Source organism: Grammomys surdaster, unplaced genomic scaffold (assembly GCF_004785775.1).
Source record: "Grammomys surdaster isolate TR1022 unplaced genomic scaffold, NIH_TR_1.0 267, whole genome shotgun sequence".
NCBI classification, from domain to species: domain Eukaryota; kingdom Metazoa; phylum Chordata; class Mammalia; order Rodentia; family Muridae; genus Grammomys; species Grammomys surdaster.
This window is the reverse complement of record NW_021604708.1, coordinates 3,659,859-3,730,071: the sequence shown is the minus strand read 5'-3', so window position 1 is coordinate 3,730,071 and position 70,213 is coordinate 3,659,859. Positions and strand designations below refer to the sequence as shown.

The window sequence follows — 70,213 nt, the reverse complement described above, 5'->3', positions numbered from 1 at the left end:
CAGAGTTAGAAAAGGAAATTCTCAAATTCATATGGAATAACAAAAAAAAACCAGGATAGCGAAAACTATTCTCAACTATAAAAGAACTTCTGGAGGAATCACCATCCCTGACCTCAAGCTGTACTACAGAGCAATAGTGATAAAAACTACCTGGTATTGGTACAGAGACAGGCAGAAAGATCAATGGAATAGAATTGAAGACCCAGAAATGAACCCACACTCCTATGGTCACTTGATCTTTGACAAAGGAGCTAAAACTGTCCAGTGGAAAAAGGACAGCATTTTCAACAAATGGTGCTGGTTCAACTGGAAGACAACATGTAGAAGAATGAAAATTGATCGATTCTAATCTCCTTGTACAAAGCTCAAGTCTAAGTGGATAAAGGACCTCCACATAAAACCAGATACACTGAAACTAATAGAAGAGAAGGTGGGGAAGAGCCTTGAATACTTGGGCACAGGGAAAATGTTCCTGAACAGAACACCAATGGCATATGTCTAAGATCAAGAATTGACAAAAGGGACTTCATAAAATTGCAAAGTTTCTGTAAGGCAAAGGACACTGTCAATAGGACAAAATGACAACCAACAAATTGGGAAAAGATCTTTACCAATCCTACATCTGATAGAGGGCTAATATCCAATATATACAAAGAACTCAAGAAATTAGAGTCCAGACAACCAAATAACCCTATTAAAAAATGGGGTATAGAGCTTAACAAAGAATTTTCAACGGAAGAAACTTGAATGGACGAGGAGCACCTAAAGAAATGTTCAGTGTCCTTAGTCATCAGGGAAATGCAAATCAAAACAACCCTGAGATTCCATCTCACACCAGTCAGAATGGCTAAGATTAAAAACTCAGGTGATAGTAGATGCTGGCGAGGGTGTGGAGAAAGAGGAACACTCCTCCATTGTTGGTGGGACTGCAAGATGGTGCAATTACTTTGGAAATCAGTGTGGCGGTTCCTCAGAAAATTGGACAAATGCTATATTTTCAACTGCATAGCTCCCTTTTATACTTCCCACAAAACAGGAACACAGACAGGAACAGGAATAAAAACAGGAACAAAAAGGGACAAAGAGGCACACTCCGGAGCCTACCACCCAAGCTTCAATTTCTCCTTGAGCAGTCTTCTCTGGGGAAATGCATAGTGACGGGGGAGTGGGCATAACAGCACAGGTGCAGAGGATGGTGACTCACAACCATCACTCAAATGATGTTGAACTCATAAAAAGCTTGTAGCTTCTCAGAAAATTTTGGTTGGCCTGTTTTTCAGGGGAGATGATGTGGTATACTCTACTTCCTGTATCTATTTTTGGCACAGAACTTATAATTTTATGGGAGGTTCAGGACAGAAGTCCTGTTCTTTCTTGTCAAGGGAGGGAGTAAGTCTAATACAATTTCTGGTATGTTCCCAATTTTCTCCATGTCTCAAATCTTATTGAAAGTGTTTTACTTTTCCTACCACCAACCTGTTCTCTTTGTATGTTTCTACTGAGAATTCTGCTCCAAACAAAACAACAGGGAAACATTTCCTAGCTCAGGCACTGGCCTTATGGACTCTAACTAAAGATGCATTTAGCTGACTGTATGCTTAAAGTTTTGTTGGATCTAACAATTCCTTAGTCAGAGATACACTATCCGATGAATAAGTTCTCCCTAATATTCCACACTAATGTGTAAACACCTTATAAATTGTATCCTCTTTAATGTTTCTACTTATATATTATATTCAAGTCAAAATATTCCTATAGGAGTTGGTGATATAGCAGCATCTATAAAAGTTTTGCTCTAAAATATGAGGATTCACGTTCTGATGCCCAGCACTCAAGGAAGTAAAGGGTTTTAACCCGAATATCAGTGGGAAGGGGTTTGGTGTAAAGAGAGGTAGGTCTTTAGGGATCACTGGCCAGGTAGCTTAGCAGAATCAATGAGCATTATGTTCAGAAAGAGACCTTAACTGAAAAAATTAAGGCCGGAACTATTGAAGCAGATAGCAATGCTGTCTCTGGCTTCTGCTGACACACACACTTGTGCATGATTAATTTCACACACATACTTGTAACCCCTCTTTGACATATACACAAACAAATACAATGCTTTTGAAACAAACAAAAAAAACTACTCCATTTGCTTCACATGTTACAAAACAAAAAAATACATGTTAACCTTATTTTTTTAACTAAAATTATTAATGAGTTACCGTCACACCCAACCTCTGCCTCAAAGGTAACATTGGTGCTTCCCTTGCCATAGGACTATGCACATATACCCCGGTCAATCTTTGCCAGATCACTGTGAGTTGTGTGTACCTACTGTTCATCTTTCACATATCAGCTCAGGTTCCATCTCTGGGCTTTCACTGAAATCTGGGCTGTGTTGCTAGTGTATCTGCTTCCCTCCTCCATGGATAGTGAGTATGCCTCAGAGAAACTTCTTTTGTTTGCAGAATCTCAGTGATTTACATTGCTGCTAATGCATACTCAAAAACAGTGTATGAATAAGTTGTTAAATGAGGCTCTTCTTTTCAAATCCTTATGCTAAGCACAGAAGAAAGCTGGCAGCCACAGAGACACTTGAGTTGATCTCTTTCTTTATGATATTTAAAAACCGAGTCACCTGAAAGAGTCAACTTTGTTTTGGTAACACATTTGGTAAATGAATCTACCAATCTAGTTAATGATGTAGATTATCATTTAAGAAACTCAATGATTTAATTTTATTTATTTATTTAATTTCTATATCTCTTTATTAATTTTTGATGATTTGGTGAGGTTTTAGGTATACTTCTCTGTTCATGGAACCACCAATATTAGAATTTGTAATAACGACATAGAGCTTGCTTCCCTTAACAGGGCTACATCTGGACTGAAAAAAACTACAAGTCTAATGTCTACATATATATGTGTAAACCAGAGATGCTATTTTCATATTTTAATAAGCTTTTACGTGCTTCACTCTTCCAGCATGTAACAATAAATTTAGTCTGTGTGACTCTAATGGAGTCAAGGATTTTATAGTAAACAATGTGGGAGTGGGTTACAAACACACTGAACGCTTGAGAAGTACCACAAACTTTAAAAGTATAAAGTTCAGTATGCCAAGAAGATGCATCACTTGGTAAAATACTTGAAGTAGAAGCATGAGAACCTGTGCCCTTCCCCCAGCCTTGAGCAGGCCTGAAAGACCTTGTTTACCACAATAGACCAAAAATAATAGGACCCAGGTGGTGTTACCCACCTTGGCTGCATGTACAGCCTGCTACAGGAACTTAGAAGAATAGACTACCTGCTGAGCTTGCCTTGAGACGCCTCTGAGTGTGACTAGGATGGGTTCCCTTCACCTACTCTGGGCTGAAGCAAGAAGGGGTTCGATGGTGGGGGTGGGCCTCCCCCTTTAAATTGAGAGCTGAACATTAAAGCACTGAGCCTTCATCAGAATACTTTGTCTTGGCTTCATCTCTTCTCGCCTTAAGTCCCCCTTTCATTCCCAGCCCCCCCTTTCAGGTGAACCCAGTTGATCCATGGCTGCAGGCAGCTACAAGAACCTGAGTTATACTCCCAGAACTCCCAGAAAAATTTGGGGTATGGTATCATTCTTTTATTTCCAGCAGAGGGAGGTAGATCTCTGGAAGTCTGTAGCCAAACAGCTTAGGAGAAGCAGTGAGCTTTAAATACCTGAGGTTGATGTCTGGTCTACGCACACAAACACACACACAACACAAACACACACACACACACACACAGAGAGAGAAAAGGATAAAGTTCAGCATGCATAAGCCTTTCTTTACAATCACCCATTCAGGCCACAAACCCAACTCTGATAATTTCTGCATGTCTTATATAACTCAAGTTGTTTGAGTTTCTCACTGTAAGGAGACAGTTGTCTAAATTCAGCCATCTCAAGAACAATGTCTCTATCCTGTTGGCCGGATTAAACTTGAGTTCATTGAACCAATTCTTGTTTCTCCCAGATGTTTCTTTTTTGTGTATTAACCAGTAAATTACAAAAGAATGTTAAGAAAGGAGTTGTCTGTTGTCTAAACTAAGGTCCACAAATTGTAAAAATATTGCCTCTTGTCTTAGTCAGGGTTTCTATACCTGCACAAAACATCATGACCAAGAAGCAAGTCAGGGAGGAAAGGTTTTATTCAGCTTACACTTCCACACTGCTATTCATCATCAAAGGAAGTCAGGACTGGAACTTAAGCAGGTCAGGAAGCAGGAGCTGATGAAGAGGTCATCCATGGGATGTTACTTACTGGCTTGCTTCCCATAGCTTGCACAACTTGCTTTCTTATAGAACCCAAGACTACCAGCCCAGATATGGCACCACCCACAATGGGCCCTCCCACCCTTAATCACTAATTGAGAAAATGCTTTACAGCTAAGCTGGATTTCATGGAGGCATTTTCTCAAAGGAGGCTCCTTTCTCTGTGATATCTTCAGCTTGTGTCAAGTTGACACACAAAACCAGCCAGTAAACCTGCCATGCCTTAATGATCTCTGTACACTCAGATTGAAATGCCACCAGGCCCCTATATCCTTTCCCTGCCTGGTCCACATGATGAGGCAGGTATAGTGTACCACAAACTGCTGGAAACTGTTGTGCATAGCCCCAGCCTTGTATTTTGATACTAGTTCCACTTTCCTGGGAGGGGCTGCAGAGGAGGAGTGAGTCTGTACATAGGTGACTTTTTGTGAACCTTCTGTCCAATTAAATTTGTAGGATAAAGGCTAGAGCCAGTGATTGGGCAGTAGAAGGGGAGGTGGAGAAAAAGGCTTAGTGGAGGAGAAAGGAAGAGGAAGTCAATGGAAGAGGAAGCAGAAGGAGGAGGAAGTTGACAGAGGAGTAAGAGGTGGAAGGACAATGGAGGAGAAGCACATGGCCTGGAAAAACCACAAGTTATAAGGGATCTCATAGCTAGGGAATAGAGTAGTGTAATGGTGAACCTGCCCAATCTAGGCGTGCAGTTTATATCCATAATTATTGAGTTGTGTTTTCCTTGACTGGACTTATTTGGGAAATTTGCCAGTATCTTATTCTAAAAATTAAAATAACTATGAAGTTTATGTTAAAATAATGAATTCACAAGATAATCTAATATCAATGGCTGTAATTTGACAAGTAGTCCTGATTTCTTTTTATAGTTAATCATTAGGAAACATGGATTCTTTTATTAAACTATAATTACTAGCATGTATTTTTCAGATCAAACATTATACTATAAGGGTCCATGATTCACCAAAGAATGATACCCCCTGGGACTCAAATAATATGCAGATGTAAAAAGTGTTTTAGTCTGCAGAAGTCCAACATGCTAGGGTTTCCCATTACCAAGATAGAGAGACAGCCAAGTGAGCTCAGAAGGCTCAATTTAAAGCAGCCTTAGCAGCTGTAGGCATGGTCAAGATCATGGTGTGAAGTCCTTTACAGTGAAGTTCCAAAGTCTTGTGGTTATGTCTCTTAATCCAGACTTTCTCACCTGGCTCAGAGCACTGGGGTTAAGGGGAGGAGCAGTGTCATAAACCTGGAAGATGACAGGCCAGAGTTGCTTCTGGACCTAATGGAGGTCTTCCAAAGATTTTAAAAACTTATGTTGGTCATATTCATCTAAGATATCAGAATGGAGGTTAGGCAGCATGGGAGGTGGCTTCCCATATAGGATCTCAAAATTATGACCGAGGGTTGTGGAGAGATCTCAAGTATGGGGGGGGGGGGGAGTGTTCCTAGCCATATATAAGTTCATAAGGTAGGAGAGATGCCCAGTCACTGCCAGTTTCAGGGGCTGAAGTTCCTGCCTACAAGGAAGTTGCCCAAATAACAGAGTCCAAGTCCATCACTGCTGCCCTGCATACCTGATTCCATTCTGGATGAAGCTGCTCTCATCCATGAAGTAGATATGTTTTGCATCTGGCCAGGGTATGGCAGTCAAATTCAGCATAATGTTCAGGATGTACCCCAAAACTATAAAACAATCATGCTGCATGTCTGAGGATAGGTCAGGTATCGGGGTGACAGGGTTTAGAGCTGATGATGGGATATATCCTATTTGAGGGTAATTCAAAAATAGAGCCTGAAAGTGCTCCAGTCTGGTGTTGGACAGCCACTGGCTGGGTGAATTCTTGAGAATTCCCTCAAGAGCATTATGGGAGGGAGTGTGATAACAAATTCCTGTCCCATGGTTATTTTTTTGACTAGCAGGGCAGTAGTGGCTATGATTCAGAAGCAGACTGGCTATCCTTGGGCCACTGGGTCCAGCTTCTTACCGGTTTGGCTTTTTCACTGAACCCTGGCACCCAACATCTGTAAGACCCAGAAGATCCCAGAAATTCCTGTACTTACCTTCAGGTTGATGGAACTGGGTTGCTAAGAATGGTATATGCTTCCAGGGCATCCAACAGCATGAGTTGGCTGGCTCCCTTGAATATGTACCCCAGATAGGTGACCTCAAATTGACAAAGCTGGGCCTTCTTAGCAGACACTCGATAGCCGAGTTGACTCAGTTCCTATACCAGATGTATTGTGGCCTCCTGACAGGGGCTGGCAATACATAATGGAGCACAGTTATTTGGGGAGTGAGGCAGCTGATATTCACCCTAGTCCTCATGCAGTGCCTCCTCAAAGATGGTGGAGAGTTCTTGAATCCTTTATACAACCTTGCTCAAGTCAGTTGTCACTTGAAACCTCTTTCCAAGTCTTGCAATTTAAAGGTATAATAGAGGCTCACTTTTGGGTGCCAGAGGCAGGCCACAAAGCCATTCAGTGGCTGAAGCTTCTTCCAACAGATATCAGGGATAGCTTGGTTAATCAAAGCCATGTTCACAGCTGACTGGTGCTCTCTAGCTTCTGAGTTAAAAGTAGTGTAGATCCTATAGGCTTTAAAAATCTTTCTAGATATTTCCTGGGGTTCTCATTCTTTCCCTGTGCCACCTGGCTCACCTTAGATATATTTGAGGGCCATCTGGCAGCCTCTCAAAGGCTCCCCATCAGAATCTGGCAGTAGACCTGGAAACTTTCCTTACCTTTAGCAGTGAAAAAAAATTCAGTCAGGTAAGTCAAAGGAAAGGCCGCATCGATATCAGCCTGACCTTGAGTGGGCAGCCCATTTGCTCCTAGAACCAATTTCCAGGCAGCTCCAATGATCTCTCTCTCTCTCTCTCTCTCTCTCTCTCTCTCTCTCTCTCTCTCTCCTACTGTGAGTGTGTGTGTAAGAGTGTTTGTGTGTGTGTATGTGTGTGTGTGTGTGTGTGTGTGTGTGTGTGTGAATGTGAATATTTCTAGATTGCAATTTCTTGCTCTTCTAAAGTAGATCAGGGTGCCTCACATATGTTTATGATCTCTTAAGTATAGGTTATCATCTAAGGATAGAATCATCTATATTTCTCTACCTCTTTATTTTCTTTTTGTGTTTTTCTCTTCCTTACTACATGGCTAAGATGCAAAGCACTGGAATGAGGAGGGACAAGGTAGGGTACTGAGGGTAGCAATGGGGAGAATACAAGATATAAATGTGTGAAAATGCCACAGTACACTTATTGTTATATACAATTTGTGTGTGTTGATAATAACAAAAAATTCTTTCATGGATGTCTGTGGCTGATTTGGCTATAACTGGTCTCATCTAAATGGCTTATATTTGATTGGATGTTGAAGAACTACAGAAAACCACTGAGTATTTCTAACTAGTAAAATTGCTACCATTGTGTCTAGCTACATGGCTTGTCTCTGGGTCAATATCCTCACTGGAATTAAAAGAAAATAACATTCATATATGAATATATATGGAATGGACTAAAATAGGGGAGAATGTTACTTCAATCTGTCTCTAGATCACACCATAATGGTTCTAAACTTTACAGAAAGTATGAAATCCAAGTTAGGAAATATGCACACATGTATAGCTATTGGCCTCAGTTCTCAGAGCTGATATTAGCCTTTCTCCTGGACCAGGGCCCAGGACTTTGAGTGTTGACCACATCCACTTTCAACATAACAGTACAAGTAGAAAGTTTGTCTCACTGAAGATAATTTTAAAATCTTAATGTATGTGGTTCATTATACGACCATAGAATCAGATTTGGTTTTTAATGTGTAGCTGTTGAAACACTAGGACCTATGCATTAATATACAATAAGAGGGAAGAAACATACAATTTTACACATAGTGAATTGAAAGACATAATGGAACACTGGGCAAAATAATAGGTGCTGTAGAAATCAAAATGATGTTCAGTTAAAGAGGGATTCAGTATGTTGAAACAACAGAACCTTACAGATGTTTGTATATACCACATGGCACAGACAGACAGATTACACAAATGTGAGATTTACAGAATTGGATTGCAAGGTAGAATGAAATACATAATGCTTAGAGAAATACTGATTGGGGCCATTGGTATTAAGGCAGCCATGCTGAGAGAGCACAGAGGAGATATATCAACATTTGTACAACTAGATTTGATTTCATAGTGTAAGTTAAATATATAGCTAGAAAATTTAGATATTTGAAAATAAATATTTATGATAACATTTGAGTCTATATGGCAATTCCCACCAAAATTCTTTTTGACACAATTATTTACAGACCTTTAAAGAGCAATAATTTTCTTAATATATTAAAACAAACAAACAAATAAACAAAACAAAGCTCTTGTCCCTTATTTTAGTGGAAATGCTTTAAGTTTCTCTCCGTTTAGCTTGATGTTGGTTACTGGCTTGCTGTATATTGCTTTGATTATGTTTAGGTATGTGCCTTGTATACCTGATATCTCTAATACTTTTAACATGAAGGGGTGTTGGATTTTGTCAAAAGTTTTCAGCATCTAATGAGATGATCATGTGATATTTTTTCTTTTTATATGTGTTTTCTTTTTATTGTTTATATGGTGGATTATGTTGACGAATTTTCATATGTTAAACTATCCCGCATCTCTGGGATGAAGCCTACTTGTTAATAGTGAATCATGTTTTTTATGTGTTCAATTTGCAAGTATTTTTATTGAGTATTTTTGCATCACTTTTCATAAGAGAAATTGGTCTGGAATTCTCTTTCTTTGTAGAGTCTTTGTTTGGTTTAGCTATTAGGGTGACCATAGCCTCATAGGATGAGTTTGGCAGGTTTTTTTTTTTTTCTGTTTGTTCTTTGTGAAATAGTTTGAGGAGAATTAGTATTAGCTCTTCTTTGAAAGTCTTGTAGGATTCTGCACTAAAACCAGCTGCCATTGGGCTTTTTTGGTTGGGAAACTTTTGATGACTGTGGCTGCTTCTATTTCTCTAGAAATTATAGGACTGCCTATAGTTTACCTGATCTTGATTTATCACTTGATTTTGGCAAGTGATATCTGTCTAGAAAATCATACATTTCATCAATAATTTCCAATTTTGTGGAGTACAGGTTTTTATAATAAGACATAATGATTCTTTGAATTTCTTCTTTGTTATGTCTCCCTTTCATTTCTGATTTTGTTTGTTTGGATACTGTCTCTCTGCTTTTAGTTAGTTTGTCTACTATTTTTTATTTTCTCAAAGAATCACCTCATGTTTTCCTTGATTTGTTTGTTTGTTGCTAATTGATTAAATCTAACCCTGAGTTTGATTGTTTCCTGCCATCTCTTCCTCTTGGATGTGTTTGTTTTCTTCTCCTCTTCCTCCTCTTCATCCTCATCCTCTTCTTCTAGAGCTTTCAGGTATACTTTTAAATTGCTGGTATGAGAACTCTCTTATTTCTTTGTGGAGGCAATTAGTGCTATAAGCTTTCTTCTTAGCACTGTTTTGTGTCCCATAATTTAGAATTTGCTCTGCCTCCATTTTCATTGAATTATAGAAATAGTCTTCCATTTGTTTCTTTACTTCTTCCTTGAACCTGAGATCATTAAGTAAAGAATTATTCAGTTTCTGTGATAGTATAGGCTTCCTCATATTGCTGTTGTTGTTGAAGTTCAGCTTTAATCCATGGTAGTCTAATAGGATATAAGACATCATTTCAATTTTCTTGTATCTATTGAGGCTTGCTTTGTGACTGACTATATGATCAATTTTTCAGAAGTGCTGAGAAGAAGATATATTCTTTTGATTTTGGTGAAATGTCCTGTAGATATTTATTAGGTCAGTTTGATTCATATTGTCATTTAGTTTCATTATTTCTCCATTTAGTTTTTGTCTGTATGACCTGTCAATTGGTGAGAGTGGGATGTTGAAGGCTTTCACTATTAATGTGTGGGATTTGATGTTCAGTATACACTTTAGCTATGTTTTTTTTTTTACAAATATGGATGCCCTGGTATTTGTGGCATAAATTTTCAGAATTGAAATGTCATCTTGGTAGTTTTTTTCCTTTGATGAGTATGAAGTATCCTTCTCTGTTCCTTTTTGATTAATTTTCATCAAAAATCTATAGTTTATTAGATATTAGTATGGCTATTCTAGCTTGCTTCTTGCACCTGTTTGCTGTGAAATATTTTTTCCAGTTCTTTATTCTAAAGTAATATCTATATTTATTACTGGGGTATGTTTCTTGTATGCAGCAAAATAACAGATTCTGTTTCATATCCATTCTGTTAGCCTGTGTCTTTTAAATGGTGGACTGAACTAACTGATGTTGAGAGATATCACTGACCAGTGTTTTTTTTTTTTTTAAAAAAGATTTGTTTATTTATTTTATGTATATGAGTATACACTATTAGTTTTTTCAGATGCACCAGAAGAGGGCATCAGATTCCATTACAGATGGTTGTGAGCCACCATGTGGTTGCTGGGAATTAAACTCAGGACCTCTGGAAAAGCAATCGGTGCTCTTAACTACTGAGCCATCTCTCCAGCCCCTACCAGTGATTATTAATTCCTGTTATTTTGATGTTTGTAGTGTTAGTGTGTGGATGTTTGGGTGTGCTGCCTAGTTTTCTTTTTGCTGGTATAGAATTACTTATTTCCTGTGTAGACATTGGGTGTAGATATCCTTCTTGGGTTGGAGTTTTCCTCCTAGTATTTTCTGTAGGGCTGGATTTGTAGATAGATATTAGGGAAGACATCAGGCTACTCAGGGCATGTCCCAGAGGACTCGGAAGGTTATGTGAGAACTTCTTACTGATGCTTTTGTTGTTCTTAGCCCACATGCTGGTTTTTAAAGAGACAAATATCTGGTTGAGTTGTTCTCAGCTAAACATAGAGAAAGATATTGGGGAAAATGTGTCTTTTATTCATCATATTAATACCTTTAAAAGATACTTATATCAGCTATGCTGCATGTGTGGCTAACTTAAGAATACAATGTTCTTAAATGGCAATCCTGGTTTGCAGCTTTGAGCTGTTCTAGAGATTATATCCAACAATGGCAGCAGACATCCTATTCTGTGTTCTGTTGCCCTGATGAAGAAGAGAGATATACCTTTCATTATAATTGTTGCAATAGGAGATAGCAAGATAATCCTTCAGCTAGCTGTAGCATTGTTGCTACATTTGATTTTTTGTTGTTGATGTTGTTTTGTTTTCCCTATATTTCCCTTTCTAAAGCATACTCCACCAGGTCCACTTGATCTCATTGAAGACTACAATAGGAACAAATCTGTATATCTAAGTGTTCAATGACATAAGCATTAGTATAATACACTATTTGCAAAATTGAATATATATATACATATATACATATATATGTATATGTGTATGTATAGTTTCTAAATAATGCTAGATTCAAAAGCTATTCATATGGAATGGCATAGTGTTAATTTTAACCAAGAGGTGAACAATGCTAGAGTTATAGGATTCAAAATGGAATAAGATAGACATGTTTGTTTTGATGTGGCATGGTTGTAAACTGGCATCTGCTCCTTGACTTTCAGCTGAGCCCCTTGTTTTGGTGTAGGATGAGTGCTCTGTTCTGAATACCTGTTTTCATGGAGATAGGGCATTATCAGAAATAACTTGAACTCACCAACACATAGGTGGTTGTGTGGAGACACTCATTCCTTGCATTGTCTTTACACATTTGTACATTTTATCTTCATGTACTTTAGGAATCTTATGTAAAGTTGTCTTGTTTCTGGTATCATTCAGCCTTTTCTAGATGGGGTATTCTCATGTTTCTTATTATAAATTTATTTACTTCGATATGTTCTTTCCTAGACCTAAAATATGAAAAATATTATACAGTCTACAATGACAAAGAACTTTGGCAAAAACAGGAGAACAGACACTTAATAAAATAATGCTGACAATTGTGTTAGGAAGTCCTTTTTAATATTTTATGTTCACTTAAGTGCAATATACCTCAGTCAGATGAGTCCTAACAATACAGCTGCATAGTAAACATCTGTCACTAGTTTGTAGTTCAGAACTATAAGCTTGAACCCATCTAATGTACATAGAAATAGAGCAATTCAGCATTCAGAATCCAGAATGTCTCATTATAAAATATTAACTCTCATGAATCTTGAACTGTATCTTTAACCAACTGAGTGATAATCCTTAGATGTCAGGAATATGTGTGTCTCTCCTGATTACTTGTTCCAGAACACTATGACTGATTTAAGAAAGTAATATTTTATTTATTTTTATGTATATTGGTGTTTTACCTGGGTATGTGTTTGTATAAGGATGTTGAAACCTTTGGAACAGGAGGGACAGAGTGTAGAATTGAGTTGTCATGTGAGTGCTGGGAATCAAATCTGCGTCCTATGGAAGAGCAGCCGATGCTCTTAACCACTGAACTATGTCTCCAGTCTTTCAATAATTTTTGTCCTGTTATTCCAGAGGTGAAAAGCTTACTCAATCTTGTTAACTATAAAGTTAGTATCTCTCTCCAGCAGTCTATTGAGTCAATGTAAGTGTGTAATTTTTACAGTCTAGGTACAAAATTGTTCAAAGAAGGGCAGACACTTTCCTTAATCTAAGATCTAGAATTGATTTCTCATAGAAGAGAAAAAATAAATATGAAAAATAACCCAATCATTACCATGTCAATAGAGATGTACCAAGATAAAATTGACATTAATTTACTATTACTTATGGATCATACATGTTATTTACTAGAACGTTATAAGCTGAAGGATTTACTGCAGCACTGCATACAAGGAGACACTGAAGACCCTATTGAATGTCATTCAGATGAGTTTGTCTCCCAGCCATTCAGATGAACAGAATCAGTCAAAGGACTCTCCAAATTGGTTTCTCTCTTCATCTCTGACATTAGTATTGAGTCTTACAACCAAAAGACTAACAGTAATTTTTTCATAATATGAGCATTTCATAGTAAGTGCTATGTTAAGTAAATTAGATCCCACATCTGCTACAGCATCTTTTCAAGGTTGTATCAGTCCTGTGCAACAAGAATATAAAGACACAGGTAACAAGGCTCTTGAGTTCAGAAAGTACATGAGATTATTCATAATGGTTAGACAGTTGTCAACTTTGAAGGGTGGTGATTGGGCTTATAATCAGATTTAGATATATGAATACATGCTACATTTGTTTCAGCATTGCTGAACAAACAAAATCAGTTTGATTTTTAAAAAAAATTAAACTGTAGAAGACAAGTTAAGATTGTCCTTTCAAAGGTATATGATTTGTAACATGTGAAGCAAAATGAATAGATTTCTTTATGGCAAATTTATTTTGACTCTAACATGGAAAGGAGAAGAAACAAAAAAAATTAATGATACTGTTTATGACATAAAACAAAGAGCTTCAGGGAACCAGAGAAACTCCTGACTCAGAACAATATCTGCCAGGCAAGAAAGTCAACACAGAGATAGGTACATCTGCCCGCAGTCAGGGAAATTCTTGACTCAAAAGTCACAAAGAGGTAAGACCATCATGAGCAATTTAGATGCCCGAAGATAGCGAAGACCAATTTGCAGATAGACTTTTCCACCACAAAATTTCCCTTTTCTGACCATTAGACTCTTCAAACTCCAGATGAAATATTTAAGTCTGAAGAGATGGTTAAGCACAATACAGAAATCAAGAGTATCTAATCAAAAGATGTCCAATTGCTGGGCGGTGGTGGCGCACACCTTTAATCCCAGCACTTGGGAGGCAGAGGCAGGCGGATTTCTGAGTTCAAGGCCAGCCTGGTCTACAGAGTGAGTCCCAGGACAGCCAGGACTACACAGAGAAACCCTGTCTCGAAAAACAAAAAACAAACAAACAAACAAACAAAAAAAACCAAAAAAAAAGATGTCCAATAAAACACTACAAAGCAATAAAATAGGGGAAATTAATGCATAGTTTATAATAATAACTATTGATATCAATAGTATTAATAAAGAAACACAGACATATTGGATTAGAAAATAGTATCTATCTTTGTATAGCCTCAAGAAACAGACCTTGCCATCTGTTAAATGTTACCTTAGGGTTAAAGAATGAAGGTATTACAAGCAAATAGACACAAGGAACAAGCAGGCATAGATATTTTAATATTTGACAAAACAGACTTCAAACCGAAACTAATCAGAAGTAACAATGAGCCTTACATACTTATTAAAGAAAAAATGGGCCAAGAGGATATTACAATTCGAAACATTTATGCACTAAATAAAGGCTAAGTTTGTAGAAGAAACACCACTACACTGAAAATTACATATTAATCAACACGAGATGACCTTGGAAGCTTTCAATAGCCCTCTCTCAGTCTTCTAGACAAAAACTAAAGAAAAAGCACTGGAGTTAAGTAACCTCATGAATATAATGGAATTGTCAAGTATCTATAGAACATTCCAGGAAAAAAAACCCACGAAAAATATGCTTTCCTATTAGCAGTGCATAGAACTTTCTCCTATATTAAACACATAATAGAATGCTAAGTAAGTCTCAACAAACATAAGAAAACTGAAATAACACCGCCTTCTATCCTGCAACGTGGATGAAAGCTATATATTAACAACAGATACAACAGAACATATACAAACTAATGGAAACAGGACAATCCACGACTTACTAAAAAAAAAAAAATGGGTCAAGACACTAATCAGGAATGAAAAAGAATTATTTTTAACGTTGATTAGCAATAAAGCCACAACATACCCAAACCTATGAAATCCAACAAAGATGATTCTAAGAGGCCCAGCTAATAGCACTAAGTGCTTACATAAAAGACTTGGAGAGATCTCATAGTCGTAACTTAGTAACACACCTCAAAGCTGCAGAATAACAAAGAGGAACATGGAAATAGAAAAACATTCCTAAAATTTACACAAACTTATGAAAGATCCCAAGTGTCCCAAATAATATAGATTAAAAAGAATAATTCTGAGGGTGTCATAATACACATCTTCCAACTATAACATAACAACATGTAACAGAAACACCACAAATGGCACAAAAAGAAAAAGATGTAGATGAATTAGGTGAAGTAGAGGATCAGCATACACACCCACACATCCATCTGATTCTCTACAGAAATGAACAAAAATGCTTTGGGGGAAAGACAGTCTCTTCAACAAATACTGTTGAGAACATTAGAAATCAACATATAAAGAACAAGTCTTGGACTCTATTTCTTATCCTGTGTGAAAGGTAGTTTAAGATGACTACATTTAGATCATAGACCTTAATGTGAAACCCCAACCTCTGAGTCTACAGAACAGAAATGCAGAGAAAACATTTTAAGATGTAGACATGGGAAAACATGTTTTGCATAGAACACTCCTGTGTCGAATCAGAAGGGGCATTGTTTAGATCTCTTTCCCAAGATCTAGCAAGGTCAAAATCTGAAAATATGTCTGTAAAGAAATGTCAAACATGTATAGAAGCAGTAGAGTAAAAAGTACATAACTGAGCCTAGGATAACTTGTGAGTCAAATGAAGTAACTGTGGAAGATGGAGATAAAATTGTATATTAGGCACTGAGAATCCTCAGAGGGCTTATTGCTCTCTGACATGGTAGTAACTTTGGAATATGAAGTTCTGCTGATCTTTTATAGTGAAAGAAAACTCTGCAAGCCCTGAAGAAATAAATATTGCCAACCAAACATCACTGGGTAGAAGAACTCATCCCAAGGTTTTCTGCTCCTCAGCCATTGTGGGGAGTGAACCTCCTGATAGTTCATTGATTCACTTGCATATGTCAGTTTCCCTCAGAAGCACAAGTGCTGGTCTCTCTTTGGAAGATCATAGAACTGGGAAGTGTGAACCCAAGGACCTTCTCTCCTTATCTGAGATGGAAAGACGTGTACCTGGGGACAGAATGCTGGACATTCCACTGACAGATGTCCCCAGCAGTCTTGAGCATCTGTCCCTGTGTTCAGGATCTGCTTTTATCACAGCTCCAGGGCAGCCTTTGCATGAGGCCATCTCAGTGCTTCCTCCAGAAACTTCGTCAAGATTTCTTAGAGAGCTCACTTTTCTTCAACTTTCACCGTACCCTGTTTTATGATACTTACTCCATCATTGTAGATTGCAGATTCACATGATTTCAGTGAATTTCTGGGCTTCAATAGGTCTGATTTTTTTTTATTGTATTGCTTTATCCCATGTAGATTTGATTTAAATGACAAGATTTTTTATGAATCCACCCTTGGAGTCTCCCTGCATTCATACTATTATACTATACATGAAAATAACAAAATGTTTGAAATGCTGAATAAAAGAAAAAAATTCAATTTCAGAAAACAGAATGAAAGAGATAAATTCAGGACACAGATCAGAAAGATGGCAATCCATATTAGACATTCAGCAAAAAAAAAAAGAAAAAAGAAAAAAGAAAAGAAAAGAAAAGAAAGAAAGAAAAGTTGAGATATTGAAGAGAAACAAACAAAAGGAGAAATAAAGAACTCATCCGGGAGGGGAGTTGACTCCTCTGCATAAAGTCACCACTGCCCTGTTGCTCTGTCCTGGACCCACCGTAACAATAAACACTGACCCTAGTTCTTGATTATCTTTTCTTCCTGATGTTGCTTAGTTTTAAAGTTTTGCCTTTTATTAGACACATTTGTTTTATTAACATTTATTTTCCACAATGCACCGGGGCAGGCAGCCTTTGAAAAAGCGGCGCGGCTCGTTCAAGATGGCGGAGCTCGACCAGTTACCTGACCAGAGCTCTTCAGCAAAAGCCCTTGTCAGTTTAAAAGCCTTTCAGAAATTCAAAAAGAACTCGACTCTTTTCTGATGAAGATGACAGACAAATAAATACAAAGTCACCTAAAAGAAACCAGAGAGTTGCAATGATCCCACAGAAATTTACAGCAACAATGTCAACACCAGATAAGAAAGCATCCCAGAAGATTGGTTTTCGATTACGGAACCTACTCAAGCTTCCCAAAGCACATAAATGGTGCATATATGAGTGGTTCTATTCAAATATAGACAAGCCACTTTTTGAAGGAGATAATGACTTCTGTGTATGCCTAAAGGAATCCTTTCCTAATTTGAAAACAAGAAAATTAACAAGAGTAGAATGGAGAAAAATCAGGAGACTGATGGGAAAACCTCGGAGATGTTCTTCTGCATTTTTTGAGGAAGAGAAATCAGCCTTAAAACAGAAGCGGCAGAAAATCAGGCTGTTACAACAAAGGAAAGTTGCAGATGTTTCACAGTTCAAAGATCTCCCGATGAAATTCCTCTACACCTGGTTATTGGAACCAAAGTTACAGCACGATTACGTGGCATTCACGATGATCTGATTACTGGTCAGATCGATGCTGTGCATACTCTACTTACAGAGTAACTTTCGATAGGACAGGGCTTGGGACTCACACCATTCCTGACTATGAAGTTCTTAGTAATGAGCCTCATGAGACAATGCCAATCGCTGCCTTTGGACAAAAACAGCGGCCTTCTTGGTTTTTTATGACCCCACCACGGTTACGTTATACCCCTCCTCTCCAGTCACCAATTACAGATGGTGATCCTTTACTAGGACAGTCACCTTGGAGAAGTAAAATTTCTGGCTCTGACACGGAGACGTTAGGAGGCTTTCCAGTAGAATTCCTTATCCAGGTGACTAAGTTATCAAAAATTTCTCATGATTAAAAAAGAACATATCAAGAAATTAAGGGAAATGAACACAGAAGCAGAAAAGCTGAAATCATATTCCATGCCCATTGGTATTGAATTTCAACGGAGATATGCAACAATTGTTCTGGAGCTAGAGCAGTTGAACAAGGACCTAAACAAAGTTCTGCATAAAGTCCAGCAGTATTGCTATGAGCTTGCACCAGACCAGGACCTCCAGCCTGCTGATCAGCCAACAGACATGAGGCGGAGATGTGAGGAAGAAGCCCAGGAAATCGTCCGGCAAGCCAACTCCGCCTCAGGACAGCCCTTTGTGGAAAACGAAAATCTGACAGACTTAATCTCTAGGCTCACTGTGATTTTATTACAAATTAAGTGTCTGGCAGAGGGAGGAGACCTGAATTCCTTTGAATTCAAATCTCTCACAGATTCATTAAATGACATAAAGAATACGATAGATGCTTCTAATATCAGTTGTTTTCAGAATAATGTAGAAATCCATGTTGCACATATCCAGAGTGGTCTGAGCCAGATGGAAAACTTACATGCCTTTGCAGCCAACAACACTAACAGAGACTGACACAGGAGTCCTGGTACCCAGGTGCACACGGCCTTGGTCTGAGGAGTCCTTTTCCTTAACCTCAGCTTCCAACACCAGGAGAACAGGAGAACTGCACATCTCCAGATACGGCTTTTAATATACTGTACTGCTTCGTAACCAGCACTGTGCTGACCAGCATTTATTTATTGTTCTTTTAATATCCAGATGCAGTAGTGTTGCGTATATTTCATGTTAATCAGCAAAGATTTTTAACCTGAAACTATCTGAACATACTGTCCCATGGAGGAGTATGCTCACCATTGTTTATACATGCATGAATTCTGCTCCGCACATTCAGACAACTCCTGTGATAGAGAACATGAAGAGGCATGGTCTCTCCGTGCATGACGGTGGGAAGCCCATCTGTGAATCACCGATCCAGTGAATTTAGTTGATCATTATATCTCAGGCTTCAAAATGGATGTTGCGAGTGTGGGAAGGCCGAGTCTTCAGGAGCCCGCTGGAGTGTGAATGGGAAACGTGGGCTTAAGTATATGTTTCATATACTGACAGTGTGACATGGTTCTATAGATCAGTTTATAATAATAAATATTTTGATTTATCATAATTTATAGAAGCTTTGTTGTTTATCAGCAGAAGGAAATGAAGGAGCAGGAGGAGCTGTACTGTACACTGCTGGGTACCAGCGAGTAGGCATGGCGAGCCTTCCTGAGTCAGGGCAAAAGCGCTATTGTTAAGACCTACTTTAAAGAAAGACTGATGACACACTATTTTCATATTTTTTTGTTTATTTGCACAACTTTAAACCAGATTACTGGTTAAAATTCAACAGTACACAATTTATAAAGTGAAAATATTTTATAAGGAAAGCATATGACCGGTGTGAATTACTGAGGGAGGTTTGGTTTTACTTGTTTTCTTGTTTGGTTTGGTTTTCTTCTTTTTAAGAAAAACCCTGCCTAAAGTAATCTTGTAAAAAGTATATATTTAAAAATTTTGTTTTAATATAGAATACTATAAAGCCAAAATATAATTGTTTTCAGATTTGGAGTTTAAAATAGAGCTATAGAGGTGGTTTTGATTCTTTGACATCTCATAAAATGAGACTTTTGTATTTTAATGTATAATAAAACTGAAATAAGATTTTAAAAAAACATTTATTTTACCTATGTATTTTGCCTGCATATGTGCCTGTGCATCGTGGATATGCTTAATGACTGTGGAAGTCAGAGGAGGACATTAGATCTCCTGAAACTGGAGTTACAGATGTTTGGGAACCACCATGGGAGTGCTAAGAATCCAATCCCTCTGCAAAAAGGGGTCTGAACTTTGAAATATTCATAGACCAAAAGTTTCAGTTTCTCAGAAGTTTCTCCAAATTCACTTCCTGGCTTTGGGGTAAGAGGAAGAGGGAAGTCTCAGGAGCCAGGAAACTCAGGCACCGTAATTAGGGCCAGAAAGTTTTTGGCTCAACAAATGACAGGGCACCAGGGAGAGCAAAGACCTGACATCCAGAATGGAGATTACAGAAGGAGCCCTTTCCCCTGGAGAAGCCAAACTCCTGATGGTGACATTCTATTAGCAGTGACAGTTGCTGTGAGCCCAGGGCTCAAGGATGATAAACAGGGCCTGGCTATGCTGTGAGGATACCCACCCTGACCCCTGCACAGACTCTGCAGGTAAGTGCTCTCTCATGTCACAGTGGACTGTAGCTGCCTTTCACATTGACACTCTGTGAGTTAGGGATGGTTAGGAGAGATGGTTGAAGAAAGGGTCTGGGTTCCTCTGTTACTGTGAAAGAGGAAGGTGACAAGATCCAAGAAGAAAGCAGTCTCTCATTTCCCACCTGCCATCCAGAATTGTTTCCATGTCCATGAGGGAGCAGAGTGCAGCTGCGTGTGGTGCTCTGAGCCAGAGATGCTCATTACAGCTCAGGGAGATACAGAGACATGGGCTGAAATTTCAGCTTGAGTGTAGGAAAGCTTTTCTTCTCTGCAGTTTCTCTGTTTTGTGTGTTTGTCCTCACAGGAGTAAAACATTCTACTCGACAGTATCTTATGTCAGGATCCCTTTAGCTTTCTCACAATAGGGGATTTTGCTCTTCTTTTTTGTGGTTTCATTTTTCCTGAAATTTCCCTATCCACAGACAAATGTAATACTTTGCAGTTACAGAGAATTGTGGGAGAAACTGACATGACACAAAATTCTAGAACAATGGTTATTAGAGCATGTTTAACACTAGGCAGACACTGTCCTAAGCAGTGTGTGCCTCTGCTCCACTGACCCCTCATAATACACCTAAATGGTACAAAGTGCCTTCCCTACACTAGTGAGTCTTAAATGGGCCAAGTGAAACATTCAAAGCCAGGCATGTAGCACCAAAGAAAGGCAGAACTGGCAGACAGGATTGCTGGTTGTAAAGCCTGGGCTTGTTGATATTGCAGTTTAGCCTTCCTGAGTTTGCTCACTACTCTGTCCCATGCATTTTCCTCCTAGAGTCCATGACCAATTCCTGAAAGAAAATCCCAGATTCATTAATTTTTCACTAGTATTTTATTTCTTAATTTTTTCTGTTTTTTTTCCAGACAGGGTTTCTCTGTTAAACAGTCCTGATTGTTCCAAAACTTGCTTTGTAGATCAGGTTGCCCTTGAATTCTCAGATACCCAACTGACTCTGCATCCTGAATGCTGGGATTAAAGGTTTACACCACCATGATTGATTTGCTATATATATATATATATATATATATATATATATATATATATATATAATGATTTAAATTGATAATTTAATGTAATATATAAAATATACATTAAATAAGTATAATAAAGTACATAGTCATAAATATATAAATCTCCCAATTTACCTAACATAGATGTGTATATGTGTGTGTTTGTTTGTGTGTGTGTGTGTGTGTGTTTCAATGTAGATGGAACACTCTTTAGGAAATCAAAGGCAACTCCATCATTATAAATTTTGCTACTAGCATTGCAGAGATAACATAGAATCATTTGAAAAACTCAAATTGTAAACAGATCAATACAGATGGATTTTGATAGGAAAATCTGTTGGTTGATTAGTTTTTTGAAGGATAGCTCATGCCCTTTACTAAATTGGTTGAAGCATGGATGCTCCTATCATTGTACAAGTGGAAAAGTGCTAAATACTTAACAAGTAAGTCATGGAGATTGAATTGACTTCTCTAGGATACTGAGCATTGTCAATCTTAAAGAAAGAGCTTACTTCAAATGTTTTTTTCAAATTTTCTTATCAATTCCTTTCTGTGATTAAAATGCAGTTTGAAAACCATGTTTCATTGAGCAACCTATAACCCTTTGAGCAGGAACTATGTTCATATTTATGTCTTCAGTGTCTAAGACATCCTCATGTTTCAGCGCAGCAAGGGAGCAGACAGAAAGGAAACATAGACTTCTGAGGGCAAGGAAAGCCTAACATAGACTTCTGGGGCCAGGGAAAGCTCACGAGATGAGACTTTAGGCACAGTGCTCTGAGGCAAGGCAGTTCAGCAAAAGATTACTCTTGGATATTACACATGCTCCTGTGTACAGAGAACCACTGGTGTTACATAGGGTGCCAAAGAAACTCAGAAATAATTTTGATGAAGTGACAATACCCATCTGAAGAGGACAAATTGAAAATGCAGTTGTCATTTTAAGTTCTATGTGTTTTGTGAGGGATGAAACAAATAGAATAGATTTCTAAAGATTCATTTTTACTACAACATAGAAAATAAAGAACAGAAAAAAGATAACCATTCATAAAGTGATTACATTCACAGTGTGAGATATTGGGGGCACTAGCAGGCTGAGGGATTTCTGACTGAGAACATCACTAAACTGGATCAGCCTTTTCTACAAGGACAGGTTTCCTCGAGTTTTATTGGGGGAAGTGTGCTCCAAATAAAGAGCAAAAATAAGATAAATAGGTTGAAAAATGAAATTTCCTACATCGTGGTTCTACCCATGAATATGGGGAAAACAATTTTTTATCCACACTTAAGCCCTGTGATCTGAACTTTGATACCCTGGTTCAGTCCCTAACCTAACTATGCTTAATTGATCAAAAGTCCTAGGTGGGAGAATACCATATCATTTCCCCCAAAGAAACTGGTCCAGTTGATCAAACTCAACTTTCTGAGAATCTAAAAGCTTTTAATTAGTTCAACATCATTTTTGTGATGGTTACATATGGGGCAGTGAAGAGGATCAGGATAATTCACAAATACAATCCAGTAGCCTGAGGTCATACTGGGTGACATGAGTGAAAAAAGTGATGCCGTGATTATTTGTGGGAAAATCATGGTAATAAGAACTTTATGGATATAGGGGACAAAGAAGGATCATTTTGGAAGGTAGGAAAACTGAAGTTTATGCTCTGATTGTGGGTATCATCACTTGCATGGGAACAGAAAACAAACAAACCAGGAAAACACGTATGTGTTTACATACTTGAAGTGATGCATTTCATCAGAATAGACAGAAAACCTCATGTTTATCTCTCAAATGATTTTCTCTAGTGCTGTGCTTGAAGTCAGAAGATGAACTGGAGTAATATTATCCATACAGTAATCTTCCTTTCTCTTATTGGACCTGGAATTATGGGGAATATTCTAATGTTTGCAAGACTTGGGTACACTTCTGCCTTGGGGACTGAGAAAAAGCCGGTTGACCTAATTCTCATCCACTTGGCATTTTCTAATATGATCATCATTTGTACAACAGGATTGAAAGAACTTGCCACAGTGTTTTATTTCAGAAACTTCCTAGGAGATATTGGCTGCAAAGCTATGGTTTATCTGGCAAGGATGGCACGGGGCCTTTCCATCTGTACTACCTGTCTCCTCAGCGTGGTCCAGGCTATCACCATCAGTCCCAGGACCACCTTTTGGACAAAATTCAAACCACAGACCTCATGGCAAATTCTTCCCTTTCTCCTTGTCTTTTGGATTGTCAATGTTCTCATAAGCTCCAACTTGCTCTCCTACATCAAAGCAGGCAGTGGCTTGAACAGGTCTGTGGCTATAATGTACATTGGCCACTGCTATATGCTACCATCCAGACACATCATCAAGTGGCTTTTCCTTTCTCTCATGACTCTTCGTGATGTCATCTTTCAGAGTGTCATGGGCTGGAGCAGTGGGTCCATGGCTCTCCATCTGTATAAACACCACAAGCGTGTCCTCTACCTTTACAGCTCCAGGTATGCAAACAACTACCCTCCAGAAATTAGAGCTACATGGAGTGTTCTCATTCTCATGACCTGTTTTCTTTTCTTCTATTGGGTAGACTTCATTCTCTCTTTCTACACAGGTTTCACAGTAACACATGATTCTTTTTCACTAAATATTAAAACATTTTTAGAACTTGGTTATGCTAGTTTCAGCCCATATGTTCTGATTAGCAGAAATGTTCGTGTCCCTAATACCTTATATGCTCACTGAGAAGTGTAGAAATCACATTCTGTAGCTATTCTATATGAGTTAAATGTAAATATATCATATATTGCTTTGCTCATGAATTTTAGGGATGAGGGAATTGCTATGTAGCATAGGCTGACCTGACAACCAGTACATAGTGCACAATGGTCTCCATTCATATACCTCAGCACCCCAAATGCCCACCATCATGCCATTTCCCTAAATGTACAAATGTATCACAACCTTAAATCAAATATTATAATAATACAGTTCCTTTCCTTAAGAAGTTTGCCATTGCTTAATCTGTTGACTGGTTCAGAGTTTCTAGGTAGGTGGAAAGTGGGTTCTTACCATCTTCCCATTACATCATCACTATCATGGGTCTTTTTGCTTCTCACTATCACTGGGAACAATATTGAAGGAAACGTTACTGACAGAAGTCAGAGCTTCACTTTATTTTCCTTAGATACTGAATAGGAAAACAAGAAAGGGTAGGTGAAGGTGAGGAGGTGACCCTTATCTGAGCTGAGCTTTCACGACATAGTGAAGAAGACTACGAAACAAGTGAAGTCACCAGAGCAAGACAAATCTGTTCAGCAATTTTTTGACATAGCTAGATGCACCCACCCTCTTGAGTTATGGGCAAGTGGCCTATGAGATTGAGGGCAGATAAGGTATGTGCCTATTGGAACCCATGTGTTACAGCCTTGTAAAGTGGCAGGTCATTGGTAGTGCTGACAGCTCCACAGCCTCAGGCCCAAAAGGACATGGAGGGCTCAGAGAGTGGCCCCAATTCTGAGTCCTCAGGACACTCTGCATTGCAGTTATCCAAGGGAGGCTCCTGTCTGCTCTGAGCTGCGTGAGTACCGCCCTTGAAGGGATGCAGGACCATGTGGAGCTGTTCACCAAAGCTCATTGTAATTCCTCCCCATGATAAACAAACAATCCAAACAGTTCTTGCAGGAAGTAGGTTGAACTGCTTGCTCTGCAGTTGAGCTATGCCTGAAGGGGAGCCAAGGCTGCCTGAGCTCCTTCCCTGATCCAAGAGTGAAACTCTGTAGACTAAAGCAAGAGATAGGCCAGGCAGTGAATCTCTGAAATACTGCCCCTTGCTAAGATAAACTAGGCCTTTAATGTTTTATAATATAAATTAAAGACCACTGCTATGTTTAGATTTTATGTTAACATGTTACAAATTTGAATCTCCTGAGAAAGGAACCTCACATAGAGTTGTGTGGGGAGTTGTGGTATGCAGGGGTCCATTGTTGGGTTGAAATTGTGAGTCCCACGCCTGCCTCCCCCAAGGCGAAAAGGGCACGGCTCAGAGAAGCAGAGGCATGAGAAGTTAACTGTGTTCACTCCACACTGACGCCTGGCAGACATCAGGCTGTGAGAAGCCACAGGACTCCGCTCCTAGGGTGGGGAAACACAGCCTGAGGTCCCGCGTGGTTAGAGCTCTTGAGTTGGAGGTCCCCATGCCAAAAGGCAGCTGGTGACCATTTGTTTCTCAGGCCCTTGGGATCTCATGTAGTTGAAGAGGAGAGGGGGAAAGATGAGCAATGGCTGTGTTCTGCGGGGATGAGACTCTTGGTAGCAGCAACTCGCTTGGCTGGGTCCTCGTGGCTGGAACATAGAGAGGTCATTGGCTGGAGATTAGGCAGCAGCTCGGTAGTTAAAAACCTTCTCCATGATTTCCCATGGTGGGTCCCAAAGAAGAGAGATAGTCCATGGTCTTAAAATGTTTATTGTCATTGCAGAAAATGGATGAAACTATACCCTAGTATTCTCAGGGCGAGTCTGAGGTTAAATACATTTTGCAAGGAGGAGAGTCTGGGAAGGAATGCTTAATTGGCTACGTCCTCTGGATTTTAGGTATCTCATTAATATGGAGATCTATCTTGAGGCTCTGTGGCCTGTAATCATGCCCTCTACCTGTGGAGAGGCTAGTAGGGACGTTGTCCTATGTGCCTGAAATGTGCGGATCATTGGAGGTCTTCTGCCTCATGAGCCTGGAGTCTGGGAGCGTTGCAAAATGTATGCTGTTCCTTACAGGAAAACCTGTGGTGTCTCCAATCTGCTGGGTCTCCAGCCATCTCTAGCCAATGCTCCATCAGAAACCATGCTGTCCTTTCACAGTCCTACAGTTGTGTCTTGATTGATGTGGGAAGATCCAACCCAACTGTTGGAGGCCCCTAACAGTAAGAGCCAAGGTTAAAAGTGTGTGTCAGAGTGAAGACCATCCTGCCTCAGGCTTGCTCAGTGCCAGTACTACTAACTACCAGTTATGCCCCCAGTGGGAGACAGCTATGGAGAGAATACTCCAATTGATGATGCTCACGGGCTCAAGACCTGAGTGAAATATTAGGTTCTCAGCTGTTCCTGAGAACATGTGTGCTTTCGCTTTTTTTTTTTTTTTTTTTTTTTGCTATTTTAAACCTGATAGCAAATTCTATCATTTTATATACATGTATTATATTTTTATTATGTACTATATATAATTTTTCATTTCCCTGGTTCCACCTACTCTGCATGTCACCAAACTGTGGTGCAGGCTGTCACCGTCAGTCCCAGGACTGGAGAACCTTTTGAGCACCCCTTTGGCCACAGACTGCATAAGAAGTTCTTGTCTATTTATTTCTTCTTTGGATCTTTAACTCTCTGATGAACTCCAAGTCTCTCTATTATATCTAAGAGTCAGTAACATGATCAGATCCAGAGTTATAATATAATATGGGTATTGGACTATGCTACTGCTATTGTTTTGGAATTTGTGACCCCTGGGAAAAGCCATAGATTCAGTACAGACTATGACTTATTAAAGCTTCTAGCAGGACAGCAATCTCTGTGCCAAACTTGAGACTGTCATGTAAAGGGAAGGATATTTAAAGGTGAAAGGCCTTGAGCATCTGTACAAGCAAGCCAAGAGCTGTTTTGATCTGCCAATATAAGGTACTCAAGGCAACCTCAAAATATTTCTTGAATGTCTGCATGATCAGGTTATAGAAGACAAAAAGCAGTCAGACATGTTATAAAACTAGAGGGCCACAGTTGTACATTTCCATCTTGGGGGTGGATCCCTGTATAGGGGTACTGGGAACTTATCATCCAGGGACTGCAGTCAGAAGCAAACTGCTAATAGGGTTCAATGATGATGCCCACCATAAAATGAAGTTTCTTTATTCATTACATTATTGTCTATGGTTCTTGATTGAGTTCATTTTCTCTGCCAGTTAAAAAATTAAGAGGCAGGAACAGTAGATAGAATGAAGAAAAGCTTTTATTTGTGATAAAGAAATACACAAGGTGCACTTGTATGCAGATGCAAACACACAGTGAGTCAGACACAGAAAAGGACCCTCTGCAAAGCAAAGGGAGACCCCAATGACTATAATTTTATATATCATTTTAAAGAAGGCAAACTTAGATAAGAAGAGGACGGAAAGATGGAATACTAGGTTATAGTCCATAGAATAGAGATTAGAGGATTCTTTAAGTCAGAGTACAGAACCTTCAAAAGAATTCAATCTGGAACCTACAGTGACAGCAGAAAAAAAATAAGAGTTCCAGATGAGAAAGTTCACCAAGGCTTGAGGAATTAAAACTGCAGCCCATAAAGATGCAATATTGTGAGTTAAGAATCCAGATTCTACTTAATGATGCTACCTTAGAGCAATGCCATACAATAGATTATGTGTTTCATTTTGTACATTTTAGAGAATTAAAATATGTATATATGTTAAAACATCGTATAGTTGTTTCATGTTCATGATTTCAATATGCTTTTGTCTTTTCAAAATGCTGATTCTGAGATTGCACGTTTATGAGAGGTGATGGATGCTTTGTAAATGCTGTTGCAGGTTGAAGCTGATGATGTTTCAACGTATGTATCCACTGAAATACAACAAATTTTTAGACATGGCATAAAAAGTGTTACATATATATCTTACAATCCTACGGGTCAAGCAAATGTAGAGAGATCTAACAGGACTTTAAGGAAATTCTCATGGAACAAAAGGGAGATATGGAATCTCCAAAAATAGTTTAAATAATGCTTTACTGACTTTAATATTTTAAATGCCAATGAGACAGATAACACAGCTGCTGAAAATCACTCTATATTAGAAAAAACTGCTGAATTAGATCAATGTAAATATATAATAACCTCAAAATGTAAGGCAGGAAATACATGTTGGGGAAGATAATGTGCTCTTATTCCTCCAAAAAAAGAAAAGCTGTGGATTCCTTTCAAATTTATACAAATCAGATTTGACAAGGGGTCTCCATGAAGATCTTGGCTTCAGGCAGGAAGAAAGAAATCAAGAAGAATAAAGTAAGTAAAATATATGATAATCTCTCTACATGGAAACAGCTCTCAGACTGGCTGAGATATGAAAATGTTTTCAGCCAGAACTTGCACTATGCATAGCCAATAAGTCATTTTGGCTATTGAGCCCTCAAGGCTTATCATATCATCTTTTCAAATGGCATAGATGGGAATTTATATTACAGTTTGGTTATACAATCCAAACTATAAAGAAAAAAAGATTCCTTACCAGCACAGAGATCAGAGAATCATCTTTAACTAAATTGTGCAGGATGCACATTCCATGCATATCTTATTGCAGAAATGTATATTACCTGTGAGAGTTTATATGCTTGCAGACAGCAATGAAGTCAATATAGCCCCAACAAGATTCATTCTCAGGGATGCTGAGATACTGAGATATATTTATTTCAGCATCCTGCTTGATCCTACTTCAGACTGCTTCAATATTGTTTCCACAAAAAATTGTATCCGGACAACTTCAAAATGGCGAGCTAGATAAATCAGCACCACAGAATGTTCCAGTCAGGACTTCTATTAAGCCATGAACTTTCTCAGCATGCAAAGACTGAATAGCAAACACTACAGCTAGTTTTCTTAAAACTGAGAAATATCCCAATTTTAATGGGACCTCCCCACAAAATGAAAACTGATGCCCCAAATCAGTAGAAAACTTTTAAGAGAGCAACACCCCCATTCCCAAAAAGTGGGATGGATGGTGTTTGATTGTTCTTTGTGTGATGATCATTATTAAAGTGGGATTGGTGGCCACTTGTTAAATGATCTTGATCAAGAAAGAAACAAAATATGGGAAATTAGACTTAGGGATTTCTTTTTCTTTCTTTCTCTTTCCTCTATCCTTTCTCTCCTATCTAGTGTTTGGGGGAATAGAGAGGAAGACAGGTTGAAAAGAACAAAAGGGAGCTGGAATATAGGTATAATACAGGAATAATAGGAATGAAGGGTTGATTGTTGAATCTACTCTTAAACTAAAGAGATACTGCTAGCCAGAAATTTTACATTGGTATAGAACTTTATATTTATATTATATTATCTTTATATTATATCTTTTCTATATTAATAGAAAATTAAGGTTCTATTTCAAGAAACTGTAAGTTGAATAAACTCTATAACATTTTCTTCTTGAACATTACTGTATCAATGAGGCAATAATGTTGGAATGTCTGATTTCTCCAAATCATTAAAAGTTTATAAAAGTGAAAAAAAGAATATTAAGGTTCTATTTGATTACACTGGTATGGATCTTTGTATATTGATACAAACTTAATGTTATATTTGATTATGACATACTATGAATCTACATTTTAAAGGTATTGTCCTATGTAATTTTTAAAAATGTAATATTTAGTTCTAGTCCTTTTGAAAGACGCTATTAGACATTGTTTAGGATAATTAAGAAATGCAAGTTGATAGTTAGTCAAACTATGGTCATGTTAAATACTAGTTTAGTTAATTGCAGAAAGATGTTTTCTGGGTTGAACAGTAACTGTACTGGCAGGAGGGTAGATATTTTAAAGAGGCACATGTATCCAATGCTTTTCACTATCGAAGTATTGATACAATGAACCCAAAGAATGAACATTGCCAGGAGTCAGTCCCACCCTTGAGGAGGAGAATGGTTGAAGCCCTAGCACTGTCAAAGGAGGAACTTTCCTTCTCAGACTTCACACAGTTCTGATGACACAGTTCTGATGACATATGCATCTTTTCTGAATTTTTGTTCTGTTATAAAATTGTAAACTCACTACAGAAAATGGGGAAAGACAGGAAGAGTCTTTCTCTTTCTGGTATTGCCAAACATAAATCAAGTCATTTGCTTTGTCAGTTTGTTTCCTAATTTCTTCAAGGAAGGAATGAAATGATTTTCAATTGTGTGTGGCTGTGTAGGAATGGGTAAGTGGGTGTGCACATGCACGTTTACAAGCATTATGTGTTGAATATATGCACATTTTGTGAGTGGGCTGGCACAGGTGTGTGTGTGTGTGTGTGTGTGTGTGTGTGGTGCATGCACACATGTGTGAATCGGTGGACACATGTGAATGGTGGACACATATATGTTAGTAGGTGAGCACATGTGTGTAACTGGGTAGCCACATGTGTGTGATTGGGTGGGCACATGTGTGTGATCAGGTGGGCACATGTGTATGAATGGGTGGGTACATGTGTGTGAGTGGGTGAGTACATGTGTGTGAGTGGACAGACGAGGGTGTGAGGTTGCACACTCACATCTGTGCTCATCTACATTCATGAGACTGAGGGTGATCAAGAATCACCCTCCCTCTTTCACTTTACTGAGTCTGTATCTTTCTTTCTTCTTTTCTTTTTCTTTCCTTCTTTATTTCTTTTGGGAGGAAGATACAGATATATCAATAGGCTAAGATTCAAAAGCAAAGAACACCAATCAACATGAAAGCACATTGAGATATATTTACTTAAAATTTACTTTAAAAATTTAAAGTTAACAGTGAAAAAGCAAATTATCAATATATTTACTCAGTAAGTATATAAAGTCTAAAAAACTTAAGCCATCACCACTAAACACAGAAACAGGGGGAGGTATTTAAACACCAAATTCCAAATACAAATATATCAATTTGGACAGCAATTCTCTGAAAATGTGCTTAAACTCAATTTTTGGCATTTAAAACTATTTTCAGATAACATGAGTTAAAAACTGGGAAATATGGAAAATCATACTGTAGACAAGAAAGTAAGTTACCTGGAATTCTTATCATCTATTGGTAAGAATCAAAATGGCTTGACATTGGAAAGAACTTCTCAGGCATAGTGCTAGCTACATATCCACATACTTATAGAGTACCATAAGCTTACAGAGACCTGATCCTCCCTGCTGTCTCCACTGTGTCCACAAAAGATTAAATGATCTGTATGTCTACTTCATAATATCATTATTTGTGTACTTATAGACACATGTTCTGCCCCTTCACCCTGTGTAAGTTTATAACTTAATTACAAAATATATGTGAGTCTATGGAGTTTCAGAATAGCAATATAGTAGAGATAAATCTTAAACCAAATCACCAGCAGAAAGTAGGTATGAAATTTTTAAAATGTCTGTTGATGTACAGAATTCTCAAAAATCATGAAAATGAACATCCTTTATGCCTTACAAGATAGATGCTAACTGAGAGTATACAGACAGGAACAGTGGGCCTTAAGGTTCCCTGCACTGTTCTGTTTCTTCATCTGATTAGGTAGTATTGTGTGTTACTTTATTTCAAATTCATTGACCTTCACATTTTATAATTGTGAATTTCTACTGTCCTGTTGTAAGATAGGTTTTTAAAGAACATTTAAAAAAGAACAGCTCTGAGAGTGCAGCTCAAGTGTGTGTTGTGTAGCTTGTGCTAAGCCTGAGTTTCTTTCTTATCATCACTCACAGAACACATTCATATGGCTAATCTCACTACCCAACTTGCTCTAGGGTAGTGAGGCAAGATGTAATTCAAGCAGGCATTTAAGTGAGTCAGCGTTCACTCTTGGAAGCAAAGCAGTTTAACTACTGTGTCATCTCCCTGCCAAGGGCTTATTACTTAAGTGCCATCCTGTTACAAGGGGATGTACTTTACAGGAGGTCAGCTTGCGGGACATAAAGGAGATCACCAGTGAACCCTAGCTTGTCTTCTCTATTCAGGGACCAGTTTTATCTATGGAACTCCTGAATGGAAGCTGCACAAAGAGCTCTCTAACTTTTGATATTTCCTTGTTTTTTATTGAATAATCTAGTCAGAGCCTTACAAGCTTTAAACTATTTTAGTTTTCTTTAACACAGTGAAAGAAAAGAAAGAAGATATTTAGAAGTTTTCTAAATAAAGTAACAGAGAAAACAGAAGGAAGAACTCCTTGTTGGACCAAAGATAACTATTTTATTTTTTAATTATTATTTTAAATATTTTCTAATTATTATTACACTTAAATATAGTTTGAATACATTCTTCCCCTTCCTTAAGTCCTTGTATATCCTTTATCCCTCTCTACTCACCTAACTGTAAGAAAACAAAACAAAACCAAAATACACCCAAATCCTGAAAAAAAAAACAAGAAAACAAAATAAAACCATATCCAAAAAAAAAGAACAAGAAAACCCCAGCAAATTATAACAAAATAAAAGTACACACATACACACACACACACACACACACACACACACCACCATCACCACCACTACCAACGTGAACAACCTCAGGAGTCCAATTATATGTTGGTCAACTACTCCTAAACATGAGGCCTGTCCAGGAATGATTGATATATTCAATGTCACTCGCTCTATTGGAGAAAGATGCTTTTCTCTTTTCCAGCAGGTATAATTTAGTTGTTAACTTTTACCCTAGTAATTTGGTTTTCATTCGTTAATTTTCTTTAAATATAATGAAATAAAATATAATAAAGTAAAATGGAACCTATCACATTAAAATTCCCCAAACCAAGCCAATAGGAGGGACAGAGCCCAAGAGAAGGCACAAGAATTGGAGACCCATTCATATTTGCACACACAGGAATCCAATAAAAATACTAAACTGGAGGACCTGGTATAGACCCATGCAGACCCTATGGATGTTGCTTCAGTCTCTAGGAGTGCATATGATGATTTACGTTGATTTAGATAATTATGGTGATTTAGAGCAGTAGTTCCTAATCTCTCTAATATGTTGGCACTTTAATACATTTCCTCACATGTGGTGAACCCCAACCATAAAATCATTGTCTTGCTACTTCATAACTGTAGTTTTGCTACTCTTTGAGTCATGAATATCTTATATGCACAATATTTAATATGTGGCCCACAAAGGAGTCATGACTCACAGGTTGAGTTAGAGGGCCTTGATTCTTGGGTCTCCTTCATCTCCTCTGGCTTTTATTCTCTTTCCTACTCCTCTTCCATGGGGTTCTCTGAGCTCTGAGGGGAAGAACTTGATGGAAGCATCCCATTTAGGGCAGAATGTTCCAAGGTCTCTGACTGTTCATAATGTCTGGCTATGGGTCTCTGTATTTGTTCTAGTCTACTGCAGAAAACTTCTGTGCTGATAGCTGGTCTAAGAGTACAGGAGAATATATTTAGGAGTCATTTTATCATATTTTTTTACCAGTATTATTTGAATTTTCCCTGGGTCCTTGGGCATTCTTGGTCATTCAAGCAGTACGGAATCAATCTTATACAGTGTACCTTAAGCCATATCAGATATTGGTTGGTTATTCCCACAAGCTTTGTGCTCCCATTGCCCTAGCATATCTTGTAGGCAGGATACCGTTGTAGATAAGAGGTTTGTGCCTGGAATGGTGTCTAAGTTTCTCTTTTGAAAGCATGCACAGCACATTCCTGTACCAAAGACACTAGAAGATAGGGGTGAAGACTCTAGTTAGGCACAACTCAACTTTTTCATCTTTAGTGAGTTGTGCAGACATTATCTTCAGCAAAAGGGACTTTGTGTCCATTTGTGGATAGCAGTGTCATGTCAACACCCTGGGTTGTTTGGGAATTCACATGGAGCTTCTTTGACCAACAATTCTTATTTTTAATCTACCTGATATATGTAATCTGCAACTTAGTCTCTCTCTGCCTGACTTCCCCATTCAATAGATGGTTAAGTAATTTCTAGTTTCCTCAATAGCTGTTCCTTCATACACAAAAGAAACATTTCTAGCTTATATTGAGTCAGCTGCACCTCCATGTATGGAGACACCATCACACAAGACACATGGCATCACAATGGTGCTTTTTTATACAAGAACAAAATGATGACATTATCACTTCTAACCTCAGCCTGGAACACGCACTTATTTGCATCACATTGCATTGGGGTAGGAACAGTCTCCTAGGAACTACGATTAAAAGTATATGGGACAACCACCCCTGGGCATAGTAAGATTTAGAAGTGTTCTTGAAATTTTATAAAAGTCAAGTATTGCTTTTGGAATAAGGCCAAGGATGGCATTTATAGTTCCACTTCCAAATGATATTTAATGTGCAGGAATTATGAAACAATCAGTTATGGCAAAGGCCTTCATTGCTGATGAGACACACTCAGGAGGCAGCATCCCAGGATGCTGAGCATCATTTAGTCTACTCCTAACCAACAAAGGATTTGAGGAAGAGAAAGAAGAGACTTGGTCCCTATCTGGGCCACAGGCTGGCACTTTGGTAGGGTAAAAATAAGTCAGGACATGCAGGAAGCTCCGTACACAGAAATTTGTCTAGTTGTTCACTTTGTCACCTCACAAAATAATTAAACACTAATTAAGCTAGAAATAACATCTGAGAAAAACAGATGTAGTAATTGTGGAAAAGAGGAAAGCTGTACTTCAGGGACTGAGGCCCTGAAGTGCCTTCCCTTTCCCTCACAATGTGACAAACAAGAGCACCACAGATCCAGACAGTATAAATATGACCTGACAAGTGTCACCTTCCCAGAGCTGCCCCATGCCTTTCTGTATCACCAAGGACCAGGTGAGTACATGGAGGTAAGATCTTAGACCTCTCCAGCTGTGCCATGGAGAAATGCATTAAAGGTGAAGTCTCTATCTGACTAAGATGGGGGTAGTTGAGAGGTTCTGTGAGACTTGAGTCTCTCTTGTCTCTTCTTGCCCTGATTAGGCTGGTTCAGAAAGCTCAAAAGCGTCAAATTCCTGGAGATATAGAAATGGGACAGAAATGCTGAGGTATTGCTGTTCATCCTCAGAATAGAGTCATGACTGAGCTCTGGGTGTGGCTTTGCCTAAGGTTACCTCCTTACCTTTTAAAAAAGAATCAGTAAGATAGAGAAGATTTTTTGACATCTATCAAAAATTTGAGACAAGCATAAAGATACACTCCTGTAATATCAGCACTAGAGAGACTGAGGGAAGACAGTTGTCTAAGGCTATCCTGGTTTATGCAGAAAGACTGTTTCCAAAATAAGTAGACAAAGAAAAAAAAAGAAAAAAAATTTTTCCTCCATGCTTGCCAGCATTGTGACTCTAACAGTGTCACTAGTGTTTGTGAAGTTTGCATTTTTTGATTTTGAGGCATTTCCATTTTTCAAATATTGGCATATATTATCTTTAACAATAACTTTAAATTCCCAATTTAAAGGTTCTCCTGGATCCATCCTTATATTTTGTTGATTCTATCAGATATTATGAATACTCATCTCAGCTTCGGACACTGTTTTCCTGGTGGGTGTGTAGATGTATAAACGTCATTACCATTACCATCTTGAGAAGTCCTGCTATAAAAGGTCCAAGCTGTAAACTAGTACACCCAGAAACAGCTCATCTTAATTTTATCCCAGGACTAAGCAACAAAGAGCAATAAACTGTGTTTGTTTGTTTGTTTTTGTTTTTTCTTTTCGGTGAGCCAGAATACATGGATGTACCCTTCCCAGGGCTAGACCAGACAAAGTATCATCCATCTCTCAAAACACAAATCCATCCTGTCTTTTCAATTAATTTCCTAGCATTTCTAAAGACAATGTAGGAGAGAGTCACCTCTGTCTCTCCACTGACAGTCTACTTCAGCAGAAGGAAAAAATTATTAAAAGATTAGAAACTGATCGTAAATATGTTTTAAAGGCTAAAAATGAGAAGAGACTACTAAAAAATAAGGGATGCCCAGGAAACTAAGCAATAGAGAAAGATATATATTTCCCATCACGATTTAGAGTGAATTGATAGGATATTTTTATAGATTCCAATCACTGACTAAAACTTAATTTTTATTCTAAATATGTTAATGAATGTTGATATTCTTGGTATTTATGTTTGAAGTATTATTCACTGTACTTAGATGTTTAAGATGGTGTCATGATTGTTAGGATGCAGTAGAGGAAAACATGCAATGCAATAATTGATTTTTGGAGTCATAAAGTCTCCTAGACACAAAATGGAACAAAAAAAATCTCAGGTTCACACTTTTATGAAAGATGATCAGGACATAGACATTTAAATAAACCTGTGAATTTAACAGGAAGGAGAGCAGTGAACAGAGGCACTCTAAGTACTCAGAACACACACACACACACGGAGACACTTAAGCATCTATATTACTAGAAAAGTTGCACAAAGATTTCTACAAGTCCCTGAACAATGAAAATTGAGCTCCTGAACATGAAGGATAATATACTTTCAAGGTCTAAGTTCTAGATTAATCTGACATTTATGTAGGACAAAGCAGCCTGCCTGACAAACAGGTTGGAAAAGAAACAGGAGGAAAAGCAGGCTGTGAAGCAAATTGACATAACTGCTGTTCACAAGGCCCAACAGTGGTAAATGCCACCAGGACCTCTTAGATGGGAGAGTCCCTGCTCACAACTGTACCCCAACAAACTGTGCCTTATGCAGCCACATTGAGAACTCATAACTCATTCACTCTTCTCATGGTAGCACCTAACACCTCATCAATCTACTTCTTCCATCTACATCATCATCCCCTGGTCCAGAGCCGCTCCATGCTCCCTTAGGTGCCCTGAGGGAACTCATTTGGGTCACAGATGTCCTAAAGTCATCCACTGGGGTCATAGCTATCTGCTATCCAGTGCCTTAGGAAGCAACCCATAGCTCAGCTAGACATCCTCCATGGCTACAAACTGGTAGTTACATGAACTTTCAGGATATCCTTTGATGATTCACCTTAAGCTGCTGGACCCTATCTGGAACAATTATCCAATGTACATGATGTTGAAGACTACCTTTAAAAATACTCAGTAATCATGTGTATAGAGTGAAACCTTGAAATGGTCAAAATTAAAACATTTTAAATATTAAAATGTAAAAATGGAAGATACGAAGTTCATAGCCAAGAACAAATCTAGATATTGTTTACTAATCAAGATGCAAATAAGAAAAAAATATCAAAAAGGAGGAGAGATGTGGAATGTAAAGTTATTAAATCTGAGAGATGCTGCAAGTGTTGAGCAGCATGGTTTCCCAGTGTCTGTGTGTGATGTAGGGAAAGCAGACACATTCAGCATGAGCCTCGGGGTTTGTAATTTGGGTGGAGAAATATGACAAAATAGAATGAGAAACAGGAATAAATTTAGGTTGGGGAAATTTGGAAATAAATTGAACTATGAAGAAAGGTAACAAGGATACTGCATGTTTGCATACATACATACATACAGACAGACAGACAGACAGACAGACAGAGAAACTTGAATGAGTCAATTTTGCTGGTCTAGAGCTAAAAAAAAATTTCTTTAAAACTTAAAATCTTAGTTATCAAGGATCTGTTAGTACACACACACACACACACACACACACACACACACACACACACGGCACAGAGTTTCAGTAACCACATCTGCAACATTACATGTGCCCACCACTGCCTCTAGTACACTGGAAAATGCTATTGTGCAAAATGGGCTAAGATTCATGTCTAGCATTACTGATGCTTTCTTTAAAATGTATTTGCATACAAGGAAGGAAGAAATGATTTTGAAGCTTCTTAAGAAACTAACATTTCTCTTCATGACTGTGCTTGGCATTCTGGGGAACATGTCTGTTTCTGTGAATTATTTGTTCTGTTGGTGGGGAAGCTCTGAGAAAAAAACCCATACACCTTATTCTCATACACTTGATTTTTACAAATATAATAATTCTTCTTGTGAAAGGATTGCCTAAGACAATAGCAGCTTTTGGTTTTAGAAACTTCCTGGATGACATAGGCTGTAAGATCATTGCTTATCTGGAGAGAGTGGCCCGTGGCCTCTCCATCTGCACCAGCAGTCTCCTCACTGTGGTCCAGGCCACCATCATCAGTCCAAGAGCATCTGGGTGGAACAGACTCAGGCCAAAGTCTGCATGGCACATCTTTCCATTCTTCTCATTCTTTTGGATATTCAATTCTTTAATAAGTGTTAACCTAATCCATTCTACCACAAATAGAAGACTCAATGTATCACAACCTAAAAGTTATATCACCTATTGTTATTTTATCCAACCAAGTCAAAAAATAAAATGGATTGTTCTCCCTCTCATGGTTCTTAGAGATGCAGTGTTCCAGGGTGCCATGGGAGGGGCCAGTGGCTACATGGTATTTCTTCTCCACAAGCATCACCAGCATGTCCTCTACCTTCAGAACTCCAAGCTTCTCTACAGAACTCCCCCTGAGCTGAGAGCTGCACAAAGTGTTCTCCTTCTGATGCTCTGTTTTGTTTTCTTCTACTGGGCAGATTGTGCCTTTTCTCTATTTCTAACTCTCTCTTCAAATAACAATATCTTGATGATAAATACTCGGGATTTTCTGACCCTTGGATATGCAACTTTTAGCCCTTTTGTGCTAATTCACAGGGATGGGCTTCTATTTGAATGTTGGCATGCTCAGTGGAAGAAACTTGGAAAATGTCTCTCTCATCTATCTTTTTAATAAATGTGAAAGAACTGTCACTTCCACAATATTGTCAGTAAGACAAAATCCCACACAGCAGTTTGAACATGTGTTTATGCTCAAAAAAACAAAACAAAAAACAATTTTAGTGACTCAAGCCTTGTACTGAGCGAGATCTTAGCAAAGTACAATGATATAAAAAAATCTCATTCTTCGTTGGCCATTCTTTCTACAGGATTTCAGTTTTATTTTTATTTTCTTTACTTTTTAATATTAATTTACTGTGTATGAATAGCTTGTCTGCATTTATGACTGTTTATGCCTGAGACCTGTAGAGGCTAGAAGAGATCACCAAATACTCTGTAACTAACTGGATTTGACAAATAGTCCTGAAATAATATGTAGTTGCTGTGAATTGAACCTAAGTTCCTTCAGTGTCCAGCCAGTACTCTTAGGAGCTTTGCCATCTCTCCAGTACTGAGAAAATCACTTTAGCTAGGATTTGTAAAACTGGTTTTGCTCTTATTTTGACTGGAAATATGCAGGTAAGTTTCATAAACTTTATCAAAATTCACAATGATATGTGATCATGTTAATTCACAGTTTTCTTTATACATGACATTGCATTTGTTAAATATTAGGACCATGGGGCTATTTTATACTACTTTGAAGTACCTATAATTATCCATATATAGAAGAGATTTTATAGGACTATGAAAGAATGACATGTGTTGTACACTTAGTCAATAGGAGACCAATGCACCCATCACAGAGCTTAAATACCCTGAAACACTTCATTGGTATTGTATTCATGAAGGTTCTCTGCCGGAATAAAGACTGAAGATATGGGATAAACTACATAACAAATATACAGTAATGTTTTATTCGTGTATATAGTCCTATGCTGACTAAAATATGTGCAATTGCCTTTTCCCAAGATGAATCATGAAGTGACTAAAGTAGACCAAGGCTTGTTTGCAGCTGTCAGATCCTAGCCACAGCACCATCCAGCTCTTTATCACCAAAGAACTCTGAAACAATCTGATTCTGTATCCATTTAAACAGTGTATTCACTGGTTGATTTCTTAAATTGGACCCATAAACATTATTGACATGGTTTTAAGAAATTGATGGATACATTCTGAAACACAGTTATTGATATAATCATTGAAAACAAAATTGTAGTATTGTTAGAGGTGTATATATGCCTTATTTTGTAAAAAAAAAAAATTTGTCCATCATATCAGACTAGAACTATAAACATAGTGGGTATATCATGAATCTACTTTACAATATGAATAGGTATTTATTTTTGCATCTCTGCATAGTATATATAAAACTTTTAAGTTAGTGATGCCTATTGTGCTATAACTTATTAAATAGTTCTTTTTATAATATATGGTTTACTGTATTCATGTATATGTGCCTGTGTGAGAATATACCATATTTGTACAGGTATGTATATGGACCAGAAGAGGATGTTAGTTCCTAGGGAACCAAAGCTACAGGCAGTGATGAGTTCTGTTATGTGGCTGTTGGGTAATGAAGCAGGGTTCTCTGCAAGAGAAGCAGATCTCTTCACCTTCCCTCCAACTCCTTGTGTTTTTGATGTGTGACCTGTCTGTAGGTAACATCCATTGCTCATGTTATCCTCACAGCTCTTATATTAAAGCCCTTTTGTAAATGTCTGACATAAAGAGCCAGACAAATAAACACTTCCTAAAGTAGTTTGTGTAATTTGATTAAAAAAGAAGTGATATAAGAACATAGAGAAAGTGTGAAGAAAGATGTGTTTAATCTGGGTGATAGAGAGTTTGTTCAACATTAAGAATAGACAGGGGGCTGGAGAGATGACTTAGTGAGTAAAAGCACCTGCTGACACCTGGACAGAATGATCTGTCTCTGAAGAAGAAAACTGACTTCCACATGCATGCTGAGACCACACACACACAAACACACACACACACACACACACACACACACACACGAACCACACAAAGTAAACTTTGAATTTAATTTTAAAAGCTAAAAAATAGTAGATAGGAGTCTATAACTTTTTTAATAGCCTGAACAAAGATGGTCTAGAATCTGAGTGGCACATGGAGTTACTATTTTAAATTTCTCTCTAAAAGTCAGAGAAAATTGTATAAAACATAACAAAATATGGACTACAACATACATTAAAACTTTTAATACAGAATGGAAAAAGTCACGAATTGAATACTTAGTAGAAAGTGAAATCAACCTGGAAATGGGACTCTATTATGCCCTTCAGGAAATGCACAAGAGAACTGACAATTGGATTAATAAAAACATCACCTCAGACTTTCTCATTGCTTTATGCTGACACATCATTTGTGACTAGCATGAACATATAAGACAATATGAATGAAATAAATCTTCTACATGTAGACAGATGCCACATAATTTTAGTATTAATTGGAATGTAAATACAAAAGAGAGTAGAAAATCACAGCAGAACTAGGAACATCCTTTCCCACATGCTCTCCCACTGAGGCCACACAAGGTAGGCCAGTTAGGAACAACCAAATGACACCTCTTAAAACCAAAATGTTCTCTTGTTATCTTTAGATGCTAAACCTAAAGCCCAAGTTGGTCCTTGAGCTAGTTCATACCATTAAAATGTAAGTGGAAAAAGATGAGTTTGGCAAAACTGGAAATTAGTTACAGTAACTTGGTGGCATTTTTGAGTGTTCTTACTGTTGTTGTTGCTGCTGGTGTTTTTGTTGTGGTGACTGTTGTTGCTGCTGCCACTGTTGCTGTTTTCTTTCTCAATACATGTTCGCTTGGAGGCCAGGAATTAAACCTCAAATATTTCATTTCAGTACCACTGCACAGCCCCTCAAGGGCCACCCTCTTGGCTATACCCTTGACCAAGCCAGCTCAGTCAGTCAACAAGGTCTCAAGGGTGGGAAGGAGGAAGGAAAGGAGGGAGGGAGGGATGGAAAGAACAAGTGAGGACTGAAAAGAAAAAGACAATTAGACAACATTATAACAGGACTCCAGCCAGTGCTGAGGCTGAAGTGAGTTTATTTTTCTCCTGTCTGCTTTTATACCATTGTAGGTACTTACAGAGAATAAAGTCAGTTTTCAGATCAAAGACAAAGTAGCCAAAAAAACAAACAAGGCATAAACAGAGTAGTTAAGGAACTAACAAAGCAAAAACAAAGGTCCCAAGAACACTGAATTCAGAGTCTTAACAAGACCCATCAAGATACAAAGAACACATTCCTCACCTGTATTCATCTTGAACCTACTTCCTTGCCCTAGCCCAATGACAAATTCTTGCTTGAGCCTTTTTCTTTGTCCTAGCCCAATATTAAATTCCTGCCAAATTCCTAGAAGGCAGCCTGAAACTTTTCTGATGACCCTCTAGTCTATTTGATTTTGTTTCAACAAGAGAATCCTTTCAACATCTTTGGGTGGTTCAGCTTTAACTGTTGAACGATAATACTGGAAAATTCATCTTAACACAATACAAAGGCCTGCGAATTCCATAATATTAAAGCATAGAATCAATTTGGGAATCATATAAATCTTAGGAAATTATAAGACTATGAAATGAAGACACACAAATTAGAAGAGAAAAAGGCAACCCTAGGTAGGAGTCAACTTGCTTACCAAAAGGGAAGACAACAGGAAAAACTGAATCACTGTAGTGGTCCAGTGAGATGGCTCAGCAAGGAAAGCATTTGCTGCCTAGCCTGGCAAACTGACTTCCATCCTAAAACTACATGCTAGAAAGACAGACCCAATTTCACTGTTCTCCAACTTCAACACACACACACCATAAAACAGGTTTGTGACAACATATACACATGGCACCCTGAAACATAGCATCTCTCAAAAACATGAGAGAGTATAAGGAGCAGGCCCTTAAACAGGACCAACTCCATTTTTTAATAGGAAACTTGTAAAGACATTCTGGTACTTGTAGAGACTAGTCTGGTCCTTGTAAAGGCAAGTCTGGAAATGAAGCTGTGCTTCGATAACCAGACAGGAGTGGTTATCTGCTATGCACGTCAGGAGTAACACCAAATCCAACATAAAAAGAGGAGTCCATCTGGAGCACATCATTCACACTTGTAGCCATGACTAGCCGATGTGATCCTCCAGACAAAGCCTCCTCAGCACCTGGTCATCAAAGAGTTAACCGAGAGATCAATGCCTCCAGCTTCTTCTTGGTCAAGCATCTTTTGAGGTTGAGGTCAAATGAGCAATTCAACTATCTGGAAGCCACAGCCTGACCCCGCCTTCCTGGACTCCAGACCTGTAACCCAAAACCAACATAATGACTCAGGTTGTATAATGATGAATGAATGATGTGGTTTTTGCTATGCTTATTTCTTTGGTAGTTAGCAATTTATTATTTGTGTTCATTGTGTATATTGTTAGAGGCAATGCATAGGATTGTAGCAATATCTTGTGGTAGAATATATAGGAAATGTGGCAATATCTTGTTGTAGCAATAGCATTAGCATTGATGATAAAGGAGTAACTGAATCCCACAATCTCTGTCTTTGGCGTCTCTCTCTTTCCTCTTGAGGAGCTGATGATCTCACAGTCAAATCCAGTATATGATCCCTGAGTAGAGCAGAACCTGTTGCTCCTCTCCCCGAGGGGGATTTTAACCCCTTAACAGATAAGAGTCCCTGCTCGAGACAGAGAGAGAAAAAAATTCATTTTATTTTCTGACTTTATAGCATAAAATGACAATAGCTGTAGCCCTTCTTAATCTGTGATATATTCAGCATTGTAGATTTGATTGAAGGGATTGGATTCATACTTACTAAACTCATTAAATATTCAAAATAAAACAAAGTATATTACCACAAAGAATTTAGTGAAAAACAGACACAAAGACACACAGTAATACTGATGATTACTTTTAAAGAATGGTTCTTAAATACCTGCTGCTGGTTTCCATAAACAGTAAGTACCTCATCTGCCTGATTCTGCAAAGAAGCCTGTTTAGTATGTGCTTTAGGCTCCCTAGGAATAATGTACATGGGAGAAAAATGAGAAAGGAGGGTTTTTAGGCTTAGATTTTTGAAAACCTACTTTTAATAAAAGTTCTCAAACACTTTGACCCCTCCTTCTAGCCTACCATCCAAAGGTAGGGGAGAAAAGATGGTAAACAGGACAAGGGGATGTGGTCCTGTTCAGAAGTATTTCTTTCAGATGATTCCAATCTCTGTATTGTCAGGATACCAGCAGTTCAGTGAAATAGTGTCAGGATACCAAACACAAATCAGCAGCAGACCATGATCCAGCAGAAACTGCCAGGCCTCCACCAAATTGGCAGGAATCAGCAGGAGTGACCAGGACCAGATGGGACATCAGGAGAAGTTCTCTGCCATGCCTCTTTCAATGAAATGAAGATTAGCTAAAACAAAGACACAAGACCAATAAAATGCTGCAGGGCTAGCTATGGGAGCACACCACCACTGTCCATTGATTCCTATTTATACTCTCTCCAACATCACGTGTCCTCCCATAAGTCTTGCCTTAGCAAAATACCATGTGAGTCTCTATCACCTGACATATCCAGAAACTTCCACTTCAGAAAGTATCAGGATACCTAGTTCATCTGGGTTCAGCTTATAGGGCAGAGTGGAGGTAACCAGTGAGAGTAACTAACTCCTGGCAGCAGAGGGGTCTTCTGTGGTCATTACATGCTACTGTTTCTAAAAGTGCTAGGGAACCTATAAGGATAAATAAATACATTTCAAGCACATTCAAGATCATGAGGAATGGTCACAAAATATGCAGAAAAGTACAAAGATAAAATTCTCCTTCAAAAGGTACTGTGTGGACTTAATACTCCAGGTAAGGCTCCAACTCACAATCTAGCTCTCACTCCTGGACACACTGTTATGGAATTACTTCACACCAACAGATGGACCAAGAAAATCCACAAGCCCAGGGAACCTTACCAGCCTTGGACTCAAATTTAGAGAGTCACAAAACTTTCTTCCCAGGGAGCTATAAGCAGTAAGCACTTGCTGGATTTAGAAGACATGTTTTGTTTTGTTTGTTTGTTTGGTTGGTTGGTTGGTTGGTTGGTTGGTTGGTTGGTTGGTTTTTGGCTTTTGGGTTTTTTTTTTTCATGAAACATTGCCTCCAAATTGGGCATGGAATGCCAGTGTGCCACTTAGTTTCTTGTCAGGTTGACACACACTGGTGTCATCTGAGAAAAGGAACCTCGATTATGAAAATGCCTCCATCAGATTGACCTATAGGCAAGTCAGTTTGGAAATTTCTTGATTAATGATTGATTTGGGGAGTTGGATCTGGTCCATACTGGTTGATAACCTATCTGGGCATGTGGTCCTGCTTACAAAAAAAAGGGGGGGAGGAAAGAAAGAAAGAAAGAAAGAAAGAAAGAAAGAAAGAAAGAAAGAAAGAAAGAAAAGAAAAGAAAAGAAAAGAAAAGAAGAAAAGAAAAACAAACTGAAGGAGCCATGGAGAGCTGGACAGTAATAAGCATTCCTCTGTGGTTTTGTTAGGGGAGGGAGGCGGATCAAGTCCTTCTCAGAGGTCCTTGTGAAAGGATGAAGTAAAATTTGGTTTTGCATCTTTTACTAGGAACAGACTTGGCAAGGCCTGTCTGATGCTGGAACCAGTGCCTAGTGGAAGTCATGGTTGTGATTTCTAGAAAGACAGCTCACCCTCCTGGGCTGGGATTATTAGTCCTAGGGCCACTGTGTCTGTAGTATCCTATGTACTCTTTGCCAACATTGTCTGTGAAATAGAAAATGTCATTTGACAAAGACTAGGTGGAGAAATTGCATTATTCAGTCAAAAAATGTTAAATCAGCAAAATAAAAAAAAAACATGGGGTCTGGGGTACTATAAAAAAATACCAACTTACAGTTCAAACCTTAGAAGAAAAAGAGACTCAAGTCAAAGACAGAAAATATTTTCCAGAAAATATTATAGAATAAAACTTCTATAATATAAGGAAAGAGATGCTTACCAAGGTATAAAAGAAGTATACAATTCATCAGACATCACAAGGAAATAAATACCCAATGTCATATAATGGTCAAAACCCCAAATATGTAGGACATAGAAGAATATTGGAATCTGAAAGACATAAAGATGAAGTCTTTATAAATGGGGACACATCAAATTAGCAACCAATTTTTCTATGAATTTGGACTAGAAGGTTTTGGGTCAATGTTACAGGAATTTTGAAAGAACACAGATGTCATCCCAGACAACAATACCCAGCAATTCTAACAATCAAAAATAAATGATAAAGGAACGTTTTCATAACAAAAACAGATTCAGTTAATTTATTGTCATGAAGCCAACCCTACAGATGATACTAGAAAGAATACTCAAGTCTGAAGAGGTGGCTAGGCACACCTGTAGGCTTATATTTTTCAAAACCTACTTTAATAAAGGTATGTAAATTCTTTAGCCTCCTTTCTAGCCCACCACCCACCAGAGGTAGTGAGAAGGAAAGTGAATAGGACAAAGGAGAATATGGACCTCTTTAAAACTAGTTCTTTGAGGTGAATCCAATCTGGTGTGAGGATATCAGCAGTTCAGATGTAGCAAAGACATCTTGTGTGCTCAGGTGTGTGTTTGGGATATGCTCAGAAAGTAGAGTGTAGAGTGTTGGACATAACTTATATCCTCCGTAGAAAGAAGGACTTGAGAAAGAGAACAGATCTCTTTCTGTATCAGAAGCAGGCCTCTATTCTGATTCATACATTTAGTTTAGAAATGTAAAGACAAGATCAGAAACATGGATATTCTAGACATAGAAGGTTGGTTGTTGTTCACTTTGTCCCTTCATGTGTTTCTATCATATAGTGAAAATGTAATTAATCAAGAAGTAGCACTTGAGGTAAACAAATGTAGTCATTGAGGAGGGAAAGGAAAAGTCATCCTTTAGGGACTAAAGTTCCACAGAGGTCTTCCTTCTCCCTGACACGGTGATATGTTAACATCTTGAGGATACTTTATGGTGACAAGTGCTCTGCAAACACCTAATGTACAAATGTGACCTGGGAAGCCTCACTTGCCAGAAGACCCAGAGCCTGTCTGCCCCAATCAGTGTGGTGAGTAATGTTTCAGTTTTGTTCATTCACATGTGCATGCAATATTTTGCTTAATGGCACATCTTCCTTTCTTTGACTAAGCTAAGGTGTAGAGGAGAGATTCTGAACCTGATAACCTCCACTCTTCTTCTGACACTTAAAGTGCAGAATAACTGTGGCCAGTTCCAGGAGACCTGGTCCCAGGAAGCACAGTTATGTCAATCCCTTTGTTTAGGGTCTGTGGTCATGACAGAGTTTTGGGATGAATCTTTGCTTGATGCTCCTTCCTTTCTTCCAATAACTAGAACTAAATAGAAGCTTTTCTAATTTCTGTGGATAGCATCTTTTTTTTTAATAACCTCAAAGTTCACTTTCCATATAAAGTTGACCAATTTGCTCCTTCTTACAGAGTGTTCAGTTGGTTAGTCTGTATGTTAAGTGGGTTACATATACAGGGTGGCAGTTTGCAGCTGATGTGTGACGTCATCACATCCAGAGTAGGAATTTTCACGTAAATTTGCATGTGTTTTATCCCTGCTTTTCCCCAGTCTGTACCATTAGAATGGTGAGGATATGATTGATGCAAGCTGATTTCAGTTCAGGCTGGGATAGGGTCTGATTCTTATGTAGATGCTGTGTCCTGAGTTGCTTTCCCTGTGTACATTTGTAAATTTCCAGGGCCTCAGTTCCTACATCATGGTTTCTAACAGTTTCATATTTCATATGTGACGTATAAGGAGTGTGTATATAGTTTCTGTCCTCTATTTGAGGCTATGTTTTCTACATTTTTAGCTGATGCTGCCTGATTTATATTTAGATTCTTTCCTTTATCCCATTGATCTGTAGCTGGTTTTCTGGGAAGATCTTGTTTGTATTGCTAGTGTACTTTGAAATTAGGCTATGTGATACTTCTAGCTTACCTCATTTATGGTTCCTGTTTGTGGGTTTTTTGTTTTTTCTTTTTCTGTGTGTTTATATCTCTATATGCATTTTAGACTATATTTTCTAGCTCTGTGAATAATGTTATGAATCCTAGACTGGCCTCCAATTCACCATCTTCTGGTCTCGGCTCCCTGAGGGCTAGCACTACAAGTGTTCCTCTCTCACCTGGGAAGGCATTGGTGTCTTGTCAGGGAGCACATTGGATATGGAGAGCGACCCCTGCAGTGATACTGGTCCTGCTGCATTATGGACTTTGGGAGGACTTTCTGTCTGCTGAGGTTCCACCACAGAAATCTTCTACCACTGAGATTAGGTTGACTTAGGTTGGCAATCTGTGTATAAGGTTCACGTGACTTGCTGTTCTCCCTAAAACCAGAAAGATTGGTTTTTTGAAGCAAATGTATGCAATCAATACTGGTCCTGAAAGAAATAGAGGACAACATTCTGTCTCACATCTCTACAAACTTTATAACATACAAAATTGTTACAGTAAGGCACTATGCTGGAAATCTACATCCTCTCTCCCTCTCCCTGTCCCTCTCCCTCTCCTCTCTCCCTCTTTTCTTTCCCTCTCCTCTCTCTCTCTCCCGCTCCCTCCTCCTGTGTATGTGTGTTTCTAGATTGCAATTTTCTCCTTTTTAAATGTGGATCAGGATGGCTCACACCTGTAAGTGGTTAAGGGAGAAGAACTGCTGTAAGTTTGAGGCCAGTCTATTGTAAGAAATAATGCAAAACAGAAAGATTGAGACCTCTTATATGGACTTACTGCATTTGCACCCGAATTTTCTTCATGAGAACACATGAGTCTTCTCCAGCTCAATTCACTGGTGCTAAACAGAAGAAGGCATCATCTAAACCATACTTTAGAATTTAGAATGGCTAGTGAAAGGGAAGGATAGATAAAAATTTAGGGGAGAGGATGGGGGTAAAGCCTCAAAGAAAAGCAAATATAGCAGCTTCCCATCCAATTTTACACATCCCCCCTCCTGCCTCCTTTGGCTGGCTAGTGTTGTTTGTTTTAGTTTAATTTAAACATTGTGCATGTTTTTGTTCTCTTTTTTTAGCTGGTACTATAACAGTGATGTTGATTTTTGTACGCTGAATATATATTTTGTGGCTTTCTGAAGTCATCCATCACATCTTCAGGAGTTTTCTGATATAATGCTTATGGTCTTTTAAGTATAGGTTGTCATGTGCAAATAAAAACATCTGTATATCTTCATTTCTTTATTTCTTTCAATGTCTTTCTCTTGCTTATTACCTAGCTAAGATGCCAAATACTGGACAGAAGAGGGTACAAGGTATAAATGTGTAAAAATGACACACTACACTTATTGTTCTCTAAAATTTGTGTATGTGCTTATGAACAAAACAAATCCATTCATGGATGTCTTTGTCTCATTCAGCTGTATATAGTGGGTCTTATCTAAAAAGGTTTATATTTGACTGGGTGTTGAGGAACTACAGAAAACCAGTGAATTTTTCTAAGTAGTAAAATCACTACCATTGTGTCTAGCTATATAGCTTGTCTCTGGGTCAGGATCCTCACTAGGTAAAATGAAACAATATATATATGTAATTGGCTAAAACTATGGAGAGAGTTACTTTCAGTCTGTCTCTAGATTACTTTATAGTGGCCCTAAATGTTGCAGAAAGTATGAAACAAAGTTAGAAAACATGCACACTTACATAGCTATTGGCCTCCATTTCCAGAGTTGATATTACCCTGTCTCCTGGAACCAGAGTCCAGGGCTTTGGGAGTTGACAACAGCCACTCTCAAAATAATAGTCCAAGTAGAATTTTGGGCTCACTGAAGATAATTTTGAAAATATTTTTAAAAAGGATTTATTCATTATATGAGTGCTCTATCTGTATGTCCTCCTGTGTGCTAGAAGAGGACATAAACACCCCATTACAGATGATTGTGAGCCACCATATGGTAACTGGGAATTGAACTCAGGACCTATGGAAGAACATGCAGTGCTCATAACCTCCAATCATCTCTCCAGCTCCTAATTTTAAAATCGAAATGTATGTAGCTCATTACAAAACTATAGAATCGGGTTTGGTTTTTAATATGAAGCTATAGAAATACTGGGGCCTAAGCATCAAATATACAATAAGAAGTAAGAAACAGAAAATTCTACACTCATCAAATTGAAGGACATAGTGGAACACTGGGCATATAGTAGATGTTGTAGGAATCAAAATATGGTTAAATATGAGAGGTGTTCAATATGATAAAATGATAGAACTTCACAGATATTTGTATATGCCACATGGATTAGGCAGACAGGCTAATACCAGCTCAGGATTTACAGAAATGAATTACAGCAATGTTATAGAATGAAACACAAAATGCTTGGCAAAATACTGAATGAGGCCATTGGTGTTAATGCAGCCATGCTGAGATAGAATATAGATGAGATATATCAATATTTGAACAAATAGATTCAAGTTTGTATTGTAAGTTAAATATATAGCTTGGAAATTTAGACTTTGGAAAACAAGACTGATAGCATTTGAGTCAACATAGCATAACTCGATAACCTTATCCTCCAGAAATGTAAACTGATTGAAGAGATATTTTCTCTTACCTATCATGGCTTAATGATGATTTCCTCAAAAAGGTGTTTGTGGGATTAAATACTCCTGCCTCAGATCTAAGGATGGTTTTGGACCCTGTCAAGGGCACAGTCTTCCTCTGTCTCACTGGACTTGGCACCATGGGAAACAGCTTAGTTTTTGTGAGTTACATCCGCATGTTCCAAAGCACTGAGAAGAAACCTATCCACCTCATTCTTGCTCACTTGACACTTACGAATATCATAATGCTTCTTTCAAAAGGGATGCCAAAGACAATAGAAGCCTTTAATTTTGGAAACTTCTTAAATGACACCAGTTGTAAAGTTGTTGTTTACCTGGCAAGAGTGTCCCGGGGTCTCTCCATCTGCACCAGCAGTCTCCTCACTGTGGTCCAGGCCATCACCATCAGTCCCAGACACTCCATGTGGCAGAGGCTCAACCTAAAGACTCCACAGCACATTCTCTCCTCACTGCTCTGCCTGTGGATACTCAATTCCTTGGTCAGCATGAACTTACCATATTACATTAAAAGTGTCAACAGTATGAACATAACACAGTTTAAGAAAGTTGGCAACTATTGCTATTTTCTGCCAGAAAGCTGGATAACAAGATGGATTTTTCTCACTCTCATGGTCCTGAGAGATGCAGTGTTTCAGGGTGCAATGGGAGGGGCCAGTGGCTACATGGTATTTCTTCTCCACAAGCACCACCAGAACATCCTCTACCTTCTCAACTCCAAGCTTCTCTACAGAACTCCCCCTGAGCTGAGAGCTGCCCAGAGTGTCCTTTTTCTGATGGTGTGTTTCCTTTTCTTTTATTGGGCAGATTGTTTTATTTCTTTATACTTTACTTTTTCTATAGAGAATTATTCCACGGTACTATATGTTCCAGAGTTCCTAACTCTTGGTTATGCAGTTCTCAGCCCCTTCATGCTGATTCATAGAGATGGACATGTGATTAAATGTTGTCATACTCATTAAGAGAGATTAAGCATTGAAAAATAACCATTGATCATTTTAGCATGTAAAGTAGAAAACTTGATAATTTTGTTTTTGTGCATGTAATACATAATCTAAAAACATTTCAAGTACATAAAGGTGGATTCACAGGCACAGATTGGTGACAGTGCTTAGCTAATAATGAGACAGAGGAAAATTTACCTGGCAACTGTCTCAACTGTCTCTTTCTCCATCTTGGCATCCTTTATGAAATAGCTAATAGTCTCTTGTGTCTAGAAAATCATTCATGATCATCACTTCATACAATAATGGAAGCATACCATCAGTGCATGTGAGGGGCAATGTGTAACAATAATAATGAATTTTGTTGAATTATACTGTTAATAGGTTAACAATTACAATGAAAATAAATGAATTATATTAAATTCTGAAAAACAACCTTCTTAGAGATTCTGCATAATTACTTTCAAGGTCACACTTTGACCTATACTTTCAGTTCTAGATATTATCTTGCAGATACAATATGTTTATTTTATTTCAGCCTTACTTTGAATGTTTTGGATAGTCTTTGTGTGTAGCTCTGACTCACTTAGAATTTACATTCTGAACATGTTGCTCTTAGCCACAGGGCTCCTTCTTCATTTTGCTCTCAAATTGTGTATATCAGACATACAGCAAAACTTTCACACACTGCAACATTATTTTCAAAACCAAATATCTAGTAACAGTTAGTTAAAGACAGCTACAGAGATCCTTCTCAGTTTTTTTCTCATTGAACAGATGAAAGAATGGGTAAATTCAATCTGTTACATTATGATACCTAAAGTGTGGTTATAATTCATTTAAAAATCTAGGCTTACTAATTCTGTTAAAAGTATTATAACAATATTTAATTGCATGTTACCCACAATGTGATCAATGGAAAAAGTATAAAAGAAAGGAAAGCATACTTGCTTCATTTGAGTGACCATAAGGTAATGGAAGCATATGAAGATGAATTTCATAGTTTCTTCCTGGTGTTCACTGGGTTATTTATCTATTTACACAAAATTTATAACTAAACAAATTATTAACAAAATGTAAAATAAATTTGTGCCTCTTTTTCAAGGAATTGTTTTTGCCTTGAGTTTCCTGTTGTTACATCCTGGATACCAATTAAATGATAATTTTATTTTTATATTTCTTAAAGAGATCCCAAATATATTTGTGTAGAATGGATAGTTTTGAGAATAAGTTAGTTGATCAAGTCTACTTGAAAGATTATTGAAAGATTACTGATTTCACACATTTAAGAATTGAATTGGAATTGGTGTAGAAACTTTCACTCTTTGTTTCTCTCTTCCCTTACTCTATGAACTTGGGCCTTTCACTTCTCTATTGAACAACTATTTATGTTTCTTTGTTTTAATTTGGTTGTGCAATATCAAGAATTTCTTGGCCCTCTGCTGGCGTAGATTGCCAGTTTGTTTGCTCCTCTAAAGACCCCACAGTCCATAGTAAGAGACTCTCCCAAACACTCAGCATCTGGGAATCCCAATGAGCTCAGCAGACTCAGAATCCATCACTGCTCCCCGACACCTCCCCCAAATTCCACTCCCCTTCTGGTCTGCTCCTTCTGCTGGGGCAGATTACCAACTTGTCTGGGCCTCTGAAGACATAACAATCTGAAGGCTTCCCAGGAGAACAACTACATGCAAGGCAACAGTTTGACTGTTCTTCTGAAGACATGATAGTCTGAAGGCCTCCCAGGAGTTCTGCTGTAAACAGTGAAGCAGATCACCAACATGTCTACCCCTCTGAAGAACTCACAGTCTAAAGGCCTCCCAGGAGAGCCACTGCAGCCAAGAGAGCAGGTCACCAGCATACACGCCCCTCTGAAGACCCCAAAGTCTGAAGGCCTGAAAGGAGGTCTGCTACATCCAGGGCCACAGGCCTGCCAGGAGACTAACAGTAACCCAGGAACACAGGATGCAGGTTCCAGACAGAGACACCCAGACCAGCTAACACCAGAGATAACCAGATGGTGAAAGAAAAGTGCAAGACCATAAGCAACAGAAGCCAATACATGTTGGCATCATCAGAACTCAGTTCTCCCATCACAGGAAGCCCTGAATACACCAATACATCTGAAAAATCAAGAAGCTTACCTAAAATTCTATTTCATGAAGATAATAGAGCTCTTTAAGAAGGATCTAAAATAGCTCACTGAAGGAAATACAAGAAATCAGGTAAACAGGTAGAAGCCCTTAAAAAGGAAACAAATAAATTCCTCAAGGAGATAAATGAAAACACAATCAAACAGGCAAAGGAATTGAACAAATCAGTTCAAGATCTAAAAGTGGAAATATAAACAATAAAGAAAACACAAATAGAGTCAACCCTTGAATTGCAAAACCTAGGAAACAGGTGAGGAATTACAGATGTAAGCATCACCAATAGAATATAAGAGATAGAAGAATTTCAGGTGCAGAAGATACCTTAGAAGATATTGATACAATTGTCAAAGAAAATTCAATACATAAAAAACTCCTAAGTCAAACATTCAGGAAATCCAAGACACAATGAAAAGATCGAATCTAAGAATAATTGGGATAGAGGAGAACGAAGATTCCTAGATCAAAGGACCTAAAAATGTCTTCAACAAAATAATAGAAGAAAATTCCCTCAACCTAAATGGCCTTAAATGCACAAGAAGCCTATGAAACACCAAAAAGATTGGACTAGAAAAGAAAATCCTCTAGTCACATAATAATCAAAACACTAAATCCATAGAACAAAGAAAGAATATTAAAAACTATAAGGGAAAACGCCAAGTAACATATAAAGGTAGACCTATCAGAATTACACCAGACTTCTCAATAGAGATACTAAAAGCCAGAAGACCTTGGACAGAGGTCATACAGACTCTAAGAGAACACAAATGTCAGTCCAAGCTACTATAACTCCCCTCCTCCCAAAAAATCCCCTCTCAATCAACATAAAGGGAGAAACCAAAATATTCCAGGACAAAACCAAACTTAAACAATATCTATCTACCAATCCAGCCATGCAGAGGATTCTAGAAGGAAAACACCAACGTGAGGAGGGTACCTACACTCAAGGAAAACCAAGACATTAATCATCTCACAATAAACACAAAAGAAGAGAACCACAGAAACATAATTCCACCTCTAACAACAAAAATAACAGGAACCAACAATCATTGGTCTTTAATATCTCTCAACATCAATGGGCTCAATTCCCCAATAAAAGGACATAGACCGGCAGACTGGATGTGTAAACAGGACCCAGCATTTTGTTGCATACAGGAGACATACTTGAGTGACAAAAACAGCCACTACCTCAGACTAAAAGGCTAAAAAAACAATTTCACAAGGAAATGGTCACAAGAAACAAGCTGGAGTAGCCATTCTAAAATTTAATAAAATATACGTTAACAAAACATTATCAAAAGAAATGGGGAAAAACAGTCCATACTCATCAAAAGAATATCCACCAAGATGAACTCTCAGTTCTGAACATCTAAGGCTCAAATGCAAGAGCATCCACATTTGTAAAAGAAACATTACTGAAGCTCACAGCACACATTGAACCTCATTCAATAATAGTGGGAGAGTTCAAAACCCCACTCTCTTCAGCAATGGACAAATCTGGAAACAGAAACTAAACAGAGACACAATGAAACTAACAGAAGGTACGAACCAAATGGATTTAACAGGTATATACAGAACATGTCACTGTAAAACCAAAGAATATACCTTCTTCTCAGCACCTCATGGTACCTTCTCTAAAACTGACCATATAATCAGTCACAAAACAATACTCAACAAATACAAGAAGAGTAAAATAACCCCATGTATCCTGTCAGATCACCACAGACTGAGGCTAGACTTCAGTAATAACAAAAACAACAGAAAATCCACATACTATTTAAAACTGATAACTAAAATGATAACTTAGTCAGAGAAGAAAGAAGGAAAGAAATTAAAGACATCTTGGAAATCACTGAAAATGATGACACAGCATACCCAAACTTATGGGACACAATGAAATTAATGGTAAGAGGAAAGTTCATAGCACTGAGTGCCTTCATTAAAAAATTGTAGAGATTCTACACTAGCAACTTAACAGCACATCTAAGGGGTCTAGAACAAAAAGAATTAAACACACCCAAGAAAAGTAGAAGGCAGGAAATAGACAAATTAAGGGCTAAAATCAGTCAATTTGAAACAAATAGTATGATACAACAATCAACAAAACCTAAAGCTGTTTTTCTGAGAAAATAAACAGATAAATAAACGCTTAGCCAAACTAATTAAAGGGCACAGAGACTGTATGCAAATTAGAAATGAAAGGAAGACAAAACTACAGAAACTAAGGAAATTTAAAAAAATCATCAGAAGCTTATTCTCAACAAAATTGAAAAATCTAGATGAAATTGATGATTTTCTAGACAGACATCATGTACCAAAGATAAATCAAGAGCAGGTAAACTATGTAAACAGGCTCATATTCCCTAAGGAAACAGAAGAAGTCATTTAAAAACTCCCAACCAAAAAAAGCCCAGGGTCAGATGGCTTCAGTGCAGAAGAAGGTCTACTGGACCTTCAAAGAAGAGCTAATACCAACAATCAAAATATTTCATAAAATAGAAACAAAAGGAACTCTAATTCATTCTATGAAACCACAATTACTCTGATACCTAAACCACACAAGGACCCAACCAAAAAAGAGAATTTAGACCAATCTCACTTCTGAATATCTATGCAAAAATATTCAATAAAATCCTTGCAAACAGAATCCAAGAACACATCAAAACCAACATTCACCACGATCAACTAGGCTTCATCCCAGGGATGCAAGATTGCTTCAATATACAAAAATCCATTAACGTAATCCACTATATAAACAAGCTCAAAGAAAAAAAACACATAATCATCTCCTTAGAAGCAGAAAAAGCATTTGACAAAATATAATGCTGATCCAGCCCATGTGGGTCAGTCAACAGAGTCTAGCAAGAGAGACAGAGTGGGGATAGAGCAGGAAGAGACTTGAAGAATGGAGACAAGACAGAGAGTCTGATCAAGTCTCCTTTAGTGAAAGGAAATCCTGGGTATTTATAGGCACAAGCAGGGGAACACAGCTGAAGATGATTTACCACGTGCCTTGCAGCGGTGGGCACTATACAACAAAACAGGATATGTGAGAAAAACAAAATGTTTATCAGAATGTGCTCACCTGTTGTGGGCTGTTGAAATCAAGTCTCTTGCCAGGGTATATGGCCTGAGATGGCTGCAAAGATGATAGCCGCTTTCTTCTAGGAGTTGGCTCTGAACACAACACCCCTTCATGTTAAAAGTAATGGAGAGAGATCAGGAGCTCAAGGCTCATACCTAAGCAATTTACTGCAAACCAACAGCCAATATAAAATTAAATGGAGACATACTTGAAGCAATCCCACTAAAATTGGTGACAAGATAAGGATGCTCACTCTCCCCGTATCTATTCAATACAGTACTCGAAATGCTAGCTAGAACAATAAGACAACAAAAAGACATCAAAGGGATACAAATTGGCAAAGAAGAAATAAAGGTATCACTATTTTCAGATGATATGATAGTATACATCGGTGACCCCAAAAATTCTACAAGAGAGCTTCTCCAGCTGATAAACAACTTCAGCAAAGGGGCTGGATATAAAATTAACTCAAATAAATCAGTAGCCTTCCTTTATACAAATGATAAACAGGCTGAGAAAGAAATTAGGTAAACAACTCCGTTCACAATAGCCACAAATATTATAAAATATCTTGGAGTAATTCTAAACAAGAAGGTGAAAGACTTGTATAACTTCAAGTCTTTCAAGAAAGAAATTGAAGATCTCATAAAATGGAGGGATCTCCCATGCTCATGGATTGGCAGAATTAATAGTTAAAAATGGCCATCCTACCAAAGGTAATCTGCAGATTCAATGCAATCCCCTTCAAAATCCCAACACAATTCTTCAAAGACTTGGAAAGAGCAATTCTCAAATTCATCTGGGAAGGCAAAAACACCAGAAGAGTGAAAACAATTCTTAACAATAAAAGAATGACTGGAGAGAATCTCCATCCCTGACCTCAAGCTTTACTACAGAGCAATAGTGATCAAAACTGCGTGGTATTGGTACAGGGACAAACACAATGATCAATGGAATAGAACTGAAGGCACAGAAATAAAACCACATACTTATGAGCACTTGATCTTTCACAATGAAGCCAAAAATATACAATGGAAAAAAGAAAGCATCTTCAACAAACGGTGCTGGTCTAACTGGGTGTCGATATGTAGAAAAATGAAAATAGATCCATATTTATCACCCTGCACAAAGCTCAAGTCCAAGTGGATCCACGATCTCAACATAAAACCAGACACATGAAATCTAATAGATGAGAAAGTGGGAAAGAGCCTTGAATTCATTGGCACAGGAAGAAATTTCCTAAGCAGAACTCCAATGGCTCCAGCACTAAGATCAAGAATTGATTAATGAGACCTCATAAAACTCGAAAGCTTCTGTAAGGCAAAGGACATAGTCAATAAGACAAATCAACAACCTACAGATTGGGAAAAAAATCTTTACTAACCTCCACATCTGATAGAGGGCTAATATCTAAAGTATAGAATGAACTCAAGAAGCTAACCACTAAAAACCAAACAACCCAATTAAAAAATGGGGTATAGAACTAAATGGAGAATTCACAACAAAGGAATCTCAAATGGCTGAGAAGCACCTAAAGAAATTTTGAAAGTCCTTAGTGATCAGAGAAACGCAAATCAAAACGAACCTGAGATTCTACCTTACACCAATCAGAATGGTTAAAAACAAAACTTCAGGTGACAACACATGTTGGTGAATATGTGGAGAAAGAGAAACACTCCTCCATTGCTGACAATTTCAAACTGGTGAAACCACTCTGGAAATCAATTTGAATGTTCCTCTGAAAATTGGAAATAGATCTACCTGAAAACCCAGCAATACCACTCTTGGAAATATACCTAAAAGATGCTCCACCATGCCACAGAGGCACATGTTCCACTATGTTCATAGCAGCTTTATTTTTGATAGCCAGACACAGGAAACGATCCAGATGTCCCAGGACAGAAGAATAGATACAGAAAATGTGGTTCATCTACACAAGGGGATACTACTCAGCTATTAAGAATGAGGACATCCTGAGTTTTGCAGGCAAATAAATGAAACTAAAAAAAATCATCCTGAGTGAAGTATCTCAGACTCAAAAGGACATGCATGCTATGTATTCACTAATAAGTGGGTATTAGCCAAAGAAGAAATAAAGAAGGAAAGAAAGAAGAGAGAGAGAGAGAGAGAGAGAGAGAGAGAGAGAGAGAGAGAATAAGAAAGAAAGAAAGAAAGAAAGAAAGAAAGAAAGAAAGAAAGAAAGAAAGGAAGGAAGGAAGGAAGGAAGGAAGGAAGGAAGGAAGGAAGGAAGGAAGGAAGGAAGGAAGGAAGGAAGGAAGGAAGGAAAGAAGGAAGGAAGGGAAGATAAAACCCAAGATATAGTCCACAGATCTCAACAAGCTCAAGGGCCGAAGTGAGGATGCCTCAGTCCCACTTGGTAGGGAGAAGAAAACAACCACAAGTGCAGAGGAGAAAGAAACCTGGGCTCGAAAGTAGAGGAGGTTAGGGGAACGGGGATCCTGATCTGGTATTGGGTGAGGGAAAAAGACTGAAGCCCTGAGGGCCAGCAGAAAGAATGGAAACTGGCAACCTTGGGAGGTAGGAGGTTGGGTGGACCCTCCAAAACGCACCAGAGTCTTGGGAGGTGAGAGACTCTCAGGACTCAAAGGGAAGGACCTTAGATTAAATGCCTGACAGTAGGGAGAGGGAACATATAGAGCTCACCTTCAGCAGGAAGGCAGGGCATCAAATGAGGGAGGGGGTTGCCATCCCATAGTCAAAACTCTGACCCATAATTGTTCCTGTCTGAAAGAACTACAGAGATGGAAATGGAGAGGTGTCTGAGGAAAAGAAGGTCCAGTGACAGGCTGAAAGTGAGATCCAGCTCAAAGGGAGGCCCCAAGGCCAAATACTATTACTGAGGCTATGGAATGCTCACAAACAGGGACCTATCATGACTATACTCTGGAAGACCCAAACAGCAGCTCAAAGAGTCAGATGCAGATATTTGCACCCAACCAATGGACAGAAGCTGCTGACCCCTGTGGTTGAATAGGGAAAGGCTGAAAAGCTGAAGAGGAGGGCAACCTTGTAGGAGGACCAGCAGTCTCGGTTAATCTGGACCCCCAAGATCTCTCAAACACTGGACCACCAAAAAGGTAGCATACACCAGCTGATATGAGGCCCCCAACACACATACACCAGAGGACTGCCGGGGTCTGTGTTCAATCAGAGAAGATGCACGGATCCCTCAAGAGACTGGAGGCCCCAAGGAGTGTAGAGGTCAGGTTGGGTGGGGGTTAGGGGTAGAAGTATCCTCTTGGAGGCAGGGGGTGGGGAGGAGGTATGGAATGTGGAACAGTTGGAGGATGAATGGTGTTGGGGCAGGAATAAAATCTGGAGTGAAATAAATAAATAAATAAATAAATAAATAAATAAATAGACAGCCGAACATCAAGGACCCATTGTCAAGGACAACACCCACATAACTCATTGAACATAGACATAATGAGCTGGTGCCTATGTAGAGTCTTTATCTTTATGTTCTAAACTCTAGTGTGGGAAGGTACTCTTATAGGTTCTGAAAGACAGGCATGGACACCAACCCAATCACAAAAACTTTTACCTACAATCTGTTCTACCCCCAAAATATAATGTGGCCATAGTGACACAAAACTTATAGAAAAAGCCAACCAATGTCTGATGATACTTAAGACTACAATCCACAAGAAGGTATCTATACTCAACACTACTTGGGTGAGCAAGACCAGAGACTAGATTGCTCACAGACCTAAGGTAAAACCAAATAGTACTGTTCTTTTTTGAAGTATCAATAAAATAACTCTCAATGATATTCTTCTATACTCATAGATCAGTGTGTTATCTACTCATCAACAGATAGAACTCCCCCCAGCAGGAAATAAGAACAAATGTAGAGATCCACTGCATAATATTAAGAAAGAGAGTCTATACAGGAGATCTCTGTTAAACTCTTCCTCTGAGAACACAGGGATTCTTTTGGAAGAGGAGGCAGAAAGCTTGTAAGAGGCAGCGATGATTAAGATCACCAGGAGAACAAGGCCCTCTGAATCAAGTACGCAAAGCACATGTGAGCTCACAGAGACTGAAGCAGCAAGCACAGGGCCTGAGTGAGCATACAGGAGGTCCTCTGGGGATGTGGGAAGTCCACTACACAGAAACTTAGTTAAGTAAGTTAGATTAGTTGTATATTTTTTCACCTCACATCATTCCTCTCAAAAATAATTAAACCCTAATTAAGCTGGAAATAACTTCTGAGCAAAACAGATGCTGTAACTGTGGGAGAGAGGGAAGCTGTACTTCAGGGATTGAGGCCCTGCAGTGGCCTTCCTTCCCCCTGACACTGTGACATCATGAAACCTGAAGTCTGCAGATAAAATGGATGCTAAGAGTCCCACAGATCCAGAAAGTACAAATATGACCTGGCAAGTGGCACCTTCCCATAGCTACTCCAGAGTCTGTCAGCATCACAGAGGTCCAGGTGAGTACATGGAGGTAAGATTTTAGATCCCCTCAGCTGTATCATGGAGAGTTTCATTAAAGCTGAAGTTCTCTCTGACTAAGCCAGGGAGTAGTTAAGAGGCTCTGTAAGCCTTAGATCCTCCACTTTCCTTCTGACCCTGACAAAGCTGTATGCCATATTGAGAACTCATAACTCATTCACTCTTCTCATGGTAGCACCTAACACTTCATCAATCTACTTCTTCCATCTACATCATCATCCCCCTGTCCAGAGCTGCTCCATGCTCCCTTAGGTGCCCCAAGGGAACTCATTTGCGTCACAGATCTCCTAAAGTCATCGACTGGTATCACAGCTCTGCTAACCACTGTCTTAGGAAGCAACCCAGAGCTCAGCTAGACATCTTTGAGTACAATTTGGTGGTTACATATAATTTTCAGGATATCTTTTGATGATTCAGCTTTAACTGCTGGGCCCTACATGAAAAGATTATTCAATTTGACTTAACATTGAGGACTACCTTTAAAAAATTACCTAGCAAATATTTATGTGGAATGAAATCACGGAAGAGTCAATATAAAATCTTTTAAAATATTAAGATATAAAAAGTGAAGATACAGAACTATGAGCCAAACGCAAATCTATGCATTTTATGTTAATCAGATGCAAATAAGAAATGGATATTGAACAAAGGAGGATACACTTGGAAGTTACTAAGTCTGAGACATGTTGCAGGTGTTAGCCAGCAGGGTTTCCCACGGTCTTTCTGTGATGTAGGGAAGGCAGACAGGTTCGGGATGAGCCTCAGGCTTTGGGAATTGAGTGGACAAATATGATAAAATAGAATGAGAAACAGAGGAAGAAATTGTGGCTTGGGAAACTTGGAGTTCAATTCAACAATGATGAGAGGTTATAAGGATAATGCATGCATGCAGACAGACAGACAGACAGACAGACGCATACACACACAATTGAACAAGCCAATTTTGCTGAAAATAAATATCTCATTTAAAACTTTAGATTTGAGTATCAGTTGCCAAACACACACAATAACAGAGTCCACAGCAATAGGGGAGTTTCAGGAACCTTATCTGCAACATTACATGTGTCAACCACTGCCTTTTGCACACAGGAAAAATGCTGTTATGCAAAATGGGCTGTTAAGATCCATGTCTAGCATTACTGATGCTTTCTTTAAAATGTATTTGCATACAAGGAAGGAAGAAATGATTTTAAAGCTTCTTAAGAAACTAACATTTCTCTTCATGACTGTGCTTGGCATTCTGGGGAACATGTCTGTTTCTGTGAATTATACGTTCAGTTGGTGGGGAAGCCCTGAGAAGAAACCCATACACCTTATTCTCATACACTTGATTTTTACAAATATAATAATTCTTCTTGTAAAAGGATTGCCTAAGACAATAGCAGCTTTTGGATTGAGGAACTTCCTGGATGACATAGGCTGTAAGATCATTGTTTACCTGGAGAGGGTGGCCCGTGGCCTCTCCATCTGCACCAGCAGTCTCCTCACTGTGGTCCAGGCCATCATCATCAGTCCCAGAGCATCTGGGTGGAGCAGGCTCAGACCAAAGTCTGCATGGCACATCCTTCCATTCTTCCTATTCTTTTGGATACTCAATGCTTTAATAAGTGTAAACCTAATCCATTCCACTACAAACACAAGACTGAATGTATCACAGCTTAAGAGTGATAACAACTATTGTTATTTTATGCTACCAGTTCAGAAAATAAAATGGATTCTTCTCCCTCTTATGGTCCTGAGAGATGCAGTGTTCCAGAGTGCCATGGGAGGGGCCAGTGGTTATGTGGCATTTCTTCTCCACAAGCATCACCAGCATGTCCTCTACCTTCAGAACTCCAAGCTTCTCTGCAGAACTCCCCCTGAGCTGAGAGCTGCTCAAAGCGTACTTCTTCTGATGCTCTGCTTTGTTTTCTTCTATTGGACTGATTGTGCCTTTTCTCTATTTCTAACTCTCTCTTCAGAGGTCAATACCTTGATGGTAAATACTCGAGATTTTCTGACCCTTGGATATGCAACTTTTAGCCCTTTTGTGCTGATTCACAGGGATGGGCTTCTGGTTTAATGTTGGTATGTTTAGTAGGAGACATTGGAAACTGTCTCATTTATATTTTCAGCAAGTTAGGAAAAAACTTAGCTCTGCAATATTGTGGGTAAGACAAAATCCCATAGTTTAGGCATATGTTTATTCTCAAACAATAACCTTGGTGACTTAAGACTTGCACTCAGAGTAATCTTAGCAAATTAAATAATATATAAACCTAATTTTCCATTGACCACTCTTTTTACAGGACTTTATTTGTTTTTAACATTTCTGTTTTTGTATTAACTGTGTATGAATAGTTTGACTGCATTTATTATTAGCATGTGCATGTTTGAGGCCTATAGAAGCCAGAAGAGATCATTAAACACCCCATGGTTAACTGGTTTTGACAAATGGTTCTGAATTAATGTGTCATTGCTGTGAATTGAAATTGGAAAGTCTAGCCAATGCTCTTAGCAGTTGAGTCATATCTTCACCACTGAGGAAATCATTTTATCTAGGCTTTGTAACACTGGTTTTGCTCCTACCATGAGTGAAACCATGTAGATAAAGTTCATCAATTTCATCCAATTTCATACTGATTTAATAATTTTAGTCCAAAATTTTCCTTATCTTTTACCTGATGTTGTGCATGCCGTACCATTGGGCTATGTTAAGTTATTTCAAAGTTTACTTGAGTATCCATCTGTAGAAAAGATTTGACAGAATTGTAAATGCATGATATGTACCATGCATTCAGTCAGTAGAAACCCAGTGTACCAGTCATAAAATTTAAATGCCCTGAGTCTTTTTATTGGTGTTATATTCCTGAAGGTTCTCTGCAGGAATAAAGACTGCAAATATGAGATAAACTAACCAATAAACAGTGAGATTTCATCTTATCTCTGTCTCTATAGTTTCTATGTTGATTAAAAAGTGTGGAAATATCTTGATGATTAAGATGAATCAATTAGTGACTGAAGCAGACCAATTCTTTTTAGCAGCTGCCCTTCATTAATCCCAGATGCTCCCACAGCACTATCCACCTCCTCCTCATCAAAGACCTGCTAAAGGAACTGACTCTATGTTCATTTCAATGAAGCACTCACCACTTAATTTCTTCAATTTGGATCCATACAATACTATCTCGTAATATTGAAGAGCAGATTTTGAAAAACAGTTATTGATATAATCATTGAACATGAAATTGTAGTATTGTTAGAGGTAGGTAGACACCAAATTTTCATAAAAATTGTCTGTCACATCAGACTAGACCACTTGTAAACATTGTGGATGCATCCTGGACCTACTTTACAATATGAATAGTTGTTTATTTATTGCATGCCCACATAGAATATACAAAACTTCTAATTAAGTGATGTGTATTACATTGTTCTTTAGATTATTAAATAGCTTGATTTTCTAATATGTTTATTTTTATTTATGTGTATGTTTCTCGGTGAGTATATACCACATATGTAGAGGAGCCTATATAGGCCTGAAGAGGGTATTTGATTCAAGGTAACTAGAGCTAAAGGCACTCATAAGTCCCATGAAGTATATGATGGATAAGGATCCAGAGTTCTCTGCAAGACGAACAAGTCATTTAATCATCCTTCTAGTTCCTTGTCTTTCTTTTTTTTCTTTCTTTTTCTTTTTTTTTAAATTTTTTTATTGGATGTTTTATTTATATTTCATATGTTGTCCCTTTACCCCATCCCCCACGCACCTGGGAACCCTCTATCTCCTTACCCCTCCTCCTTCTTCTCTGTGGATGTAACCCCTACCTAACCCCCCCACTCCCACTTCCCCACCCTCAAAATTCCCACCCCCTGGGGCTTCCAGCCTTCATGAGGTCAAGGATCTCATCTTCCACCTATGCCCAGCAGGGCCCTCCACTCTTAAGTATTCAGCTGAAGCCCTGGATCCCTCCCTAAGTGCTCCCAGGCTGGTGGTTTAGACCCTGGGAGCTGTGGTTGGTTGGTACTGTTGCCCTCCTTATGGTGCCGCAAACCCTTTCAGCTCCTTCAGTCTTCACTCTAACTCCTCCATTGAGAACCCCATTATCAGTTCAATGGCTAGTTGTGAGCATCTGCCTCTGAATATGTCAGACTCTTGAAGGCCTCTGAGGAGACATCCATATCAGGCTCTTATCAGCATGCACTTCCTGACTTCCACATCAGCATCTACCTTTGGTGACTGAACATGGGATGGATACTCAGGTGGAAAGCTCTTCAGATGGCCCCTCCTTCAGTTTCTGTCCCTCACTTTGTCTCCATATTTGCTCCCTTGAGTACTTTGTTGCACCTTCTAAGAAGGACTGAATCACCCCCACTTGGTCTTCCTTTTTTATGAGCTTCATGTGGCCTGTGAGTTGCATCTTGGGCATTTCAAGGTTCTGGGCTAATACCCAATAATCAGTGAGTGAATACCATGTGTGTTCTTTTGTGATTGGCTTACTTCACTCAGGATGATAATTTCTAGTTCCATCCATTTTCCTAGGAATCTCTCGAATTCATTGTTTTTAATAGCTGAGTAATACTCCATTGTGTAAATATACCATATATTTTGAATCCATTCCTCAGTTGAAGGACATCTGGGTTCTTTCCAGCTTCTGGCTATTATAAATAAGGCTGCTATGAACATAGTTGAGCATATGTCCTTGTTATATGTTCGAGCATCTCCTGGGTATATGCCTAGGAGTGGTATAGCTGGATCCTCAGGTAATGCTATGTCCAATTTTCTGAGGAACCGCCACACTGATTTCCAAAGTGATTGCACCATCTTGCAGTCCCACCAACAATGGAGGAGTGTTCCTCTTTCTCCACACCCTCAACAGCATCTACTATCACCTGAGTTTTTAATCTTAGCCATTCTGACTGGTGTGAGATGGAATCTCAGGGTTTTTTTGATTTGCACTTCCCTGACGACTAAGGACACTGAACTTTTCTTTAGGTGCTTCTTGGCCATTCAAGTTTCCTCAGTTGAAAATTCTTTGTTAAGCTCTATACCCCATTTTTTAATAGGGTTATTTGGTTGTCTGGAGTCTAATTTCTTGAGTTCTTTGTATATATTGGATATTAGCCCTCTATCAGATGAAGGATTGGTAAAGATCTTTTCCCAATTTGATGGTTGTCATTTTGTCCTATTGACAGTGTCCTTTGCCTTACAGAAACTTCGCAATTTTATGAAGTCCCATTTGTCAATTCTTGATCGTAGAGCATATGCCATTGATGTTCTGTTCAGGAACTTTTCCCCTGTGCCCAAGTATTCGAGGTTCTTCCCCACCTTCTCTTCTATTAGTTTCAGTGTATCTGGTTTTATGTGGAGATCCTTTATCCACTTAGACTTGAGCTTTGTACAAGGAGATAAGAATGGATCAATTTTCATTCTTCTACATGTTGTCCTCCAGTTGAACCAGCACCATTTGTTGAAAATGCTGTCCTTTTTCCACTGGACAGTTTTAGCTCCTTTGTCAAAGATCAAGTGACCATAGGAGTGTGGGTTCATTTCTGGGTCTTCAATTCTATTCCATTGATCTTCCTGCCTGTCTCTGTACCAATACCAGATAGTTTTTATCACTATTGCTCTGTACAGCTTGAGGTCAGGAATGGTGATTCCTCCTGAAGTTCTTTTATTGTTGAGAATAGTTTTCGCTATCCTGGATTTTTTGTTATTCCATATGAATTTGAGAATTTCCTTTTCTAACTATATGAAGAATTGAGTTGGGATTTTAATGGGGATTGCATTGAATCTGTAGATTGCTTTTGGCAAAATGGCCATTTTTATTATATTAATCCTGCCAATCCATGAGCATGGGAGATCTTTCCATCTTCTGAGATCGTCTTCGATTTCTTTCTTCAGAGACTTGAAGTTCTTGTCGTACAGGTCTTTCACTTGCTTGGTTAGATTCACACCAGTGTATTTTATATTATTTCTGACTATTGTGAAGGGTGTAATTTCCCTAATTTCTTTTTCAGTCTGTTTATCTTTCATGTAGAAGAAGGCTACTGATTTGTTTGAGTTGATTTTATAACCAGCCACTTTGCTGAAGTTGTTTATCAGGTTTAGGAGTTCTCTGGTGGATGTTTTGGGGTCACTTAAGTATACTATCATATCATCTGCAAATAGTGATATTTTGACTTCTTCCTTTCCTATTTGTATCCCTTTGACTTCTTTTTGTTGTCAAATTGCTCTGGCTAGGACTTCCAGTACTATATTGAATAGGTAGGGGGAGAGTGGGCAGCCTTGTCTAGTCCCTGATCTTAGTGGGATTGCTTCAAGTTTCTCTCCATTTAGCTTGATGTTGGCTACTGGTTTGCAGTAAATTGCTTTTACTATGTTTAGGTAGGGGCCTTGAATTCCTGATCTTTCCAAGACTTTTATCATGAAGGGATGTTGAATTTTGTCAAATGCTTTCTCAGCATCTAGTGAGATGATCATGTGGGTTTTTTTTCATTGAGTGGATTACATTGATGGATTTCTGAATATTGAACCATCCCTGCATTCCTGGGATAAAACTTATTTGATTATGATGGATGATTGTTTTGATGTGTTCTTGGATTCGGTTTGCTAGAATTTTATTGAGTATTTTTGCATTGATGTTCATAAGGGAGATTGGTCTGAAGTTCTCTTTCTTTGTCGGGTCTTTGTGGGGTTTGGGTATGAGTGTAATTGTAGCTTCATAGAACGAATTGGGTAGTGTTCCTTCTGTTTCTATTTTGTCGAATAGTTTGAAGAGAATTGGTATTAGGTATTCCTTGAAGGTCTGATAGAATTCAGCACTAAAACCATCTGGTCCTGGGCTTTTTTAGTGGGGAGACTTTTAATGACTGCTGCTATTTCCTTAGGGGATATGGGACTATTTAGATGGTTTATCTGCTCCTGGTTTAACTTTGGTACCTGGTATCTGTCTAGGAAATTGTCCATTTCATCCATGTTTTCCAGTTTTGTTGAGTATAGGCCTTTGTAGTAGGATCTGATGATTTTTTGAATTTCTTCAGTTTCTGTTGTTATGTCTCCCTTCTCAGTTCTGATTTTATTAATTTGGATACTGTCTCTGTGCCCTCTGGTTAATCTGGCTAACGGTTTATCTATCTTGTTGATTTTCTCAAAGAACCAACTCCTGGTTTTATTGATATTTTGTATTGTTCTTTCTGTTTCTATTTGGTTGATTTCAGCCCTGAGTTTGATTATTTCCTGCCTTCTACTCCTCCTGGGTGTATTTGCTTCTTTTTGTTCTAGAGCTTTTAGTTGTGCAGTCAAGTTGTTAGTGTGTGCTCTCTCCAGTTTCATTTTGTAGGCACTTAGAGCTATGAGTTTTCCTCTTAGCACTGCCTTCATGGAGTCCCACAAGTTTTGGTATGATGTGTCCTCATTTTCATTGAATTCTAAACAGTCTTTAATTTCTTTCTTTATTTCTTCCTTGACCAAGTCATCATTGAGTAGAGAGTTGTTCAGTTTCCATGTGCACGTGGGTTTTCCATTGGTTTTGTCATTATTAAAGACCAGTCTTATTCCGTGGTGATCTAATAAGATGCAAGGGATTATTTCAATCTTTTTGTATCTGTAGAGGCCTGTTTTGTGACCAATTATATGGTCTATTTTGGAGAAGGCACCATGAGATGCTGAGAAAAAAGGTATATTCTTTTGTTTTAGGATGAAATGTTCTACAGATGTCTGTTAAGTCCATTTGGTTCATAACTTCTGTTACTGTCAAAGTGTCTCAGTTTAGTTTCTGTTTCCATGATCTGTCCATTGCTGAGAGTGGGGTGTTGAAATCCCCCACTAGTATTGTGTGACATGTAATGTGTGTTTTGAGTTTTAGTAAAGTTTCTTTTATGTATGTAGGTGCCCTTGCATTTGGAGCATAGATGTTCAGAATTGAGAGTTCACCTTGGTAGATTTTTCCTTTGATGAGTATGAAGTGTCCTTCCTTATCTTTTTTGATTACTTTTGGATGAAAGTCGATTTTATTTGATATTAGAATGGCTACTCCAGCTTGTTTCTTGGGATCATTGGCTTGGAAAATTGTTTTCCACCCTTTTATTCTGAGGTAGTGTCTGTCTTTGTCACTGAGGTGCATTTCTTGTATGCAGCAAAATTCTGGGTCTTGTTTGTGTATCCAGTCTGATAGTCTGCGTCTTTTTATTGGGGAATTGAGACCATTGATGTTAAGAGATATTAAGGAAAAATGATTGTGGCTTCCTGTTATTTTTGCTATTAGAGGTAGAGTTATGTTTGTATAGTTATCTTCTTTTTGGGTTGTTGGAAGATTACTTCCTTGCTTTTTCTAGGTTATAGTTTCCCCCCTTGTGTTGGTGTTTTCCAACAATTATCCTTTGAAGTGCTGGGTTTGTGGGAAGATATTGTGCAAATTTGGTTTTGTCATGGAATATCTTGGTTTCACCATCTATATTGATTGAGAGTTTTGCTGGGTATAGTAATCTGGGCTGGCAATTGTGTTCTCTTAGGGTCTGTATGATGTCAGTCCAGGCTCTTCTGGCTTTTATAGTCTCTGGTGAGAAGTCTGCTGTAATTCTTATAGGTCTGCTGTTATATGTTACTTGACCTTCTTCCCTTACTGCTTTTAGTATTTTTTCTTTGTTTTGTGCATCTGATGTTTTGATTATTATGTGACGGGAGGTATTTCTTTTCTGGTCTAGTCTATTTGGTGTTCTGTAGGCTTCTTGTATGTTTATGGGCATCTTGTTCTTTAGGTTAGGGAAGTTCTCCTCAATAATTTTGTTGAAGATATTTACTGACCCTTTAAGTTGGGAATCTTCCTTCTCATCTATACCTATTATCCTTAGGTTTGGTCTTCTCATTGTGTCCTGGATTTCCTGGATGTTTTGAGTTAGGAGATTTTTGCATTTTCCATTTTCTTTGACAACTGTGTCAATATTTTCCACCGTATCTTCTGCATTTGAGATTCTCTCTTCTATCTCTTGTATTCGGTTGGTGATGCTTGCGTCTATGACTCCTGATCTCTTTCTTAGGTTTTCTATTTCCATGGTTGTCTCCCTTTGAGCTTTCTTTATTGTTTCTATTTCCAGTTTCAGATCCTGAATGTTTTTGTTTAATCCCTTCTTTGTGTTTTCTTGCATTTCTTTAAGGGATTTCTGTGATTCCTCTTTAAGGGCTTCTATCTGTTTACTTGTACTCTCCTGTATTTCTGTAAGGGAGTTACTTATGTCCTTCTTATAATCCTCTATCATCATCATGAGAAGTGATTTTAATTCTGAATCCTGCTTTTCAGGTGTGATGGGGTGTTCAGGGCTTGCTATATTG

General features: G+C 38.3%; 3 protein-coding genes and 3 pseudogenes across 3 annotated transcripts; 5 read left to right on the top strand and 1 right to left on the bottom strand.

Moving 5' to 3' along the window:
• Nucleotides 1–6,824, bottom strand: part of LOC114628365 — a 9,521-nt pseudogene extending 2,697 nt beyond the window's left edge.
• Nucleotides 6,825–16,957: 10,133 nt separating this feature from the next.
• Nucleotides 16,958–18,532, top strand: LOC114628264 (annotated as a pseudogene).
• A 4,541-nt stretch (nucleotides 18,533–23,073) lies between these two features.
• On the top strand, nucleotides 23,074–23,976 carry LOC114628275 (putative vomeronasal receptor-like protein 4). Its single transcript, XM_028776245.1, has one exon. It carries the CDS (start codon nucleotides 23,074–23,076, stop codon nucleotides 23,974–23,976), a length of 903 nt encoding a protein of 300 aa, XP_028632078.1.
• Nucleotides 23,977–34,771: 10,795 nt separating this feature from the next.
• LOC114628364 lies at nucleotides 34,772–38,506 on the top strand (annotated as a pseudogene).
• Nucleotides 38,507–50,308: 11,802 nt separating this feature from the next.
• Nucleotides 50,309–51,205, top strand: LOC114628280 (putative vomeronasal receptor-like protein 4). Its single transcript, XM_028776250.1, has one exon. It carries the CDS (start codon nucleotides 50,309–50,311, stop codon nucleotides 51,203–51,205), a length of 897 nt encoding a protein of 298 aa, XP_028632083.1.
• Nucleotides 51,206–61,963: 10,758 nt separating this feature from the next.
• On the top strand, nucleotides 61,964–62,965 carry LOC114628270 (vomeronasal type-1 receptor 4-like). Its single transcript, XM_028776241.1, has one exon. It carries the CDS (start codon nucleotides 61,964–61,966, stop codon nucleotides 62,963–62,965), a length of 1,002 nt encoding a protein of 333 aa, XP_028632074.1.
• The last annotated feature ends 7,248 nt before the right edge of the window (nucleotides 62,966–70,213 follow it).

Bases quoted from the DNA above. Each gene is read 5' to 3' on its own strand.
- LOC114628275 (XM_028776245.1), top strand. From the start codon at position 23,074: ATGAACTGGAGTAATATTATCCATACAGTAATCTTCCTTTCTCTTATT.
- LOC114628280 (XM_028776250.1), top strand. From the start codon at position 50,309: ATGGTTTTGGACCCTGTCAAGGGCACAGTCTTCCTCTGTCTCACTGGA.
- LOC114628270 (XM_028776241.1), top strand. From the start codon at position 61,964: ATGTGTCAACCACTGCCTTTTGCACACAGGAAAAATGCTGTTATGCAA.